Raw genomic sequence first — 60,948 nt, forward strand, 5'->3', positions numbered from 1 at the left:
TATCCAATCTTTAGACAATTGAAATTTAATTTGATAAACAGTGAAACTTTTTTAATGAAAAACCCCTTATCTCCTAATTTGATATAAGTAAGGGAAAAGTGCAGGTATGCCAATGCTTGTTGATTGTCACCATTCTATTAGTTCTCACTTGTTGATTGTTATTGTGCAGATGGTGTTGGAATCAATCCTCAGCAAAGTGCAGGTATGCCAATGTTTTACCTTTATCGCTTTATTTCTTTTCCCCATCCAATTTTTACCAGAAAAGAAAGTGTATGCTTTATAATTAAGAAAAAGGGAGTGGTGGAAATACTGACATGATAGTTTTTGCTACTAGCCTCTGCACTGGGGCTGTTGCTTCTTTTTCATTCTTTACACATGAAATGGGACCCATTGGCACACCTTAATATAGAAATTAAAATCTATCATCCTAGACTTAAGTTTAAGTTTATTGGTAAATTACTTGAAAACTAAAAGGGTATGAAAAGGAATCTATGGATTCTTTATATGAGGACAGTTTAATGGTGCTTTAGTTTAATGCTATGATTGCTTTAGTTTAATGCTTTGATTGCTTTAGTTTAATGCTATGATATATGTCCATGGAGATGTATAAAAAAAATTGCTAATGAGTGCTATTTTTCTGTGCACCTCCCAACAGATGGCAAACTGTTATTAGCATAATTATGGCATTGAATTCAGCATTATTATAGAATGGCTTATATCCTTGGTTTCACATAAATTTTTTACTGGCTTTCTCAGGCAATGTGTTCCTCAAGCATGGTTCCGAACTACGCCTGATTCCTCGAGATAGGGTTGGGGCTTTTGGGACAACAGACATAGCATTACCATCAAACTGAAGAAATTGATCTACTTCTTCATGTGAGGTCTTTTTTCTGTTTTTCTTTTTTATGATATGTACCTTATTATTAACTCGTGAGGATTATCTGCGTCAGTTTAGTTGACGATATTAACTCTCCAGTTAAACCGAGATAACAGGTGACTGTAATAGATGCATTTGAATAATATTGAAAGGATGATATATCAAGGACAGTTTTACAGTTCTGCTTTCTCTGTTGGAGGTCCATCTGTCCTGCATCCTTAGAAATTAGAACATATACACACCATCTTTTACCCCTTAAACCTCGAGCAAATTTTCAAGTGTGACTGTAACACCGCCATGACTGGTAACTCGAGAATTACTTGGGAGCTATTTGGTACTTAGACTTGACTAAGTTACTTAATACATGTGCCCCTGCGCATGAGATCTTAGGTTCGACTCCCCATTCTCTCAATATTGCTTGTATAACAAAAAAGCATCCCTTTTGCTTGGCTGGGCTAGGTTTGGGGTGTGGTGTTTGTGGGCTTTGCAGATCATTAATCCTAGGGCGAAAGCCACTCTGTCTCAGCCCAATATAGTGCACTTGGTAGGTATCTTACAGTACCTAGCCAAGATTGTTAACCATGGAGCTTTGTTGGAACCCATGTACAAATTTAGGTGCTTTTTAATAAGGCTTGCCTGGCCCCCTTTTTTTTTTTTTTTTGGCGAAACAGTAGAGATTGAATTGAAAACTGGGCAAAAACCCATATTACAACAGTAAGAACACAGCCCCAAAAGGAGGTTCTTGCAATACATAAACTGTAAAAACATAACCAACTAAGCATACAAAACAGTGAGAACAAACATACATCTTGAATCCCAGTTAACATGGAGTTACAGATGAGGAGGACCCAAATTCCTGCAACAACCAGTGCTTCAAGAAGATCGAGGCATAAATAAACTCTCAAACATCATAGGACAAGAAACACCTTAAAAGTGGAGGGCATAACCGCTCATCTTCCACCAGGACATTCCACAAAATATCACAGTATCTTCTAATTCCCACATGATCCCCAAGCACAATAGATTGTAGATCCACCAAATTCAACAGCTCTGCCTCCAATACAGAGAGATCTACAAGATATCTACCACAAAAGCAGCAGGTCTATCAAGATCTTCCAAAAACCAGAACCAAAAGGCTGGGACACAAACCCTAGAGAAATAGGGATGAAACAAAACCTTGCAAAAGCAAGGATCAGACAAAACCCAACAACAGTTGGGAGGGAAAACCTCTCCACAACTTAACCAGGAGGGGGGGTAAGCCCGATTATTACCCCAAGGGGGTGGCTCCAGGAGAGAGGCTTGCCTGACTTTAGTGTTCCAATTCTGGCTCTACAAAATTTATGAATGTGACATTAACAATACATATATATGCTGCTGTTATTTATATGAGCCGCCCAACCAACCAACTGAAAACCAACTCCTCCCCCAGATTGTTTTCATCAAAGTAGAGTAAGGATTGTCATTAACCAACTGAAAACTACAACACCGCCGTATTGGTTTGATCCTAAGTATAGTTGACATTGGCATTGGTTTGGTAGGGCACATTGACATTAGGAATTGCATAGCTTAGGATTTGTCAGTTGTTAAGGGCTCGTCCGGTAACCTTTTCAAAGAATGTTTTTAAAAAATATTTTCATGAAATAAAGTCAATAAAACAAATTTACAATTTAAAGATATGATTCCGTTGAAAAATCAACCATGGTACATAAACCAAGGGAACAATGCCATGTTAATTTGGCATTACTTGTTTTGAAAACTTGTGTTCTCTCAAACTAACAAACATGAAAACCTAATCAAAGGATAAATATCTTGAGCGCTAGCTAGTTCAAAAGGACATCGCTGTCCAAAAAATGGATGGTAGGAGGTCTGAAGACACGACAAAGGCATTTAGATTTGTATCTAACTAAAAGAGCTCTTCAATGAGGTGATGAATTTTCTGTACTGATGCATCAGATTTATTTGTCTCCCTAACCAGCTTTCCAGTTTATGCATCCATGGCTAATAGCAAACTTAGCCCCACCAGCAAAACTCCACACCTAAGTTTTGTCATTGCGTATTCGGAACATTCAAGTTTTTTATTATCACATAGTTGATGGAGAGCTATTAATGCAAGAAGCTGGAAACTTCTCCAAATAGTAAAGATAAGACATTGGTGGACCATTCTTGGTGCATTTGGTTTTACCTGGAATTTCCATGTTAACATGTTTGATTTACCACTTTGATGTCGGTTGTAATTCAAGGATGGCTGGTTGAATTTACATTTTTGTTTGCTGTAATTCAATGTTAATAATTTTATTCATGTAGTTTAGCTTGGTGTGCAAGTAAGTTCAAATCGTAAACTTCATCTTCGGTCTCATCCACATTTTCATTCTCCTTCTTTTTCCTCTATACTCTAGCGCCAAAAAAATAAGAACTAAAACTAAAATTGAAACAGTTATCAAGCAGACCCTAAAGCAACAAAAATCGGGTCAAAACTATAAATACAACAAATTGTAATTTGGTCTTCAATGAGTGGGATTGCATCATATCCAATCACCTTAAACTTCCTTTTCAATTTGGAAAGATAGAGCTAAATCACTTTATGCTTGTTTAGTTGGGCAAAACCTTAACTAACCATATCATTAAACCTTGCACATTGTTTCCTTAAAGTTATGCAATATGTCAAACTCACTTTGTTTCAACTTTGCACAGAAACTAGTTTGTCAAAGTTTATATGAGTCCAATAATGGTTTTGGGTTCAATGATACTTCATTCTCATTATGTAAGATCAAAATTCAATCATAAACTAACTTGAATCGAAGGTGTACGTTCTAACGTCCTATAAAATTAAAATCGAGAATGAATAAGAATTGTGTTTGCACTTAGCAATTGCCCTATATACACACTTGTAATGCTTGTATTGTTCGATTTCTTTTAAAAAGAATGTTCACAATGCAAAGATCATGTGGCTTAAGTTAACCCTAACCCTAGCAAGTTGGAATGTTGCAAGGGCACTTTTTTTTATTCAATTTCTAAGATTGTTAACTTTAGTGACACTCACAAGTTACAACACAATGTGTGGATGATTAGAATATAAAATCAGCATATCGTGTTTTGCTGAAATCCATCTGGCATTGCACAACTGCAGATTTTATAGGGATCGCACACCTAATAAACCCATTTGATTGGAATTAATTTAAGAGATTAACTTGCATCAGTTTACTGAAATACCATCACAAAGCTTAAAAGCACTATTGGATTAGGGGGGGTAATATCGTAAGTGCGACTCCGTCCATCCCCGATAAAGCGGACGAACCGCATGTCTCGGAGAGTTTTCGGTACTCTTCGTTTCTTTTAACCTTTTTGGTCTTTTAACGAATTCGTAGTTCCCACGTGATGGGATGCCACCACCACATCCGTGGTACCCTGTTTTCTTATATGACCATTCTACCCTTATGAACCAACTAGTATTTCAAAGAACTTTTCTTGAAAAGAAATAAGGTTGATTTTTTTTTTTGGTTGAAGTGAACAATTCTCGACACCAAAATCAACATGAAAGGCAGGACACAAGCACAATCCTCCTAAGAAATTGGTTGCTGGAAAGCACATTCATCTTAAGAAGTTGACTACCTGAACCAAATCATGAGGGACTTTTAAAATTAAAAAAAAAACAACATAAACCTAAAACCGGGTGATGCAATAAGTGTGGCTTTATTAAAACTTTGTCTTAAAAAGCCTTTTAAAATGGAGGAAAATTCGGTCAAGAAAAAAAAGTACCACTGCATCACAACCAACAAAAAAACAACCCCTAAACTATAAAGGGTTTATTCTCTGTTAAACATTGGAAAAAAAGGTTGATTTTAACAAATTGAAAACATTTATTTTGTATGATATGTTATAAATTGAGAGGAAATTGGAGAGGAAATTGAGAGAGAATTTAGATGGAGAGAGAGAAGTTTTTCTCTTCTTATCTCTTCTGATTGTATCTATTGAGTAGGGAAGGGGGGAAGCCTTTTATAGGCATTTGGGGACTCCACTACTATATTATTTTACAACACTCCCCTTTGGAGACCACAAATGATACAGAATATGTCTCGTTAAAAACCTTGCCAGTAAAAACCCAGTGGGACAAAAACTGGTCAAAGAAAAAAAGAGTACATAATCATGTGTAACATAAAATTCTATGTATATTGACGCGCGTGCGACACTGCCTCGTTAAAACCTTGCCAGGAAAAACCCAGTGGGATAAAAACCTGGACGAAGGAAAAAGAGTACAGTGTTTGAAGATCTTGATTGATAGCGCGCTCCCCCTGATGCTTGGTAAAATATCTTTAAGTCATACTGTTGATCAGCTTTCTGAATATCGTAGTTGACACTGCTTCTATGAGTTAATCTTGAGCGACATTGCCTCGTTAAAACCTTACCAGGAAAAACTCAGTGGGATAAAAACCTGGATGAAGGAAAAAGAGTACAGTGTATGGAGGTCTTTATTAAAACCACGCTCCCCCTGATGAATATCTCCCCCTGAAAAATTTAGGACTAGCTTTTGTCCAGTAAGCGACCATAAAAATTTTCATAGTATACCCTAAACCCTTGAGCGACACTGCCTCGTTAAAACCTTACCAGGAAAAACTCAATGGGATAAAAACCTGGATGAAGGAAAAAGAGTACAGTGTGGAGCTGAGCTCTATCGGTCTAGTATACTTCCGGAAAAACATTTAAGGACCAACGGATAAGACTCTCTTAGTATAAGCAAGAATCTCGTTGGCATAATGCTCGATCGAGACAAATATTTCATGAATTCTGCAGAAGCTTTAATGTGTTGCAATCACATTATAATCAATGTACTCACTGAGGTAATTTATGCATATTAATATTGAGTACAAATTTTGTGCTTCAAGCACATGTCCTTTAGGGACTTGCTTTATGCAATGTCAATCCTCTCAACGGATTTTGTTTTAAAGGGATTAAACTTTATGACACATTATATAGCTTTTACCCAGCTATTTATACATCTTTAGGAAATCGCTTCTGGCGATATGCTCCGTGCATTTAATAACCCTTAAAGATAATATGTTGGTCTCCGTAATTGTGTAATAAGGGGGGGCACAATTGAATCTGTAAATATGGAGAAGACCCAACATTCCTTGTTTCTGCCAGAAACAGTGTGTCATACAAAGTAGGTATATTCCCTTTTTATTCCGAACACCCAAGTATAACTTTCAGTATTGACAAATTTTGGGGTTCGTACTGTGGGTTTGTTCTTTCACGTTCATTCTCATCTATAATGGAATTACCTCGTTCCATTTTGGCCAATGATATTGTCGACATTTAATAATTGAACGTGGTTCCAATCAACACAGCCCATTGATGATTTGAGTAGCTACTCCAAAACCAAAAATTGTCATTCATCAATTCATAATCTCACAAGTCTCATTTGCATGCGCATGCATCAATTATAAGCATTTCTTTACTTTTGGGTACCCAAGCCACTTCATGGGGCTTTTATTATGTGAGAATGTGGATTATAACCTCCATTGGAGCGTTATTTAGCAGTAGGGCGTGGATAATCTCCATTTAGGGAGTTGGAACATTTAGAACCCATATATCTGTCATGCTAAAGGCATGCCACAGATTAATATATTCATGTCAATTAATTGCTGGGACCTTAACCCATATTATGGGACTTTAACCCATATAATTTGCTACGCATTAGGCGTGCACAATATCAATATTGACATGTCAAAGGATTGTCCTTTCGGGACTTCAATCCATATCATTTGCTACGCAACAGGCGTGCACCCATATATCTGTCATGCTGCAGGCATGCCACAGATTAATACATACATGTCAATTAATTTCTGGGACTTTAACCCATATAATTTGCTACGCATTAGGCGTGCATAATATCAATATTGACATGTCAAAGGATTGTCCTTTCGGGACTTCAATCCACATTATTTGCTACGCAACAGGCGTGCACCCAGCAGCTACCAGATCACACCCCTCTGGCACTCCAAACAACTCGGTCTGGTCGGCGACGATGACGCAGGGGTCGAGCTGATTACACCATCGGAGCCGGCACGACTTCCCAGAGCGACTGGGAATTCCTCGGGCGATCAGGCTCCAATTCCTCACCCCGAACTTGCTGACCAGCCGACTCAGCACCGCGTCCTCCTCGGGCGACCACAGGCCCCGGACTTTCCACTCGACAGCGCGCCCTCGTTCAACTCGGTGGCGTCGTCGAGTTCGATCAACTCGGCCTCGGTGCCGCAGACGAGTTCAGACTCGGCAGGGCGGTCGTCGCCTTGTTTGGAGACGGCGTCGTTTGGGACTGTCATGGGGAGGGAGGATCGAAACTGAAGAAGCCGTTTTTACTTGCTAGAAAAGAGACTGAAGTGGTTTGTGATTTGGTTTGGTTTTACTGCTGTGATGGGTTTGTGATTTGTTTTGGTTTTCATCAGATATTGCGCTTAAATTTGGTTCTTCGTTTTTCCTGTTTGGCAACTTGCTTATGATAGATAAAAGGTTTGAAATTGCTGGGTGGGATTGAAGCTCAACGGTTGCCCTGGATATGCTCGCAAACTGTTTGCTAAATTGCTTGACAGATATATGAGAGCTGAAGAAATGAAGTTGGGCTTTGTGGTGTGGTTTGGTTTTCATCAGAGAATTCCGCTGGTATAGTTAAAGCGAATTCGTGCTGATAACGTGTTATAAATTGAGAGGAAATTGGAGAGGAAATTGAGAGAGAATTTAGATGGAGAAAGAGAAGTTTTTCTCTTCTTATCTCTTCTGATTGTATCTATTGAGTAGGGAAGGGGGGAAGCCTTTTATAGGCATTTGGGGACTCCACTACTATATTATTTTACAACATGATATAGAAATCCAATAATTTTTCTAATAATGTTTCTTCCCAATTTATCTTTATTGATCAAGATTCTTTTAAAACATTTTTTAAATTTTCGGGGGTGCATTTTTCATTTCTTATTTTTAATTGGTAAAACAAGTCGTTTTAGAAATTCAAATATACACTTTCTGTTACTAATCAATTAGCTCTTGATTTAGTGGTACTCTATTTGAAGTTTGAATCCCTTCTGCCCAAATTGAAAAAAAAAAAAAAAAAAACTCTTATGTCGACTCAAAATTCTAGTAATGGGCATCACCATCTCCTTGTTGTTGAAGTTATGTAAGCTTCCAAATGGTCCCAACCAGTTTGCTTTATGCTTTTCATCTTTATCTGGGTATTAGTTAGCAGTCCTTCAGGTTATGTTTGTGGTTCGAATTTTTTTGGGCCAAACAAGTTGCCTGCCTGCCTGCCTGCCTAGTGATAATGAACCACCTTAGTTGCCTTTAAAATCTAGGTTCCTCTTTAATATTAAATTTAGGTTTCAGTCACAAGAAAACTTTTACTTTTAAAAAAAGTCAAAATTTTTTCAAAAAAGACAGAAAAATCTTTTAACTTTCAAATCAAAGACATGCAAATGTAAAGGATTCTTTAGAAAATTCAAAAATAAATAAGGGCAATTTTGTCCATTTTGACTTCTTTAAAAAATTTCTCTCTCCTTTGATTTTTCCAAAATCTCCCTAAGGCAATGTTTTCAGTTGGATGGCGATGGACTCGGCTGCATTAGGTAGTGCCCGAATGGCATGCGGATGAAAGGGATAGAATGAAAGCATACGTATACCCTATAACCCACGTCAAAGTGCCAAGCCAAGTGCTATATCGCACTCGCCCACTTCCAATTGGACTTAGTTTCGGGTGGAATATATAGGTGATGGCGGCTTGGAGGGGGCATGGCCATCAAGCCTACGTGTGACTTCGGCACTCTGGCAAGAGCTCTACGTCCGTCGAATATCTATCGAGTTTTAGGATTTTTCTGCCTAGAGTTGAATGGTAATGGAGTTCATGATTATGGGATAAGTGGAGTTGATAATTTTGCCATGAGTGGAGCTAAGACATTATTGTTTATAGAAGATGATGAAAAATGCCAAATTCTCTATAGCGACTTGTAAGGCGTAATATATTGGACTGTTCTTTAATTTAATAAGTTCAATTCAATTATTTATGAGTTTAGCAAATATTAATCAAGATATTAATACGTACGGAATAACTATACATATTTAGAATTTATGCTTAGATCGAAGAACATACACACCGAAGTGTCTACCTCTCTTTGGTAACCTTACCTCTATTGGTTTGTTAACTTTGCTTAGATTTATATTAGCATAATGGATTGGGACTTTTCAAGCTTTTAAAATACTTCACCACTCTTAAATTATCCATTTCTTCATTGACATTCGCTTGATGCTTTCTTACATCGCCATGCATATACTACTTTCTTAATGCATACTCAATTTCCCCTTTAAGATAAGTTGGTTAGAAGACAACCACAAAACCAAATTTTAGTACTATTGTCCCCAATTTTTCGTAGTATTTATTTCATTTGTGCAACACGTGATGGAGCCGCATTAGGCCTAATGACTCCAAGAATTTTTTTTCCCTTTCATTTCATTAATCTTGAGTGAGTATTCGATCATAATGTTATGGAGTTTCAATTTTACAAAAAAGAGTAAGATATTTGATGAAACGTCTCTCAACTAAGAGAAGGCCAAGACACGCCCACCTACATTCAGTTTAATAAGCTTTTTTTGGTATGCCTCCACAATGACAAACTCTTGATCCAATTGTCACTTTACTTGTTTCAGTATATTGTTTCTTTTTGGGCACATGGGATGGGAGGAGAGATTCAATTCAACAATTCTCCTCTTCCCTCATCTTATTATAGTAAAAGAACAAAAAAGGAAAAAAAAATCATTACATGGTGGTTAAATGTGTAATAACATGTTCCTCACGAGGGCATAAATGTCCAAATAAATTTTAAAATAGGATTTAAAAAATGGAAGTGTTTGTATAGTGGGAATGTGGTAAAGGCAGAACCTGAGGCGACGCACCTGTAAACGGGGTTGGGTTGCAGCCGTTCACCTTCTCCATCTGGCAAGGCGACCAGAAGAATTGAAACTATTTTGCGCCTCCGTTATATGAATTAATTAATTAAAATATAGTATCTAAATTTTTCTGACATGTATCCCATGTCGGCTTGGCTTAGGTGGCTTAGGTGGCTGGCTTGGGTGGCTGCAGCCATCAACTTCACTACACTCCATTATTTGCAGAACAAAAACTAGGTGGCTTGTCCAAAAAAAAAGAACATGCACTCTCTTCTGTAACTATTCTAGAGCAGGACCCAAAAGTAGATCTCTTCTTATATTTTATATTATACTAGCCTCTCTGCACGCGCTTCTGCGCCTGCGAGAGTTTTTTTTTTTTTTAAATTTAAATTTATTTTAGAATTAAAAAAGATAATGGATAATTGTGTTCCATAAAAATAGGATCCATTATCTGAATTTTCTTTTAATTTTAATTTTTTTAATATGAAAAATTGTGAATTTACCATATTATCCTCATTTAATTAATAATTTTAATTCTTAATGTTTGCATTAACCAAGGGCATTTTCTGGTATTTTGAATGTTTCACCATTCTCTGCCTTTTGCTTTATATATATAGATTAAGGGAGGGGGATTTGAACACATTATTTCGGATGCATGATAATTATTTTTAACCACTTAAACTACAAACTCCTTACAAAATTTGACTACTGTAATTGTCCTGAACGGGTCTCCCACTTGAACACATTATCTTATATAGAATGTTTTGAGTTTATTTTTAAACATTGGGTTACCTTGTAAGCTAATATTCATTAAATTGGATTAACTTTTAAGTAAATTTAGGTTTTAACCAAAAGAAAACTTTCACTTTTGGAAAAAACTAAAGCTTTTTCAAAAAAGACAGAAAAACCTCTCAACTTTCAAATCAAAGACATGAAAATGTAAAGGATTCCTTAGGAAATCCAAAAATAAATAAGAGCAATTTTGTCTATTTTGACTTCTTTTAAAATCTCTCTCTTTTGGGTTTTTCAAAATCTAGTATTTTATCACATATAAAATAGGTTTTTGATGTGTTGGCTTGGCGCATAGTGTCATTTTCTCTCTATTTGTGCCATCTTTTTCCATTTCTTTTCATTGTTGTTCATGTGGTGATAGAAATGGGTTTGTTGAAAACCCAATTCTGCCTTTAATGATGGACCAAGTTGAACTTTCAACTATGTTTGGGCATAAATATATGCGTTATGAAAGATCCTTTTCTTCCTTTTTTGTTAGGTATAATGGCCAAACGATTCTTTTATTTTTATTATTTTTATTTTTATATAAGAGATATTTTATTTTACATTAGCCTCTCTGCACGCGCTTCCGCGCTTGCGAGAGGTTTTTTTAAAAAAATAAGTAAATTTATTTTAGAATTAAAAAAGATAATGGGTAGTTGTGTTCCATAAAAATAGGATCCATTATCTGCTTTTTCTTTTTCTTTTAATTTTTTTAAATATGAAAAAGTGTGAATTTACCATATTATCCTCATTTAATTAATAATTTGAATTCTTAATGTTTGCATTAACCAAGGGCATTTTCTGGTATTTTGAATGTTTTACCATTCTCTGCCTTTTGCTTTATATTTTTCTTTTTCTTTTAATTTTTTTAAATATGAAAAAGTGTGAATTTACCATATTATCCTCATTTAATTAATAATTTGAATTCTTAATGTTTGCATTAACCAAGGGCATTTTCTGGTATTTTGAATGTTTCACCATTCTCTGCCTTTTGCTTTATATATATAGATTATATAAATAAAAAAAAAATTTTAATTTTAATTTCAATTTATGTGGCATAGGTCCTGACCTATTTTACTATTTCATTAAGAGAAATTAGTGAATATTATTAACTTTATGTGCATGTAAATATATAGGTGGTATAGCTAACATTTTCCCTAAAACTTATAAACAAATTTAATAAATGAGAATGTTTTCATCTCCAACTAATTTAACTTATTTTTTTATACATAAGTCGGTTGGTATGCGTGTGCAAAAATTAACAAATAAGTATATGTGAGTTAAGTTAGTTGGCGGATACAGTGACTCCGTCTTTTAATACTTGAGTTCGAATATCATTTCTTGTAATTTAACAATTTGATTAGTTTTTTGATAATAAAAAAAATATAAAAATGAAAGATAATCTCATTGAGCCCAATTTTTGATGTCCTCCTCATATCTCATAGATAGCATATGATATTTGAAAGGGAAGCAGACAGAATAGGACGTTTCATTCAAAATTAAAAGTAGGACTAGTTGAGAATAGAAATTGAACAAGAAAGCCAAATCTCTACTAATAATAGAGAGGTTAATTAATTCGTTACGCGAAAAAACCCAAAACACACTCTATTGTCTATTTGCCTATTTGTCCATCCCCATCACCTGAAAAAGAAAGGAAGGAAAGTCCATCACAACTGTACCCATCATTGGCTTGGCTTCAACTCAAATTCAAGCCACTCTCTCTCTCTCTCTCTCTCTCTCTCTGACATACTATTTCTCCTAAAAATCTTGCTGCAACTCTCTGAATCAGAGAACCCATCTTTTTCTCTTAACACACTCTCTCTAGAATTCTCTCACACTTCAATTGCATGGGAATGAAGGCCAAGCCTCACCACCACCACCACTACAATGGCAATGGCGGTGTTGGTGGAGGTGGGAACGGCAGCGAGAGCAGCAGCAGCACATCACCCAGCCCACCACCGTCACCCCGCCGACACTCCAGCACACTCTCCCACTGCCGCCGGAAGTTCCGGTCCAAACCCATCTCCGTCGTCGCCGGATTTCTTCTCCTCCGCCGATTCCTTCGGTTACTGGTGGTGCTGCCTCTGCTCTACGTCTCTGGGCTTATCATGTGTGTCGGCCCGTTCTCTGGTCTGGTGGGCCATACCCCTCTTCCCGGTTCTGTGTACCGTAGTCACGAAATGTTTGAGCTGCTCTGGCCTCACATTCAGGCTGATAATTCCACCCCAATTGAGGTTTGGCTTCTTGGGTTTCTCTCCTTTATTGTTTTGATGAATACCCTTTTTGTTGCTCTCTGTTTGTTTGGTTTCTGGGAAAATGCAGGAAAAGCGTCGTTCTCCATCAAAAGAGTAAAGCATGAAAAGTAAAAGCAATAAAATGTTTCGACTTCAGATTTTCATTTTGTAGCTAAAGGACAAAAACTTTACTTATACAAGACTATTGCAGCTTAAATCTGTGATTTCAAAATTTTCCCTAAAGTTTTCCGATCAAATAAACAGTAGGATTGTAGCACAGTTACTTAGTTCTCGCTGTTCTTCTCTTTTTCCCAGTGTTTCTCTAAAGAAACGCTTGTACAGTATCTGAATTATATGAACTTTCTGATATCTGAACGTGGAAGTTAGTTATGGGTAGAAGAATTTTATTTGAATTTGGTCTGGGGCATCTTTATTTTGAAAGCAAAAGGAGTTGATAGTTTATGAAAACGGGGAATTTGCAGATAGTCAAACTTTGATGTGGATACGTTTAGATCCTAATTTTGCTTTCAAGTACTACTGTAATGGCCATTATCACTTGCTCAGTTATTTTGCCACTGTGCTCTGCTCCTCAATTGTTGCTGAATTTAACGTGCAGTGAAATTTTGCTATAATGCTATTAACCAAGATGATATGTTGTTTCTTGCTGTAGTTGTCTTCTGTGTGGAGATACAGAAGAAAGCTGAAAGAGCAGAAGCCATGCCCGCCTTCGACTGCTGGACTACAGTTAGGTATTTTCAAGACAGCACAATCTTGTATTAAGATGGCTGCTACAATTTTGACAAACTATTAAATTTACTTGTGGGAAATTGAAGGTTTGGTAGTTTTGGAATCAATGGTCGTAAATCTTTATCTGATAGTTTTTTTTTGGCACCTAATATATTCTCCATTGAATTTCAGAGTCCCCTGGCCCTAGTGTTTACTTGATTGTGGAGGTTAATGGTGGTCTTAACCAACAACGCTCTGCGGTATGCTACTTGTCCTATTATTCTTATATTACTTCAATTTTCATTTGTTTTCTTTGAAAACTAGAGCATTAAGGCTACCAGATATCTATGGTGTGTTTTTTGGTAACTTCACATATCTCCTATGTGCTGGAATATACAGTTTGTTCTTCCTACTAAAACATGCTTTTTCACAGATTTGCAATGCCGTGGCTCTTGCTGGACTCTTGAATGCAATTCTCGTTATTCCTAACTTTGAATTTCATAATGTTTGGAGGGATCCAAGGTAAAGGAACTATATTATTAAAGTCCTGACTCTTAAAACTTTAAATAATAGTTCTTTCAATGAAGAAAATTGATTCAATACTGCATTATAGTTTAGCATTGCCTCATTAATCTTGATAAGTGTGTATAACCATGTCTAACCAACTTCAATGTGTCCGGAGCTAAAATGGGGTTGTCAGGTTCATACGCAGTCGTCATCTAAATGACCAATAACATCTATTGAAAAGCCTGTCATGTGATAGGAGAACTTGGAGCTTATAGACAGCATGAGGAGAATGATCTCTTTATAATCTTGCGTTAAATGATCTTGTGAAATTTCCTTATTGTGCTTTCAATTCAAATATAAAAAAGTATCTTTTGTTTGGCAGCACTTTTGGTGATATATATGATGAAGATCATTTCATAGCCGCCCTTGAAGGCCATGTTAAAGTGGTTAAAGAGCTACCTGAGATGGTATTGGAGAGATATGATCACAGCATCGCTAACATACCAACCCTTCGTGTCCAAGCTTGGGCTCCTGTCCGTTATTACAAAGGAGAAGTTTATCCTATCCTGCAGAGGCAGGGGTAGGTACTGAACTATTTTTTTTTTCCATTCTATATCAATTTTCTTTTTGGAAGTTAATTCTGTTGTTTTTGCTTGCTTTTTGGTTTATGCAGGGTAATCCGCATAGCTCCATTTGCTAATAGATTAGCAATGAATGTCCCACCTTCTATTCAGCATTTAAGATGCCTTGCTAATTATGAAGCATTGAAGTTCTCTTCTCCCATATCAAATTTGGCAAGGAAACTAGTTGAACGAATGACTGAGATGAGTTCAAGGACTGGTGGAAAGTATGTTTCAATCCACCTCCGTTTTGAGGAGGTAATGGAGCTTATTTTCTGTAAATTGTTAAAAGTTTTTGGTTCATCTTATGTTTAATGGTCAAGAAAATTAATCATGTTATCAACTGTCTTTCTTCATCCTGCAGGACATGGTGGCATTCTCATGTTGTTTGTATGATGGGGGAGAGGCTGAAAATAGTGAAATGAATTCAATTCGACAAAAAGGATGGGGAGATAAGTTCAAACGAAAAGGCCGTGTAACTCTGCCTGGTCTCAATCGGATTGATGGAAAATGCCCACTAACCCCTTTGGAGGTAATCTACTTTGATAACTATTATTGCTTTTTAGACCTGTAACTTTGAATGTAAGGTGTTCCAGATAAACCTTTGGCGTTAATCTACTTTGATAACTTTTGTTGCTTTTTAGACCTTTAGAACTTTGAATGTAAGGTATTCCCGATAAACCTTTTTTTAAAGGAGAAAATGTGGTTATGTTAGATTCTAATTTTGTTGTCATAATTCCACATGTATCTCGTACTTTCTTGCTCATAGCTGTCTACCGTGGAGAAATAATCTCTTTCCTGCACATTTGTTGTCAGTGTAGGTTGGAATGATGCTGCGGGGTATGGGGTTTGATAATAGCACTTCAATTTATTTAGCCTCAGGAAAAATCTACTGGGCAGAGAAACATTTAGCCCCTCTGGTAAAGATGTTTCCCTATCTGCATACAAAGGAGTCTCTTGCAACACCAGATGAGCTTGCTCCTTTTAAGGTACATATCTTACTAGCTTTTATTAACTGTGTGCCAAGAGAGTATTTTGGAATTGGTGAAACAATCACTTTGAAATCTACCTCCCCAAAAGTTTATCTACTCTGGCTCTACTTCTATCTTTGAAATTGTAAAGTTCAGCCTGGTTAAATTCATGATTTTAGTAATGGGTTGACAAATGCTATGAACTCCGAAGAAACCAATCTGTACCAAAAATGAAATAGCCACTCTCATGTTGAGCTTCCACATACTTGCTCTAAATCTGGTTATCTCTTTTGCTAGGGATATTCTTCGAGATTGGCAGCTTTGGATTATACAGTATGCTTGTCTAGTGAGGTTTTTGTAACAACACAGGGTGGGAACTTCCCACATTTCCTAATGGGTCATCGGAGATTCCTTAATGGTGGACATGCCAAGACCATTATACCTGATAAGCGCAAGCTTGTTGTTTTACTGCATGACATGAGTATCAGGTATTGTGTAGGTGTAGTTTATGTAAAATAGCGTAGGTGTAGTTTCTGTAAAATAAAAGACTTTCTGCTTGCAACACCCTTTTTAAGATTTCAAGTTTATATATGCTAACAGTAGGCTTATATGCAAACTCTGTATATATTTGGTTTTGCAGCTGGAAAGATTTCAAACTTGAGATGGAAGCAATGCTCACGGAAAGTGACCGCAAGGGAAAGATAATACCTAGAGTGAAAAAATTCACCAAAAAATCTTCTGTATACAGCTACCCTTTGCCAGATTGTGGGTGTCTCCAAAAACACAATAGCACTCGGATTGACCCATCTGCACATTCTTGATTTTCATGACAATCTAGGAGATGAAAAAACAAACCTAAAGCTTCAAAAGTTTCTTTTACCTGTGCCGTCATCAGACACGATTTATATTGGGGCCTTGGCCTCTTTTCTACTGTGGATTTTGAAGCGGCTCATTGCTCTAAAGCCTGTTGGGAAAATGTAGATAGTCCTCACAGCAGGTTTTCCAATTTTGGTTGCAGTAGGATTCCCTTATTTCATGTTATTCTTTTTTCCCTTTTTCGTATGGATATGTCAGGAGCAGCCTCTGGCAATGTTGGGGCATTGTTCAACATTTGTCGTACATAGATTGGATGTTTGACATATAAGTTTTTAGCTAGATATGACATTCCAGCTCGGGTCAGATGGGGTTTAGGGGTTGATACGCTGGTTTTGCAGTTTGATTGTTTTTCGTTAGCCTTCAAGGCATTTCTGAATTCTGAGTACATAAATACTTTGTTCTTGCAAGTTTGCGCATCGTTTTGTATCTTGGAAACAACTTTGATATAGTAAGTACAGCGGCTGCATTGTTTTCTTTAATCAACAGAGAGGAGGATTCGATTTTGGGACCTATTTCGATATTACAAGACCAAGAGTCAGCTTGATATGTGAAAATATTTAGTGTACCAATTGAGATGACTTGTTCTTTCAATATTAAAAAGAGAAATAACGCTAGATTAAGAAGTAGACAGTCATGTACTACTTGTTACATATATATTAACTTCACCTTATGCATTACTATAAACTATTGTTAAATTTTTGTAATGAAAGCAATAAAATTTGATTATGGTTAACCATAATATAACATATGGTACAAAACCAGTGCACTTGTAAACATGAGTTAAGATTACTTCATCATGGAAGTATGCCATGCCCGTGTCTAAGGTAAGGGTAAATATGACATTTTCGGTTTCATCTTTTGCTGTATTTTTTTAAAAAGAAATTTTAAAGTTGATAGACGTTAAAACGACGATATCTGTCAGAATTCATTTGAAGCCTCCGTCGGCGGTGGCGTGGGTGCTTAAACTTGACCACGTGTTAGAAGCCCATGTAAGGCAAAGCACTGGGCCCTCACTACAAACATGTAGGGCCCAGTCTAGCGGCGGGCACGTGCTTGTATTATTGGCGATGCACGAGCTCATATTCAATTGACCATGGAAATTGTGTATTTGAACCGCATAGCTCTAGCTTTGCGCCAATGCGGGCGAGTTCGCGCCTCGAATCACGGCAAATCATTTCATTGCCAATTGATCAAGCTCGGCGTTTGGAATGACGTGTTCCTTGCCAACAATCTGATTTCCATGTACGTTGGATTTCCTTGTTTAGAAGACGCACGGAAAGTGTTCGATGAAATGCCTGACAAGAACGTTGTTACATGGACCACAATGGTCTCTGGTTATACTAATTGTGGGAAACCTGAAAAGGCTGTGAGGCTATATAACCAGATGTTGGAGTCTGATTCAGAGACGCCCAATGGGTTCATGTACTCTGCGGTTCTTAAAGCTTGTGGCATGGTGGGTTACATCAGAACGGGTAAATTGATTCATGAGAGGATATCTAGTGATAGGTTGGAGTTTGACACTGTTTTGATGAATGCCCTTTTGGACATGTACGTAAAATGTGGGAGTTTAAGTGATGCTAAGAAAGTTTTTGATGACATGTCGAGTAAAAACACCACTTCTTGGAACACGATCATTTCGGGGTACACTAAGGCTGATTTGATGGATGAGGCAGTGAATTTGTTTCATCAAATGCAAGAGCCAAATGTTGTATCTTGGAACAGCATTATTGCTGGTTTCGCAAACAATGGAAGCCCACGTGCTTTTGAATTTATGTGTTTAATGCACCGAGAAGGCCTCAGACTCGATGGTTTTACTTTCCCGTGTGCTCTTAAAACCTGCGGTCGCCACGGGTTGCTAGCTTCTGGGAAACAGATTCACTGTTATGCCACAAAGTCAGGTTTTGAGTCTGACTGTTTTACTGTGTCAGCTCTGGTTGATATGTATTCAAATTGCAATGGACTGACTGAAGCCATAAAGCTGTTTGATCAGCACTCAAGGTGCAATGCTTCCATTTCTGATAGTTTGGCACTTTGGAATTCTATGCTTTCAGGATATGTCATTAACGAACACAATAGTGCAGCTTTGGATTTAGTTTCAAAAATCCATTGCTCCGGTGCATGCATGGATTCCTACACTTTCAGCGGTGCTTTAAAGGCTTGCATCAGCTTACTCAACTTGAGACTTGGTCGTCAAGTGCATGGCTTGGTTGTCACCACAGGGTACGAGTTATATCATATTGTTGGAAGCATTCTTATAGATCTCTATGCAAGACTGGGGAACATTAAGGAAGCATTAGGATTGTTTGACAGGCTTCCGAAAAAAGACACTGTAGCTTGGTCTGGTTTGATCATAGGGTGTGCTACAAAGGGACTAAGCTGGCTAGCCTTTTCACTGTTTCGGGATATGGTGTATTTGGATATTGAAGTAGATCAATTTGTCATTTCGTTTATTCTAAAAGTTTGTTCTAGTTTAACCTCTCTTGGAAGTGGCAAACAGGTTCATGCTTTCTGTGTTAAGAGTGGATATGAATCTGAGGAAGTTGTAGTAACATCCTTGCTTGATGTGTACTCAAAATGTGGTGAAATTGAGGATGGGTTAGCTCTGTTTGATTCTTTGGAAGAAAGAGACACCGTATGTTGGACGGGGATAATTGTGGGGTGTGGGCAAAATGGAAGAGCAGAGGAAGCAATTAGATTATTCCATCAGATGATAGAAGCAGGATTGAAGCCAAATGAAATTACATATCTAGGTGTTCTTTCTGCCTGTAGGCATGCTGGACTAGTTGAAGAGGCACGGACCATATTCAATTCCATGAAAATTGAACATGGAGTGGAACCTGGTTTAGAGCATTATTATTGCATGGTTGACATTCTCGGTCAAGCTGGATACTTTAAAGAGGCAGAACAGTTAATTGCTGAAATGCCATTTGAGCCTGACCCAATCATATGGAGAACATTGCTCGGGGCCTGTGGAACTCATAAAAACACTGAACTTGTTAATGTTATTGCTGATCACATTCTCACAACTTTGCCAGAAGACCCTTCCACATATGTGACACTTTCAAATGTTTATGCAGAATTGGGAATGTGGAATGATTTAAGCAAGGTTAGAGCAGCTGTCAAGAAAGTGGGTGCAAAAGAAGCAGGAAGGAGCTGGATTGAAGTTTGAAGTTAAGAAATACTGCATTTTTAAATTGTATATGGTGCAGAAACTAACTTCCTTTGCATCCATATTTGGACGAACTACGATGCAGATACCATTCTGAAGTTAAGTCCCTACACGAGCTTAATCTCCGAAAAGAATCTCCGAAAACAGATGGCCCTTGGTGGCATAGTCCAAGGAGATTTTATTTTATTTTATGGTATGGTATGTCAAACCACTTCCTTAACTCTGTTTTAATTTTAAACCTACAAATCAATCTGATTTTTTTCCCTCTTTCTTGAGGTTGAAATTTGGATCTAGCCAAGCCATCAAAAATTTCCCCTCTTAATAGAAGAAAATGATAGAAGCAGACTAATTTACTTATGTAGTTCAACTGTGCTTTTCATTTTGTGCTTCTGCTGTCACTTGTCTATCATATTTGTTTTGTTTACTTATTGTTGTTTTCCTGTTTAATGCAGGTTTTGATACAGCTAACTGCATCATCTAAATGCACAGTTGCTCAGAAAGATCTCGGTACATAACCCTTATCTCTGGTCTATGCATAACTAATTTCTATTTTATCATTGCTTCCTTCTTGCCATAAAAGGAAAGATACGCATTCCTCTTGGTCTTCACCTAATAAATCATATTTTCCTTGTATGGCAGAAGGGGGGAAAAAAGAGAGAAGCCAATTGAGCTGATCAGTTGTCAATTTTGCCTCTAGTCTTGCATGTGCCAATTGTTATCTTTCTGTCAAATAGGCTTTAACTACAAGTTATTGCTCTCATCCCAATCCAGGAAGAGGGTAAAAGATAAGATGGTCCTGGAAATTAAACCGGGTAAGCTGGTCCAACCCAAATGAGCTTGACCCGACAGAATTGGAGCAACAAGAGGAACATGGGTGGGCTCCACCAGTTGCAGGCAGTGAGGTCCTCCATCTTCACTGTTGAACGCAGATAAAACAGATCTTTGCTTTGTAAGGCCTCCACCGTGCAGAAATGGCAGAGAACTCTTTGTCATTTTCCCCCTCCTCCTCCTGACCTGACCCTTTCTCTCTCCTCTTTATAAAGTGAGAGCATGAGCTTCCCTTTCCTCAAGCATGCCTTGGATTATTCTTTCTTTTTCAGTTTTTTTACTGTCATCTATGGCTCATAACATAAAGTTAATACAGAAAAGCTACACAGATATTTACGTATAAAAAAAATTCATAATTTTCGCGCCTTTCTATTTTTGGCGCCAAACTTGACCGTATGGTGAAATTATTCTGGTGCATTACTAATTACCACCTCATCTGTATATATATACATCGATTGAAAATGTGCAACATGTCATTTTCTAAAACAATTAAAGCATTTTTTAAATAATTTTATTCTAAAAGGTCAAAAAAGAGAGGTTATAATCTTGTATAAAAGATAAACGGAAGTATCATTGATTGAAGTGATGATACGGTATCTGTGTTTAGAGGTGGAAAGTAAATAAATTATTATTTTAATTATATATATATATGAAATTATAAATAAATATCAAAAGTAGAGAGATGGGAGAGATCATGGAAACAAGTTGACTAAAAAAAGGAAGAAATCGGATGAGGACAAAATCGAGCCATACCGTTGCATGCACCATTGTTGTTGTTAGAACTTAGAACCTTCTAATCAAACACCAAGAAAATTCCAAATGATGAGACAATGAGTACAAAAAAAGAGTCAAGAATTAGTAAAACTAGGGCGGGGCCCTCATATCAAGAATCCATGCGTAACCTTCTATCCTTATTGCTTTGCTCAGTAAAAACAAGACCAGAAGACATGAAATGACACAAGATTTGGAAGGTAGCTTCTGCCCTAGCAAGAGAATGCATTGAGCAGATTAGCATTTGAATTGAATTCATGGTGCAATGGGCAACATATTTTAAATCTTATTTATTTTTAATGGTTAAATACTTTTTTGGTCATTAACTTTTACATGAAAATTCAATTTGGTTTCTGAAAAAAAAAAAGTCAAATTGTTCAATATATTTTCCAAAGTTTACAATTTATAGACATTAAGTTATATTCCATTAAGTACAGTTTTTTTTTATAAAGTTTCACAAATTGAGAGAAATCTTGGGTTGAAATTGAAATTATGAGGTATAAGGAAAATAAAAAAGCCAAATCAAATTAAAATGAATTTAACAACTTTCTAATATATTTTGATGCTCTATCGCCTTGATTACGTCTCCTTGCCATCAAAAGTCACAATATGGTTCTCACTCAATCGATTCAAGCTTCAATATAGCATCCAATTTGACCTCTCACAATTTCGATTTGAACCCAAGATTTCCTCCAATTTGTTAAACCCTAATAGTACAACATATCCTAACTCGTAAAAAAATAAAAATAAAAACTGCACTTAAAGAAAGTTAATGGAAGATAATAAAATGTTTATAAATTGTAAATTTTACAAAACACAGTGACCAAATTGAATTTTCAAGTAAAACACAGTGACTAAAATAATATTTAACCCCATTTTTAATAATTAAAGTTGAAAGAGGTTTTGAGTTTGAATATCCATTTCCTGTGGAGTCTAATATCTAATACTAAAAAAGATTGTGTTACTTTTGACCTCTCAGTGTGTGAGCACATGAAAAATATGAGAACCTACTTGTATTCATGTTTGTTCCTTTCATTTAGTCTGTTTGTTTCCCTTTCGCTTAGCCTTGAAAGCGCAAGCTTGTCCATTTCCTTTTGTTTGATGTAAAGCTGCCTACCCTTCTTTAAGCTCGTATCAAACTTTCAAGGCCAAAGAACTTAGGAGGAGCCCTTAATAATGGCCTAATTGGGAATTTGGGGCCATTAGGTTGGACTTGGACATTAAAGCTTGATGATTATTGTATTGTATTTCTGACTTGTAGTTTCTCAAGGAATTATTATTTTCTTCCTTCTTCCCTCACAACTTACATTGCAACGGGAATGCAAATAGAAATTTAGATTAAAGAGACCAAAAAATTTACCCCCTTGGTCGGATTAAGATATACAAATTCCAAAACCCAGTTTTCACGTAATGTCACCTTAGTCATTAATGCACTAACAGTTACACAAATTTTTATGCAAATAATTTATCTAAACCAGCATGACTCCTTTGTCATTTAGCATCTGTCAGCTGGCACCAAGAACTTTAGGGTTCCTCGTTGACCCAACAAAAATGATCTAAACAATTCCACCAATCTATGTGCATGCACATCCTTCTAAGTTCTAAACTGATAGACTGATCATAGTGGATCACTTCACTCACTCCCCACAGATCACCAAATTTTAGACAATATTCAAAAGATTATACAGACAAATTACAGTTTGATGCATATGCATAAATTTTCCTTATACATAAACAGCTAAACGAGTCAAAGGAGAATTGAGTCTTAATCATCTCAGCAATATATAACATAAGTGTGGCCAAAAACTCATTAAAAAGTTTAGAAACCTCCATATATGACAACAAAACAAGGCAAAATAGCCTTGGGATTAAACACATACAACTCATCCAAATTAGAGTAAACTCCCACAGCTCCAGCCACAGAGTCATACTCTTCCATACCAATGGGTCCAATACCAATACTATCCTCCATGTTCTTCTTCACCCTCCCTGCAATCACACGACAAACCAGCATTGCCCTCTTGCCATTGTCCTCTGCAGCAACCACAGCCTTGTCATGAGCTCTTCCACTTGTTGCTGTTGTCAAAATGCCGTCTTCGATTAGGTCTCCAGAGAACTTATTGAACCCATTTTTTATTATGCTGCAGATATTGCAATGTGGAATTGAGTTGCAGAGATTGGAGGAGCCGTTTAGGCCTAGTGAGCACACAAATGTGGTGCTGTGGAACCTGAGGAGCTCATTGCCGTCTGCAATGCAGCGAGGGTGTTTCTTGGGGAGCTTGGTGGCTTTGGCTTTGATGGATTCTCTGTACTCTTCAAATTTGGAGATGGTCTTTTGGGTGTTGTGGACTTTGAGGATGCGGTCGATTTTACATATTGGGGTCTGTTTCTTTAGCCAGCTGGACTGGAATATGATCTCCACTATGTTCTTGCTTGTGTCTTCAGGACCCAGTTCAGAAACTGTGGATTTTGTGATAGAGATTAAAAAAATTGAAACTTTGAGCATGGTTTTCTGAAATTTATTTGAAAAGACTGAAAATTTGAACATGGTTTTCTGTAAATTGTGTATTGATATTGGTAACATGTTTTGGAAATGATGCAGGAAGAGGAATGGTGCTCATGAACTCATTGTAACTAGCTAGTAACAGAAATTAATTCTGCATTGAAGTGTGAGAAAGAGAGAGAGAGAGAGAGAGAGAGAGAGAGAGGTTCTGAAACTGAAAGTTTATGGCTTCACAAGTCCTAGCTGATAATACTTATTATAAGCTCAGAGCGTAGAGATAAATTAATTTTTAATGTACCTTTTCTGTTATGAATAAAGACATTTAATTATTAAACGCAATAAAGGGTTTTCTCAGATCACATCACATGCGTGCATGATTAAAATTGTTGAGAATTGTGAGAGGTACCTGCATGCCTAACAGCCTGATGAAGCTCCAAGTTCTCAGCTTTCATGAAAATCTCACCACATTCAGGACATGAACAAATGCTGCCTCTCAGAGAAGGGTCTCTAGCAAAACCAAGAACAGGATCAACCACCATTCTGCACTCATAGCAGCCAGAGAATCTCCTGAAAGGCATTGCTCTAAAAGACCCACCACCAACAGTAGAATTATTAGTAGATACTGCAGATAATGAAGAAGAAGAGGTAGAAACAACCCCATTGAGCTCATGCAGAGGAGCTTTCATGGATCTGCTTGAAGTTTCATTACTGTTACTTGAACCCATTGAAGCCCTTTTCTTATGAACGTCAGGAGATCCTATTTCAGGCCTGTGCATGATTTTGGTGTTGTTACACAGTGAGCCAGAGCATCTCATTTTCTTGCTTTTCTTGGCAGCATTACTTTCCTCCATGGCTTGCTCATGCTGTTGTTGTTGTTGCAGTAGCTGCTGTTTGCGCTCTTGTTGTAGCTGAAGTGGTTGGAGATGTTTACAGGTCAATAAGCCTCTTACAACAGACCAATAGGGTGGCTTCTCTGTCTTTTGGGGCTTCTGGTTCTGGTTTTGGTTCTGTTTCTGAGCCTTTTGGTGTATTTGCTTGTTGGGTTTTCTTTGGGTTTTGAGTTTAGAGGTAGCCATGGCTGAAGAAGACTTCTAATTTGTGGTGTTTGAGCTGAGTAAAATGGTGGTTTGTGGTTTTAGTTTCAGAATTGCAGATGGGGGTTCTTTCAGAGACATGAGCTGAGACTGACAGCTGGGTGGGGTTGCAAAGGAGCTCCCTTTGCTTGCTTTTGTAGAAAGCTTTTTCTAGATTAGGGTTCTGTGGGGCTTTTCTTGTTGTGTGTACAGAAGTTGATTTATAAATAGATAAGTGATTGATCTGTGTAAAGATATTGTTATTTGTTAATGATGGGGGAGTGATGCTTGGATGGCAAGAGAAGAGAAAATTATGGGTTGCACATATTTAATATATCTCTTATTACTACTGAGTCAGTGACAAAAAAGAAACATAGCTTGGGATGAAGATTCAAAACTTCAAATCTTATATGATTCAAAAAACCCTTCAAATCTCATACATGATTATCAATTGAAACATATTGATATTACTACATTCAAAAAATAACAAAAAGTGGAAAGAGTTCTACATATTTTTTATGGTAGTTGTGTTTCTTTTACTATTAAGAAATAAAAACCATTCAAACAACATGATCTGTTTTTCAAATGGCATTAGTGTGATGTTAACCATTTGTTATATACTACAAATAAAACAAATGATTTTTTAAAATATATATGCGATATTGGAAGAGAGGATAATCGAATTTAAGACCTCATGTGCAGGGATAAATGCTCCTAACTACTTGAACTACAAACCCGAATTTAAAACTAATGAATTTTAGTGTGAAACAAGAGAAATCAATTGAGACCAATGTGAAACTAATGGCATTTTACATGATTCATTCAATTAATTTTCTATAGGATTTAATTAATGGGCCCTCTCACCCACACACAATGCATGGCTCTCACATAAATATGACAATCCTTCCACAATATCTTCTTAATAATATATTATTGATTGGTTTTAAAACACTTAGAATAATATATTGGAAGCAGAGCAACCAACTGGGGCTCGGTTTCAGAAACCCAACAGCAATTTATGGCGAGGCAGAGGTTGCCAACAGAAACTTCAAGCTAGGCTTCGGTTCCATCCTAAGCCCAAGGGAAGACTTTTTTTGGGCTAAGCACAGCGCACGATAAGGTAAGCAAACACACACTAATTAGACAATAATTATATTGCTGTACCTCTCTTCTCGGGCAAAGCTGCTTCATTTTGATTCCTTTTGCTCTCAAAATCATGCAATGCCATATGGTGTTGGAATAAAGTTGTGTACTTTAATAAGCAATCCTTTCCACCCAACAAGTTGTTCATCTTTAATTAAATGTTTGATTGTTGCTTTTCATATCCCTAAGCTTTAACACCAAGGGATGGCAAGCTTTGCTTGGTAACCGTTGCTAAGTACAAAGTATGGAGTATGAGAATCACAGAGTTAACAATTCGAAAATTTGTACTGTTAAGAAAGAGGAATAACAATTCAAATTTGATTTGGACCTCCTTTTCTAATGCTGTATTTAAAACATGTAATAGTTTTAAGATGTGGGGAACTAACAGAGCAATTCAGGGTGTGAATGTTATGAGCATCTAACGTTTAAGAATGAAAGTCTAGGACAAGAGTTTAAAAGGGTTTCTTCATCTATTGCCAAATTAATTTTTAGTTAGATGATTACATTCCAACGGTAAAAATTGAAAGTTGAACCTTTGATAGCCTGCTTGGTAGCTAATTGTCAGAGTCTACTTCTTAACTAGATATTAAGTGATTTTATGACTCGACACCGCTAAAAATCACCACAATTTTTCCTAATCAGATGGGTTTTTGGGGTTTTTTTTTGGCTTATACAGGCACGAGTTATATAAGTTATCAACTATTGGGGTTGTAATAAGTTTGTCCCTCAGTCGCTTAAGAAAAGACATCATGTGAGCAGTTATGTTACTTATAGAACAATGTTATTTTTACCACATTGACCTTTTTAATAGAGGTCAGAGAAAGCATACGTGGGTTATATCAGTTGGCCAAAGCAGTGTGCTTGCTCCCTTGCACCTGAATTTGATCCTCCTCTTCGTACCTTAATTTAGAATATCGCTTTCTTAAAAAACAAAACAAACCAAAAAAGGTGAGAGCAACTCCCCCCATGTGGGCGTAACCTTTGTGGAACCCATGTCAATATGGCGGCGTCCAAACATCACCACTCTTATTTATGAGGAATAAAGGAGCTAGCCCAAAAATATTGGCAATGGGCCATAGGTAGCCCAATTGGGTTGTCTTCTTCAATTATTTGGGTTTACGGATCGGGGATGCTTGGGCTAACTTGGGTTTTTAGGTAAACCATAATTTCATGTCCAATGAATATCGGCCCAAGAAGAAGCTCATGGGAAAGCAAGCAAGAGCGCCAAGAGGGAGCGTTTCAAATTCCCAGTGCTTCTCTCTCGCTCTGTGTCTGTGCTGTGTGGTTTCAGGTCCTCTCTCTCGCTCCTCCTCATGGATATCAAAATCCCTCTGTTAAACCCTAAATACCAAATCCCCAGTTGAATATCTTCCCGCCATTCCTCCTTCTTTGGAAATTTCCCATTTTTCCCTCCTGCCCCCATAGAAATGCCTGTGAGATCCATCCATGGACGGGGAGGCTAACCTTCCAGTCCGACCCGCTGGGGCGAGGAATTTGATCCGTCCGACCAACCTGGATTCCACATCGTCTTCGTCTTCGTCATTCTCTTCCTCGTTCTCCTCCTCCTCTTCGCCGCACTTACTCCGCAATGTTCAAGCCGCCTTCAAGCGTCACCGCCCTCTCGGTACCTCTCTCCCTCCGTCTCTCAAAGTTAATGTAGTAACTAGGGTTTTCTTTGTGTAGTTGTTTTACTTTTGGGGTGAAATTGAGAATTCAAATTTGGGGGTTTTCTCGTTAGGGTTCTACAGTGAGTGTACCTTCTACAAATTCAAGGCTTCTTCTTGAATTTGTAATACTTGTGCCTTTACATTTTTCTGATAAATGCAAAGTTTGAGCTTTTGGTTTATCTAGTTGTTTAAGTACGTGCTGCCCTATTACAGTTTAGCTTATAGATTGTGGGCGGGGCATCACTGAACTATGCTCTGGGTTTTGAAATAGATTAGAGTTCGAAATTTTGGATAAAACTTTTATAGTAAAGCATATGTCTTTAGAAGTAAAACTGATTAGCTTTGGTACTACTGACCCTTAAATGCTCAGTGATTATACTGAAAAAGCCGGCAGCCCATTTGCATCAAGTGCTCATTTATATGATTAAGATAGGATAAATTTTTTAGAATTACTTCATTAGTTCTTTGAATGTGATGAGTGAACGCACCCTTAATTCTTTAAGTGCTCATTTCGAGGAACATTCAGGAGTAATGCAGTCAAATAGCATAAAACCGCGGCGTATGGTGGTCCCCCAGCGAGGCGCATCCAAAAGTTCCGCTTCAAGTGTGGCCCCTCTGATTGACACCAAGAAGTCGAGAGAAGTAGCTTCAATGAGTGAGGGTAATGCTGCAAAGGATTCAACTGTGCAGCCAAACAACATGCCCACTGTTGTCAAGGAAACTCAAGAAGATGCATGTATTACACCATTTTCCAGTTCAGGCGCTAGCACCCAAACCTTTGATGAACACTTAAACCCATTTGATGGGCAGATAGATCAAATCAAACCTGGTGGTAAAGACAATAATCAGATGTGTCCCGTGAATTTCGAGTCTCAACAGATCGATGGTAAAAAAAAAGTCCAATTTTCAACGGGAAGCATTGCCACTCCCCTGGGTAATATTTCCTTACTTTTTAAAATCTGCTGGGTTTTATTGCTGTGCTTTGGTGCTTCTTAGGCCTCTTTGTGACATTGCAAAATTTTATGAATTATTGCTAATGCTGTGTACAGAATACTATTTTGAGGTTCTTTCTATGCCCCGAATATGTTTTCCTTCTCTCTTAACATGCAGGGGCCGATGATGATATGGCCACTGGATTGGAGTACTTATCATCTCATATGCGTTCACTTGCATTGACAGAAATGGAATGGGTTTCCAGCAGTCAAGCAGAGGCTTCAGCTGTTATCAATCATGACTCAAAGCATCAGAATATTCAGAACACAGAATCTGATATCAGTTTGAAGTCTGATGGTGGGATTTCTTCTTCCTTGGCAAAGAGAACAACCGCCATTCATGATCAGTTGCATCAATTCAAGAACTTCTTAAGCCAGCCTGTGACTCAATCCTCAGTTGTTGGGCCATCATGTGCTACGACAACGTCTGTCCATGCTACTTCAGCACCCATGCTTAGCTCGACAACTTATTGTACTCATTTGCATAGTGATTCTCATGTGGCAGTAGAACCTTCGGGGGATTTTAATATAAATCCTCAACCAGTAACTCAAGGGAAAATGATAAAGCCCTCAAATGCTTCTTTAAAGGACAGCAGTGGAATGTCAACTGACCATATAGCTGTTGCAGTCCAAACTTCTACCGCTGCAATTGATACCCGAATGCAAGTTAAGGAATATGACCTTTCTAAGGAGCAAAAAGGCTGCATGCTGAAGGAAACTAAGATTATGGAAAATCCTTCTCTTCTTGATGCTAAGTCAATTGAAGGGAAAGGGTTTACGGGTGATGTTACCAATCCACAATCTCAGGCTCCTTTGCCCCAAAATTCGTGTACTGATATGAAGTTAGAGTCTTCTAAATCAGAAAAACAACAAAAGGCTGCAAGTGGTAAAGGTGCATCAGCCCCTCGTAAAAGGAATTATGATCCTGACTTGTTTTTTAAAGTTAATGGGAAGCTCTATCAAAGGCTCGGAAAAATAGGTAGCGGAGGGAGCAGTGAGGTTCACAAAGTCATATCATCAGACTGTACAATCTATGCACTTAAGAAAATCAAGCTCAAAGGACGTGATTACGCTACTGCTTTTGGCTTTTGTCAGGAAATTGAGTATTTGGATAGACTGAAAGGAAAAAACCATATCATACAGCTTATAGACTACGAGGTACTCACTTTCAACCTAAAATCGTTCATATTATAACATGCAGATAATTTCATTTACATCTGGGTAAAACTATGCAATTCAAATTTTTGTATGCTGCGACAGAGACGAGGACCTAAGATGAAAATGAAGTCAGGTAGAAATCAACCATCAAATTAGAGTGTCGGTTGTAGACTCTTGATCTCAAGATGGCCAAGATCATTGTAAAGTCCAAATAATGGGTTTTCAAGGGAATGTTTCACAGGATACCTCAATGTAGCCAATTAAGTCATCTAACTCAGCCAACTTACTGGTTCTTAAGAGTGACAAATGCTTAGCGGAGCATCAGATGGCCAAAATTGTGGTCAATAAAGTGGCTTGATTAAAATGAACAGACTCGGAAGGAGATTGAGGTGACACTAGATTTGGCTAAGTTAGCTAGGTGTCTGATTTGGTTCTCTGATCAAGCTAAAGAAAGTAGCTTCAAAGAAAATAACGGTAAAAATGATTAGGAATCTGCTCTTTTTCATCCAATCCAATGAATTTTGCACCATACATTCTTCTTGGAGAAAGGTCTTGTATATTACATGTGATATTGATGACCATTTTCGGATGTACCGCGTATGTAATTGACAGTTAGGAACCCAAGAGAGAGTTTATGCACTGACAGTTGGAAATCCTTTATGTAACAAGTATATTTCCTCATTTAAATATTCCTGTTAATTGTAAACTTCGGTATCATATAATAATTAGCATGAAGTTCACACAGAAGATGCTAGATTTATGCTAGAAAGTATACCTATGTACCATGGACACAGGTTGAGGAGGCAGAGTTGTTTTCATACAAAAGATACACAACAAATCCTATCGAACAAAGTTGGCGAGCGCTTCTGCCCAATGACTCAATTTTTATTGCATGTGGATTTTCTAATGTCTGAAAGTTGGATGATTGCAGGTTGTTAATTAAGATATATAATTCCTATACTTGTTATTGTTATTAGGTGACAGATAAGGCTTTGCTCCGTGAAGTCTTGAGTGGCTCCATGAGTAATAAAGATGGCAGAGTCAAGGATGACGGGTACATATACATGGTGCTTGAATATGGCGAAATTGATTTAGCTCACATGCTGTCCCAGCAGTGGAAGGAAATGGACGTCTCTAAAAAGACCATAGATGAGAACTGGCTACGATTCTACTGGCAGGTTTTTGAGCTACACACCTTGATATTTTGTTGTTAATTTCTTTGCAGTGCTTTGTGTTTGTTTTGGTACTCAAAAGGATGATTGCCTAAAGGTTCACTTTTCGTCTAATGGTATTAGGTATTTGCTCGTCTTGTTTGTTTGGTGATATTGTTTTGGGGGATTCTATTAGGTTCTTTATTGATATGACCCATATAGATATTGCTGCACCTAGTTAATTATTATTATTATTAATATATATATATAGTGGTTACATGGAATCTGACATGTTGCCTGTATATAGTGGTTATTTTCCCCAAGCCATATATGTCCATACTTGACTATGTTCCTAACATGTAGTCAACTTAGGAAACACGAAGTCATGATATCAAGTTGACCTCATTTTCAGTAGTGTGGTGATTGTGGTGTTGGCTGCATACTAAAATTCCTAACCAAGAATGCTATTAAACCGATTGTGGGCAGATCCAGTTTCCATTAAACATCCAAAGATCCTTTAAAACATTGGTTTCTACCACTTGTTAGTTCTCTAAACTTGTATGAATCATACGGTTTTCTAATTTGGTTACTGCTTTTGCGGCTACCATTTCTAGCATTATGCTGGTGAGACTTTCCAAAAGTCTGGCATAATTGTGTGCATGCACTTGTTAATAATTTTTGTGATTATTCTAAGTATGAAAAAGCTGAACCAATCTTGTGGAAAAATATGGCAGCAAATTCTTCTGGCGGTTAACACTATACACGAGGAACGAATTGTCCACTCTGACTTGAAGCCAGCTAATTTCCTGCTTGTCAAAGGCTCCCTAAAGCTAATTGATTTTGGGATTGCCAAAGCGATAATGAGTGATACAACCAACATCCAAAGGGATTCTCAGGTGATTATCACTTAGGCCTCCCTCTCTTTCTGGAACTACGATCTGTTATTATCTGGAAATACCAGTTAAGTAGAATGCACATCCCATTTTGCTTGCTGCCCTTTTGAGAAAACATATGTTTGCAGCATCTAAAAATATAGTTTCTCACTTTTTTCATAATGGTAAATTGTACTGGCATGCCATATGCACCATGCTCTATTGTACATGATATGGCTCCTTAGTATGTTGGAGGTTACCGGATATGCATTATGTGTACTTTTGATTAGTTCTTCTGTCTCTACTCTTTCAGGTGGGTACACTTAGCTACATGTCTCCAGAAGCATTCATGTGCAACGAGAGTGATGCAGATGGAAACACTATCAAGTGTGGTCGGCCGTCAGACATCTGGTCTCTTGGTTGCATCCTTTATCAGATGGTATACGGGAGGACCCCATTTGCAGACTACAAGACCTTCTGGGCCAAGTTCAAAGTTATAACAGATCCCAACCATGAAATCACATATGCACCAGTCTCTAACCCCTGGCTTCTGGATCTTATGAAAAAATGCCTTGCATGGGACCGCAATGAAAGGTGGCGGATTCCTCAGCTGCTTCAACACCCTTTCATTGTTCCCCCGGTTCCAAACCAGCCATCTTTGCCTCATGACGAAAACTGTAAACTGCTTCAACTTATTGCCCAAACTTGTGAAAATGACTCTGAAGCTTCCAAGCTATGTTGTCAAATCCAGCAACTACTTAAGGACCCTGTCCCCTCAATAGGGTCTCAGTTAATAACATCGCGAGACCAACATTGTAAATTGCTCTCCCAAATGTCAAGGCTTTGCTTTCAGCTCCAGGAACATTTAATATCAAATTCAGAGGGATAATAGGTGAAGGTCCAAGCATTTTTTATCACAATTTCAGCCCCCATTTTTGCGAAACTCAGATGTCAGGTGGTATCCACTTTTGTCAGCTGATTTCGGCTCATAGGGAAATCATGCTCGGTTACCATCATTCTCTTCCATCTCTTTGTAATGATATGTAATATTCCTGCTGTGTTATTTTGTTTTGTTAAATATAATAGAAAATCTGCTCAGAGTGATTGGCGTGTAGTTCCTTATCCTTTCCTTGTCCTTTATTAAGCATAATGCATGGATAATATATGTGATTATTTTTTATGCAGAAAATATATTTAACTTAAATTACTGAAATTTGGTGTCTCGTGCCAAGCTTTTAAAAACCAACTGGGTTGGCAACAAAATATGGCAATTACTTGCTTTGTCATAGAAGAATAAGGTTACCAGTAAGGCCAGACATAAAGAATGAAATGTTGGTACCGTCAGAATATGGCAATTACTCATCCTTACCACCAATGATATTATCACACGTGTAATTGTTATCATATTTCAATGGATGTTTAGCTGTTGGGTTAAGAAATGCAAGTAAATGGAAGTTTGGTTCCATGTTCAATAAATTTGGTATCCCCTTTGATAATAATGCATAAATAAAGATTGATTGATTGGATATACGAAGTAATAGCAGAAATGTACAACAAAAAATCCCAAAACAAGTAAGCTTGTTAACAAGAATCAGACTTTTCTATTCTTCTGACGAAAATTTATAAGAAGCTTCGGCGCGTGCTTCCTCCAACCTCACGAACAGGTCCTTCATGAAAGGTGTGCTTGTCCCATGAGTAATCTGCAGTATATCTACCGCCTTGATCAGAGATTTGACAGCATTCTCTGTGTCTCCTAGTAACCTGTAACAACAAATCAACTTGTTTAAAGATTCAACAGAAAACTCCTATGACGATTTGACCAAAAATACTAACCATTCGAGCTTTCCACAGGTATAATATTGCAATCCAAGCAAAGGATGACAACCTGGATATACTCCTGTAGTGAAACAGAGTGAAATTCGGGACGTTAGCGGCAGTATAGTAAACAGATGTGCATCGATAATTTTCAATATACTTTCTCATAATTGGTTACGAGGTAAATGCAGTGTGCATGCCAAAGTACAGTATTGAATGGAAGCGCCTTGTAAGAGGGAGATTTAATCTCACATGTGGAGCACGCACTGGCCTCAATTTACTCCAATCCACAGTATCCTAACACCTTAGTTTCCATTTCTTTTACCAAAACTCAGTTTATTCGGTTGTACTTAGAGACCCATTGATTGAGCCAACGAGAACAAAAGTAATTTGATCTTTGAACTAAAATGAAAAACAACTTCTAACTGGAAGACACCAACTTGAACAGTTAAAAGTTTGGGAAAAAAAGTAAAGGAATTAAATATCTCAAATGTGGAATAAAAAAGAAACAAGGCATTCTTACGAATAGAAAAAAAGAAATGAAAAAGAAGAAACAAGACATACTTTGATACACTGGAATGGTCAGTCTGCAATATGCTAGAGCTTCACTCCAGTCTTCCAGCTCCATCAAAATCTGAACACAATATGATTTCAACAAATTAAATGCATAATTTAAGTGAACATAAGGAATTAAAGTCACTGCACGTTACCTTACAGTGTTTGACGTTCTCATGAAATTAGAACAACCACAATTTACTACTACTTTATTGAGTGCCCAAAATCATTGATCTAAAAGTACTTTTAGTGTTAATAATATAACGAAGAGGCTAATGACAATTGCCAAAAAAATTTACATAGACAATAAGAAACCATTTCCAATGCTCCACAAACAGAACATGATATTCATTTCACTAGAAAGTAAAGCAATACCAAACTTATCATACTTCAATTCATAGAGGCCAAACCCCACATCGTACCTTCCTAACTTTAGTAATTCACTTATCCTAATTGGTACAATTTCAATTAAGTAAAACCATTTCATTTGTACCTGAAGGAGCCAAACAAGATCTGTTTTTGCATAAAATATAAAATAAAACAGAAACTTTAACAAACTTTTTCCAGAACCATTTGATACATACATATGTATGTGTGTGTGTCTAAATATTACAAATGAGTTCGACTTCATCACTACTTTCATTAGTATAATAGGAAAAGAACAAAAAATAAATAAACAAATGAGTTACCTTTAAAAGCTTCTCCCGAGTTTGCATCAAAGAGATTGAAAAAGGATGATATAGTTTCCTCTGCAGTGTCTCAATTGCCCTATACACAGATACAGATTCCTGGTAATCTAAACTTAGTCAAAGATCAAATCATGGTGATGAAATTTGAATATATAAAAACCACAAAAATATTATAAGTAATCATAACATCAGATTGCCCAAAAAGACGAGTAATTCTTAGCACAAAGAAATAAGGATACTGTGAGAAGGTGTAGATATAGGAGCCTTGTCTGACAATGATTTTAGTTCACTTGCTATCTGCTTTATCTCTTCTTTGCTCCTAACAAGTCCACATTGCTGGCATATGAATCCATTGCCATCTGCTCATCCAAATCGCAAACAATGAAATATAGTTGCTTTAGCTACCTAACTCATCTTATTTTCTATTTTGTTTCACCTCCCTGACTTGAATACAGGTAATTACATACCAGACTCACGAAGTAAAAAGCCAATGCATCCATTATCCTTGCATCGGTAGCCTTCCAGAACTGCACTTTCTTGGATATCATTGTACTTGCCCTTCAATACAAAATCAACTTCATTTTTAGTTTAAATAGGATAAGGTTCTACATATTCCAGCAAAAAAAAAAAAAAAAAAATGCTACATGACTCACAACGTCACATTCTTTAAAAGAAATAAAAAAGAAAAAGTCATAAGTACCACTTTACTGCAGCGGGGACATGTGCAAGTAAAAAGGTATTGTTCTTTTAGTGCCTTTTGTCGAGTCAGAGTGCTTCCAGCAGTTTCTATGTAACTTATCAACACCTTGAAAATGAATTTGTCAAACAGAGAAGCCTTTAGATTTCACTTCTTGTCAAAATTCGTGCAATAACATGATACTAAGTAACTTTACTTCACAATAAAGAAAGTCAGATAACGTCTTGACAGCATATGAGACACTAAAATTATTCACAAGAGAAAAAGGATCATAAATAATTCACAAGATAGGGTTGATTTCTGTGAATGCACTTAAGAGATTATAAAAAATGTCATTGCAGAATAAATCTTCTCGATTATTAATGAAGCACTTTATAGAATGACCAAGGGACATGCAGCTCATTCCTTTAGTGTCTATTTGTCAAGCAATTTAAACTTATTAATTATCTCCCCTATGATCATACATTTCTGGATATTCAACGCATAAACCCTTGATGTAATCTCTTATTCTTAATTGGAAATCATAATGGCCAGCAAGTTAAAGAAGCATATACTACCTCAGCACCTTTGGGTATATGTTGCACAGCATGTACGACTGCTGACCTTCCCTCAAATAACAAAACAGAATTGGGCAAGCAGCTACAGAACCAGAACCATTTAGCAAACAAATAGCAAGAGGGTGATACTGAAAATACTTTTATCCACTAACATAGTTACCTGTGGTTAACAATGGAAATGACAGGATACAATCCTGTGCCCAGGGGTCTCAATTCACTGTCACAAATTGTGTGAGCATTGCATGCAAGCTGCATGGATCGCAGAGAATCAAAATTCCCAAAGATTCCACTAAAAAAATTTAAATTGCATTCTTATTAAGATACACAACGTTTGAGTCCGTACAATAAAGGATCGAAAGAAGTCATGCAGACAATAGCACTGTAATATATCATTACAAATTTGTAAGAACTTAGTTAGACACCAGATGATCGCATTGATTGAGTTGGGTACATGCCAAACTGACAATATAACTTAAGCATCTCATTGTGCTATGCATAAATGCCTGAAGTACCTCCAACACAACGGTTTTACTGCCTAACATTTGCTATTGGGTTCACCAGAATTACCACAACACTAACATGATAGTGAAGCTTCACTTGCATTACATGGTGCAAATTCAGCCACTTTTATTAATAAAACAGTAATAATTGAGAAAAACAGAACCGAAAAACTGTTTATAAAATCACACCTTGGAAAAGTTTTCTGCAATCTCTTTTATATTGATACCGGGCCACTGAAGTATCAAGCTGACAAGGTTCGCCATCTGAGCATACAGCACCAATTGCTTCTCATCAATCTCCGACATATCTTTATTAAAAGAAACAAAAAAGAATTAATAAAAAGTAAACAGCTACAACAAGAAGGAAAGCTAAATTGGAAAAAGCCAAAAAGGATACGAGCAACTAACGCCTCCACCAACTTGTAGTTGTCCATGGCAGAAGCAGGAATGACCTGAAGGAAAAATCTAATAACGTTAATGTTTTATACCCAAAATTAAAAATTGAATCTTTCTGTGTAAATAAGAAAATCTTTACCCTCTCAGTTTGCAATTTTGTGCGAAGGTAGAGTTTGATCATGAGACGAATAGAAGGCGTGACAGCCATTCTTCTCTCCTTGTGAAGCTTCGAGAGAGCTTCACATTCTAGACGATGCAGCTTCCATTCAGACTTCTGCATAATACAAAAACCCAAGACTTCAACGAATGAGGAAACACAAGAACTCCATGAATGTAATCTAATTACCAATCCGAAGCCTAGGGCATACCTGGCATGAGTTACTGCAGTAGTACACAACCTGACAAGCCGAGCACTTCTTGAGATTACTTGATTCGAAACAAGCATCGCACCTGGATTCCGCTGAGGAGTTGTTTGGCACAGAAACGTACGGCTCTTGGCTTATTATCACCTCCCCTGCAATTCAAAACCTCCATTATCGCTGTTCTGAAGCAGCAGAGCTACAGAGAGAGAGAGAGAGAGAGAGAGAGAGAGAGAGAGAGAGAGAGAGGTGAAGAGGAGACCTGGAGAGAAGTCTCTGGTGGTAAAGAGGCAACGGCCTTTCTCTGGAACATTCGAAACGGTTAAGCTTCGGTCCTCAAGAGCTCTCTGCAACTCTTCCATGATTGGCGTTCTGTCTGTGTTTGCTCACTCTCCACCAAACGACGACGTCAATGGTGGCGAAGTTTTGATGATATAGCAAATGAGTGTTTTTTTTTTTTTTTTTTTTGGGTTCTAATTTTGGGGTTTTGTAGGGTTAAGGTGGCGGGTCCTACATGGGAGGACGTGGCGTGCTACGAAGCCTTGTGTTCTTGACTTGTCGCTCTTTTCCGTCTCCGAAACGTTTCAATTCTCACTGAAAGTTCTGGTCTTTTCAAGTTGAATGTCCTACGCCTTCACTAGGTCACTAGGGTTTTTCTCCGCACTCAAGAAGGTCATTTTATCAACAAAGAAAACGAATAGCAGCCTCCCTCTACCGTTTGCTGTTTCAGGTTAGTTTGGTCCCTACTGTTTGGTTACTGAGAAAATCCAGTAAAATCAGTTCGTTTCTGAATTTATCAATCTGTTTGCGAATTTCAGCTATGGATGGTAATTCAAGTTGCGCGTTGGTGTTATGCGGAAAATCATCGGCAGAGAATGAAACTGCCAAAACGCTGAAGAACAGTGGCGCTCTGAAGCTCACTGACAACACTGAGCTTTCAATTCTTCTGCACTCTGAATCGGCAAAACCGATCAAGGAAGACGCTTTTGGGGTGGATTCGTTTATGAACTCTCTCTCAACCAATCGGTTCGGAAGGTTCCTCCTTTGGTCTCCACGCTTGCCTTCAACGCACGACGTCATCTCCCAGTAAGTCTCATAAAAGCCCTTAGCTTTGTTTGCCTTTCTGAAACGAAGTGAACGGATATTTAGCTTTTTCTCAGGAATTTCTGTGAGCTTCCTATCGGTGCAGTTTGTGTAGCTGATGTTCAGTACAAAGGGCGAGGTTTGAAATGCCAATTGGTGGTTGACATTGATTTTACTGGTTTATTGTGTTATTGGGATTCAATTTATTCTGTGATCTTTTCCAGGCCGGTCGAAGAATGTGTGGGAGTCTCCCAAGGGTTGCCTTCTCTTTTCCTTTACTTTGCAGATGGAGGATGGCCGAGTCGTGCCTCTTATACAATACGTGGTGTCTCTTGCTGTCACGGAGGCAATAAAGGATGTTTGTGATAAAAATGTGAGTGCATTTTTCTTGCTGAGTTTGATATAGAAAGAACCTTGTCAAATTCATATTGCAGTTAATAGGTGATGCTATAGTCTCCCAACTTTGATACACTTGTGTTAATACATCTTTTGAATTTCAGGGCTTGCCATATGTTGATGTTAAAATAAAATGGCCAAATGATCTTTATTTAAATGGCCTCAAAGTGGGAGGTATTTTATGCACCTCGACATTTAAATCAAAGCAGTTCAATGTCTCTGCTGGTAATTAGTCTCATCCTCTGGGTGCTGATTAGCATATCTGATTGGAAATAAGCATGGTTTCACATACCTACTGGCTGCTTTGTTACTTTTCTGTAGACCTTGTTCCATTCAAGTATTAGATGAATGCCTCCATCGACAACATTGGATAGTCAAGAAGAAACTCTATGTTGATAATGATGACACAGATATTTTTGCTTCTGTTCTTGCAGGTATAGGTTTGAATGTTGATAATGAGAAACCAACTACATGCTTGAATACATTTCTTAGAGAATTGTCTGTTACGACATACCAGTTTAGAAGAGAAGATATTCTTGCCGCCTTCTTCGACAAATTTGAGAAATTTTATGAGCTTTTTATAAATCAAGGTAAAAAATCATCGCATGTCAATTAACCATCAAATATGTCATATGATATATCAATTATGCTATTCCTTCATTTTGATTTTAATGCTTAATCTTACTGTTTTGCCTCAACTATGTATGTTGGTGCCTTGCTTTCTATTTTTTCTTTTAAGTTTTATGCCTGTCATGAAAAAATATCTGAATAACTTTTCCAGCTAGAATCCCTATAAATGAACAATCTTTGAACTTGTTATATGAAATTTCTTTTGATCTCAAAATTTGAATCCTTGGCAATACCATCGCAGTTATATTTTGCCCTCCTTTTTAACAACTTTATTTGTTTCCTGCATAGATATATGGAAAAAGAAAGGGTAAATGTAATCATTTCTTTCTCCAAAAAAATATAAATTCTAATTGACCTTGTTTCCAGAGTTTCTGTTTCAGTAATAAGATTCTACTCTGATCAGCAAGCACAATAGTGAATCCATTAAGGGCATGTGTTATGAAAAGTAATGCATGGTTCATTTAATGCAGGATTCCAATCTCTTGAGGAGCTATACTATAAGACGTGGCTACACAGGTAACACACTGTCATGTAGATCTAGATTCTACTATGAATCTTTATGGTTGAATTCAAGTTAGTCATTTTTAGGCGTAGTCTTGTCTAGCTTCAAAAACCAAAGAAGCCTAGTGAAATGTAACACCAAATATTCTGTAAATTTTGTCTCACTTGGTACCCATTAACATTTTTTACTTAACCTACAGAAGTCGTCTTCCAACCTTTTATGATGGCCTCTTGATTTTCTTCTCATAAAGTATGGAAACCATTCTTGTCATTCTTGAAGTTAGTTTTGTTTTGATATCTGCAGCGGACAGAGGGTTATTGTGCAAGAAAAGAATGACGATCAAGTTGTGGAAAACGTGGTCACTATTCAGGTTTGGCAAACTAGAAAGTTGCTAGATGAGTTACTGACTCAGAGTTTGAATATTCATGCCTATGTACACGAAAGAGTTTGTACCCTTTCTTATGATATAAACCCAACGAAAATCTGTTATTTTATCCTTTCTGGTTCAGACAGGAATTTAAGGGTTACCTTTATGGATAAAATTTTGGGTCTTGTGTTCATAAAAGATATGCCCCTTTCCCTTGATATACAGAAGTTAAAGAACGTGTTCAGTAAAAATGTGTGAGAATCCTTTATTTGAATGAGATGAAAAGATCTAAGCCTAAAATTCATAAACTAGGGGGAAACTACAATTACAACTTTTATGGTTGACTCTTTTTACATGGATAACCCAGTAATTTATTTTCCACTCTTATACCCCTTATGGTTTCCTATGTTACCACCTATATCATTTGTGATTTACCCCATGTAGCCATTGAATAGAGAAATAAGACAAGGATAAAATAGGCATTTGCATGCTTATTAGCAACATCCATTAAATAGAAAAATTAGTAAACTACAGAGTGTAAATGTCACAAGTAAACCACAGGTTATACCCTTTTAAATAGGGTACCATATAGGGTCTATATGTACGTCCTCCTAAATTTTATCATGAAATTCTCCCTTCTCGTAGATTTTATAACGTAATTCTCAGACAGTTTGAGGTATGATTGTATTGTCAATACTATATATTGGTACTAGGTTTTCAACATCTAAATGTTTAATTTGCAGGGTTTGACCTCATCAGGATATCTGTTAGCTATTGGTGATGACAACCAGATGTGTGAACTTCATCCTGATGGCAATAGGTAACTTTGCTAAATTGATATTATTATTTTTTTATGATATAATGATGTTTAATTAACTATGTAACTTACATAAGCAGTACCTGTACAAGCCTCTTTTTTTTTTTTAATATAGTCCCATGGATGTTTATAATAGTTCCACTTGTAAGTAGGAAAAGTGAAAACTACCGGAAGAACATTTAGTAAGCAAGCCATATGGTTTATATAAACTGTAATTTCCATTCATTTAAGATGCTAGCACAAATTTATTTTTTTTCTTGTTTTGGGCCAATGTGATAGCACAATTTAGAGCCACCAAGATTTTCATGTTCAACCAAAAAGAACACTGTTTGGTCAAGACTGCTTTAAATGTTTTATGTCATATGGGATAGATACCTGGTAATAAGGTTCAAACTTTTTCATACGCCTTACTGGGACATCATAAGCACAACTTTTTGGGTTTGATGTGGTTTTCGCAACTCTTGAAAGTTAGATATGAAAGGAAGTATTTATAAGTTGGTAATAAGTGAATATAGTTATTGGAACTAGTACATAATTCTTGGTATTATACCTGAAGGTAGCTCCACTGTTTTGCTCACCTATTACTGGATTTATTTGACTATTAGTTAAATTTATGTCCTGATTTTGTCCTAGTCCCGTATCATATAATCTTTTTGTTTGAAGATGTGTCCTTAACTAAATTCTGGGCAGATCACTTGAGACATCAATTGGTGAGGATATGGAAATTGCAACATCACCTTTTTCTATCTGTTAATTTAAAATTGCACCCCTGCTTTAATACGTGTGTCAGGTTGCTTGGTCAAAAGGACCGCAACTTGGCATCATTGTTCTTTTTGAAATTTGGTTTTACCATCCAAAGTTGAAATAAGGGTTCTGGTCATGTCTCTTGTACTCCTTTTCTCTCCCAATACAGTCATTGTGAAAAACTCTTGCATGCATTTACCATCTTAAAAGTGACGCCTGGTTTTATTTCTCATTTACTGGCCTCTTAATCATTGCCTTCTATTTCTGCAATAAATCAGTATCCATGCATTCCTGGGTATAACTTTGGGGCAGAACTGGTAGGTGATCTTGACATGTCTTTCTTGTCAAACATTACATGCCTGTATTTCTGTCTCTTCCTCAACTTGATACATGTAAAAAAGAATACATAAATAAGTATGTAAGTAATACTAAGTAAATATGCTAGAGGATCACTAAGAACATCCCGTTATATATTTTGCCCCTTTTCCCGATCAACTATGTATAGCTTCAGTGTGAAGCATCCCCTGCATTCCCTTTGTAAGATAAGTCATTACAACTTTTGGCAATTTGATGCAGTGGTTTTACACCAACATGTTATATTTTCAGAAGTTTGTCAGGACATGAGCCTGCTATTCTTAACCTAAGTAATCATGATACTGTTTCTATTTCTCTATAGTTTTGACTTCTTCAAAGGATTGGTCAGACAAAAGCTTGACTGAAGAAGATGCCTTGGCACCATGCATCAGTGGCTACAATCTTGCTCTATCATGTGCACCACTGAGAATGTTCTCTCTTTAGTTACTTTTTTCCATTTTGTTTTTATTTATTGTTCTCAGTATAGATCTCGACAAACTTAGATCTGTCTTTCTTTGCTTAATAATATCAGAAGTCATGGATTACAACCACTCTACTTTGTATACTTGCAAACAAGAAATGGATTGTGTTTTGTGTCATGATCAACCCAAATAATCAATCATTTGTAGGAAATCTGGTCATCCTTGCCAGCTTTGAGGTGGTTTGAATAAGTAGTACTTTTTTTGTGGTTGGTTGGGGAAAAACTATTATAGAATATTTTCTTGTCCAATGGGTGCTCAAAAAATATGCTTAGTTTTGTTGGCTTTGCTAAGATCTGAAGGCCCCAACAATGACCCACTGGCCAGAATGTCTTGTTTGTAAGGCAGTATATGGTGATGCAAACAGAACTCTTTGGTTGCCTATATCATTGTTAACTGGTTGAAAAACATGTAGGATAACATGTAGGATAAAGATTCTCTTCCAAAAGAAGCCAACGCTCATTTTTGGTGCGTCCTGTGGTTGTAGGGTACCTGCTGTCCCTCTTCACATTCTGAGTTTGAGTCTTTTGTTATAGGGACAGAGAAAAAGGAACCCACCCCTCCCACATGCACAGCCTTCTATACCAAACAAAATGTCCTAAATTGAGGCCACAACCCTTTAGTGGGGGTCCATACAACATTACCACTGTCTCAATTGGGAATCTGGTTAAGCCATCTTCTCCAAGCTGCAAAAGGTCACGTTCGACGTAAGATATCACCAGTCACGTTTTCGGCTAGTGTCATGTCTCATGTTTCGGTACTCATAATAGAGGTACTGCACTTATTAAATTGGATAATTTCTCGCATAAAAGAGAAAACGAATCACATCATCAAGGGTGGGACTCTATGGGACTGGATCTCGGAACGAGAGCTTGATCCAGTCCCGGTCCACCCACGAAACAATGTCGTTGACCACATTTGAAAGCTTTTTGAGATTCATTTCCAAATTAGGTTCCGCCAATGTACCAAACCCACGCATCAAGTTGCAGCTTTTGTCTCTCATTTCCAAATGATAGGATTGTCTTTGCATGAGTTGAAAAAGTTGGCATTCACATTACACTAGGACACATTCTAATACCTTGTATTTGGTCGTGGCATGAGAACAACAACTGTGTCGTTTTGGTGGTAGGGGCTCATGGGGTGCAGTCTAAAGAAGTATTTGTTTCTGTGTCGGTCTCTGCTGGTTGCTAAAGATTGTGATAGACGTGCTTGGCAGTGGCTGAATTCCAAGCTTCTCTTTTTAATAGCTTCAGGTTTAAGACACTTCAACGTGATATAATACGTGTTAGGTTGAATTTGTGCCACAAGACAGAAGTTGGATTCTTGGCCTTCTCCTTGTAATTCTCTCTCAAAATATTAACTCTAAATCATATATTGGAAGAAAAATAGGGCAAAGGATAAAATTCGTTCGGACAAAATCATTCGGAGTCAATTCAGATGAATCATTAAAGCCTTCAATGCCATGAGAATCTATCCATTTATCAACTTGGAGCATAAGATTTTTATGGATTAGAGTGAAGAAAGCAAGTACATGATAGTATGACAAAAGAAGAAAAATCCTTCACAATAATAGAAGTATAGCATGCCCTCAAAAAGAATAAGAGAAAAAGACGACTAGAGAGGAAGAAACGAACAGAAAGTTATACTAATCACGCTCTTGTTGCTCAAAATTTGCAATATTTCATTTAATGTTTCAATCAAGTCTTCTATTTAAGTCATGTTCAGAGAATTTTTGACAACCAAAAATGCTTTTAAAAAAGTTTTGGCAAAAATGTTTCTAGTTCATAGAAACGTTTTCCAAATAAATACTTCCAAGTGCTTTTCTGTGTAAATTTTTAATAAATATTTCAACGTATTTATTATAAAAGTGTTTATGCACAAAAATGTATGTTTTTTTACGAAAGTAATTCCAAATTATGAAGCAATATAGTCTCTTATTTCACCGACGGTCACAATCCATTACAAAATATGCTAATTCGATGTGATGCAAGTTTAGGGATCGATGCAATTCAACTAATCTTTCATTTATGTGAAAAGCAATTTTAAAGTTGTATTGTATGTGAAGATGGCAAAAAAATAGCAATGGCATCATCGAAATGTGCTCTAGCTATGAGTCTATGACTATGAGAGAATGGCATTGTTTCCATTCGAGGGAAAAAAAAATTAAAGGGAGCTCAACACAAGTGAAATATAATATAAAAATATTAATAGTCACTCGAATGAAATCTGAGTCGAACTTTAACAATAGAAAATGTTTGTTTACCCCTAAAAAGCAATCAATTATTCAAAAGAAGCACTAATAACTGGTAGCTGGAGATCAGTCAAAGATCCACTGAATTATCATCACATGGCAATATGGCTGGTGGACCATGGTGGTTTAGAGACTTAAGCTCTGTCTTATAGTCGTTAAGTCGACGGATTCATCATTCTCTGTTAGGATTTAAATCAATCATGATCTATCTATTCTCTCTTAAGATATCAATCAATCATAATTTACATATTCGATTAGATCGTGTTTCTATTACATACGAATCCATCCACCCATCTTTTCTTTCTTTCTTGTTTCTTGTATCTTGCTTTTGATTGTTTGGTGTTCCTTTGTGGGCTGTGACATCTAAATCTTCACCCTTTTTTAGTCGAAAAAGATTTTCCCTGAGTTAGAAATTGGTTGGCAAATGATTGGCTTTTAGTCAAAAAGAAGGCATGCTTAGTGGCACTGATGATGGAGGAGAGCCAAGGATGAGGTTTGCTTGCGTTGCAATGCTGCATTGAGAAGAGACGACGTTGGGAAATTATTGCTGTTTACATATGTTTGAAACTTTTGGGGCATGTGATATATAATATTGCATAAAATTACATCAATTCTAGGAGACTTTCATGCAAAGAAAATATCATTTTTTATATCTCGATCAATAGCGTAATGACACACTGGATAACTTTTTCACATATTCTTTATATTATTAGCCGAATATAACAAAATAGTGTGATCTATATTAAAAGAAAGTTTTTCTGCAATTCTAGAGTTCTTTCTGAACAAGTGGGTGTAAAAAGTAGACGTGGCTCTCTTTGGACAACTAATTATGTGCCAATCATCACTTTCTTCATCGTTTGTATTAATATTGTAAAATAAATCGCATGCTTTGCTAGCTCTTAGTGGTATAGCTTTATAGGATAGGGTTAGGTTTTTCTTTATCTCCTAGACCTAGTTGGACCTTAAACATATAAAGAAACTCAATATAATTTAGTCACACTTCAGGGTAGGTTCGGTCCTTAATTAGTTGAGGTAATGTAATTGGCTTAGGGTAGGTTAAAATCTATTATTTTATCAGTTTCGATCTCTTGGACTACAGAAGTTCAAGAAATTGTGGTCACCCACCGTTGGATATTAATCCAATGGTTCAAAAAAATTTCTTAAAATGAGTGCAAGAGTGAGTAAACCGTTGAATTTACATCCAACGGTAAGTGACCACAAATCTCTTGGACCCTTATGGTCAGAGATCCAAGAGATCAGAACTGGTTCTTTTATTTAAAGAAAAAAATAAAATAAAAGGCTATTTTTTATTTAGTTCATATAAGAATCAAACATATGCTTTTATAAAGTTCTTATTGGGCATGATTATTTGGTTCAATATATTATTTTCTATTTTCTATTGTTTAGGGGAAAGGAGGGGCAAGACTCAAGATTGAACTCTCTTTTTTTTAGGACTTTTACTATTGAGATAAGCGATAATATACTAAATTCATACAGTATATATATGATAGGACCCGAACACAGGACCTTGCATGATAGAATAATCACTCCAAATCACTATACTAATGAATTCTTTGTATTAAATTGTATTTTTTAGTGTATGAAGTAAGCGCAAACATTATTCATGATTAACTTACAAATCTAAAGGCATGTATATTATTGTTGCTAAAGATCTATCAAAAGCTCAAGAAATTGTTCATTTTTGAAATCAATAATGTTGCAATAGCTTGATCAATTTCTGATGATAAACTAGTTGTGTAAATTTGTATGCAAAAGCTAGGAGGTTGAAACTCATCAACACAATACATGATTCTCTCGTTTTATTTCAATTAAGATACTCAAATCAACATGAAGATATCGTTTGTATGAGATAAAATCTCAAAAGTTGTTCAGCTTAAAAACTACCAATAAATGCTCAAGGGTAAGATTGGTAATATTGGTGATTATTTTTATTTACCAAAATAAAGGAGAAGAAAAAAGTACCAGCTGAATGCCAACAAAGCACACAGAAACAGAATGTTGTCTTCCTTTGTCCTCTGTCCTCTGTTCTGACACAACACAAGTAGGTACGTACACTGTGCTGTGCAGTAGAAGATTACTTCTCGCTCCTCACCAAGGACGACCACCGCGTGTGTCATCAGCGTCACCCTCTGCCAGCTTTGACTGGGTTTTTTCGGGGCCGTACTCAAAATTAACTACAGTTTCTTCTAAATTCTCTAATTTCGCGTGACCATCTGAGGTCGGCTACACGTTTTATCTATTATTCTCCACATGTGTTCCATGCAGCCACGCCTTATACCACTCCCTTACGCGGGAGGTACTGCAAGGGCTAATGGGTCCCAAAAACTTCACTCGGCTACAGCCTAATGGGTCTTAAAAATCTCATTCAGATATAGCCTATTGTTTTGAGATTTTTGAGTACGCTGCAGTCGAGTTAGGTTTTTGAGACCCATTAATGATTTGGATTTATTCTTGTCAAAGGTTTGATTTTTCTTTTTCTAATATCATTTATGTGCAAAGATTTTTATAAAAAATTAAAATTAAAAATAGTTAATTGAGCTATAAATTAGTGTGATTTTTATATGGTTGAATATGCTCTTGACAATGGCGAAATATTTTTTAGATGCCCCAGGGCAATCTCTCGCAAGCTCGCATTTATTTCTAAAAAAAACTATAGAACTGTAAGTACATTAAAAAAAAAAATTATCATTAGATTTTTAACTAATAAATGTCGCTAGCCCATTCATTAAAAAATACATGGTTTGACCCTTGCATTTCCTCGATTAATTGTCTCAATTTATGGAGAAAAAACTCTTGTGTCACGGTAGCAATGCTTCGTTCTCTTAATTTGTCTTTTTATTTATTAATACAAGTGATAGTTTAAACTACAAAGGGAATGTGGTTTCTCACACACATACTATCAATGTGCTATGGGGGTTCGAACATGATTAATCTGCAAGTCAATACACTTTTTCACTGGATTAGACCCCATTGGCCGATTTATCTTCTTACGTGAACTTGCAAGTTATTTCCGGATTCATTCTCTTCATCCTCATTTAAATATCCATTCAAATCAATTTTGCATCAAATAATCTTGACACTTTCATATTCATTTCAGTTTGTATCACGACGTATATTATCGTGTCCCTGTTACATACGTATTACAACATATTTAATTATAATTAGCACATGTGATTTGGTTTTTCATTGAAAAAGAAAAGGTTACCCATGATAATATGCACGATACACTGTGACCAAAGAAAAACATTTAGGTTAAACATTGAACATATAGTTTTGTATTTTAAACTAAAGTTAACAACATTGAACAACTTTTGGAAGCCATGTAAATTATTCATTAAAACGCATGGATGGCTTAAAATATTGGAAATATGGTTTTATTTTGGTTTAAAATAATAAAACACCATAATTCCCCCTAATGTGAGAGTTGGGGAATATAGTCAACTATAGCACAACAAAGATTTTTAAAAAGAAGATAAAATATTTCCCAAATTAATTTTTGAGGACTGCCTGCAATGCATGTAATAATAATTAAGAAATGATATTAGATTATACTAAAATTCATGGCAAAAGTCAATATGGACGTTCGGATATCCAACTGTGATTCGAAATTCTTAATGTCGTTGCTTCCAATTTGATCACTTTGTCTTTAGCTTGTATTATTCAATCAGTGCATAGTGCATACTCCCACGTCGCTCTCTGAATTGAGTTTTTGATGTGAAATGTGTATATTGTGAATTCACCACTGTCCAAAAAGCACAAATCATGAGTTCTTTTTAGTGTGATTGTTTTTCAATCGATAAGATAGGTTAAAATTTAAAATATCTTTTAGCATTAGGAAGAGAAGTACCGTTATAAATTAACATTGTAATTTGAAAGTAGTTAGAATAATTTTCCTTTTTAAAAAAAAAAAATTACAAAGGTAGTGATGATAGTAGTTTATATCAGTGGCAAACTCAATAATTCACACAGATAATATTGGATGATGATGTCTCGAGTGCAAGCCTAAATACTCGCATTCACTTAAGTTTCAAGCCCTTTGCAAACTTATTATACATAAATTAACAAAATCTTTTTTGTTGGTTAGTAGCCTAGGCCTAGAGAAGTCCTTCCTCGGATGCCAAATCTTCTGGTATCAAAATAAGGTTATATGCCATTTGGTTGTAAAGATTTGATATTCTTTCGGTGATCCCCCAAATCCAATAATAATATTTTAAAAAACCAAATATCCAAAACAAAACCAAAAAAACAAAAACAAAAATCAATCATCAAATGATTTAGAAGATGAGAATATTTTTTTCTAGGGGGAATAAGTAAAAGTTGATTGTGGAACCAGATTATGATAAGTACATTAGCTTAGATTCAAAGTTATGGTGGACATGGTCAATATTGCTACTATTTACACGTGTACCCCAATTAGTAAATATTTACTTTGTTTTTATTTAATCTCGGACGCGAAATAGTCATAAGAAATTTCTCATGAAATAAATAGGACCAATGACTTTCGGAAAATAGAAGCTTCTAACATTTACCCCAAACAGATTTAAGCATTTTAATCAGGACAAATCAACTTTTTGATAGGCAGCCAAGACAAATCGTAATCAAGGAGATTATCATCTAATAATTGGATTTAGGGATGAAATCTTCTTCCCTTTAGGATTCTGTGGATTGAATTTTCACGCGAGTAATAACTCCTTGACGTCAACCTAGACCCCAGAAATCTACAGAAGGATTTTTAACTCTTTTACCTCTATTTTTTCCTTTTGGCTTGCAAGCTATATGACCTAGCTTCTGCATCCACAGTTAATAAGAGGGATTTATTATTGTGGGCATGAGAACATAAATCTCAGTTTAGTTTACTTATTATTTATTAAACCGTCAAGTTTATAAATGTAAACAACTAAATACATTGAGTTTTACTTTTTTGTACAAGTAATAGTCTAAACTACAAGAAATAGGGTTTTTCACACACACAATTAAATGCATTGATGTTTAACAAATGGAAAATGCAATGGGGACAACAAATGAGATAAGCTTAACAAAAAATGGATAGATCAATAACAGCATAATACCAAATTAGACCCTTTGTTATTTAATCAAAGTGCTTTAAAATTCCAAAAAATTTCAAATTTACTTGCTCTGTAACTTGAACCAAAAAAAAAAAAAAAAAGAGTGAAGGGGTTGTAAATTGTAACTATCTCAAAAAAAGTAGGTTGCATTTTTTATACGAAAAGAGAGAAAAAAAGGTTGAATATCGTCTTCGTGCGATACAATTGTACAACCTACTCACTGGCGGACTCAGAAATGTTTTAGCGGAGGTGCAATATTGACCAAGTATGAAAAATGGTTTTTCGGAATAATCATTTTCTCAAGATAATTTTTCGTGGCTTTTTATTCCTTATACACCAAATAAGAAAACATGATTTTATGGGATTTTAATATGAAGTATATATTGACTTAATGAGCCATCATTTTTAGCCTAAATCGTATTTTGCACTAAAATTGAATTTTCATATTTTGATTTGGTGAGAATTTGATTTTCTAGTATTTTTATTTGAATTCAAATGGGGGGTACTTCCTTATTTACATTGTAAATTTAAGTAAATAGAGTAATATAAAAATAAATAAAAGTAAAAGGACAAAGAAATTTACTTAATTGTTGAAAATAGAAATAAGGTAATCTGTACACCAATTGAGCAAAGGGACAATTTGAAGCACCTACAATGGTTTTTCCGGCGAGGGGAGGTGCAACTGCACCTCCTTGCGCCTTAATAGGTCCCCCCCTGAACCTACTCTTTTGATTTGGCTACAATGTACCCACCTAAAACGTTCAAAATAAAATTTAATGAACGACTAATAAGGGTTGATTAGCACTATTTTTAAATTACATGAATAAGCATCTAATTACATTGAGCATCCACAATGGGCTCCATAAACCATATTCTTAGACAAATTTTAGGAATGAATCGTAAAAATGCAACTCCAACCACGCTCCCTATTCACCTCCTAAAATAGGAAGTCCTCTAGGAGCTCCTAAATCTGAGGAGAGAGAAAGAACTCCTAGTGGCTCCCTATAATTTAATGCTGCTTTATTTAATAAGTATTACAAACCTTTATTTAATGCTAACTATTTTTTATTTTATTTTTTAATAGAGATGGACTAATCAAAAAAGAGTTATAGTATTTATGACTCTCCAAATTAGGGAGTATGGTTGGAGTTGAAATTTTTTAGAGAGCTCATAAAATAGCTTTCTTATATTTTTAGCTAAATTTTAGCTAAGAAAGAGAGAGCATCATTGTGAATGCTCTTGAACATTCAGATGTGTTCATGAGCATCTAATTTTAGGCCTTTTTCACAAGGTAGTTGCAATTTTAAATTAAAAGTTATCCAATCAATTTCATTATATTTAAAACAAAAACAAAAACAAAAAAGAAAAGAAAGAAGTTTCCAATACATAAGAAAAGTACCCAAACGCCAGCGCAATTGCCAAAGTCCCAAGTCAAAGACGTGAAAGCCATTAACCATCCCCCGTCAAACATCCAAACACCCCCGCCACTCACTAACCACTCCCTCCCCAACACGCGTCCCCAGACGCGTTTCCCACGTGTCGCTCTCCCACCACCCAGCCGGCGGTCTTCTCCACCTTAATCCCTCCTCCTCCCCGCACCCAATCCCACCCCATCCTCAAGAGAGAGAAAGTCACAACTCATCACAGACACAGTGGCCCAACCGCCTCATATTTTTTTAAAACAAAGAGAGAGAGAAGAGAGAGAGAGAGAGAGAGAGAGAGAGAGAGTTGTTTGTATTGACCGCTCCGTCACCGTCGCTCCCTCCGAAACCCCAACTCCTTCCTCTTTATAACCGTTTCTCCCATTTTCACGCGGAACTCGCTTTATCCGTTTCGCTCTCTCTCCTCAATCCCAATTCCCAACGCAAATTGCTGAAAATTAAAAATTAAAAATCTAAATGAAACCCCTAACACTAATCCCAACCGCAACCGTAACCGCCGCCGTTCTCTGCCGCCACGTCAGCACCACGGCCCGAGCCCAATTTCAGCATCCCCCAACTCTTTCCGTATAATTCCATATGCATCCCTTCTGCTGCGTCTCCACGCTCTCCGATCACTCCTCGGACCTCCACATGTCCTCCTTCGGCTCCAGATCCGACACGCACATCCGCCCCGCGAAACTCGACCCGAATAGCAATCATAGCAACAGCTTCAGCCATTCCAGCGCCGACTACGGCCGCCTCAGCCAGCGGACCACCGCGGCAGCGGCCGCGGCAGCCGTCGCAGCCGCAGAGGTTGTGGCTCGGCCGCCCTCGGCTCGGGAGCAGCCGGTAGACGTCAAGATAAACGACATCGTCGGGAATGGCGTTTCAGGGATTCTGTACAAGTGGGTGAATTACGGCAAAGGGTGGCGGCCGAGGTGGTTCGTGTTGCAGGATGGAGTGTTGTCGTATTATAAGATTCACGGCCCCGATAGGATAGTCGTTAGCGTTGAGACCGAGAAAGGCTCGAAAGTCATCGGCGAAGAATCGATGCGGAGGATTTCGAGGCACAGGAGGAATGGCACTCCTCACCAGCTTCGTCGCAAGCCCTTCGGCGAAGTCCATCTCAAGGTTCTCAGCTTCTCTTGATTTTCATTTTCATTTCTTGGCTTCAAAATTTTCATTTCTGTTTATACGTTTTGATTCATTTCTTCGTCGATTATCAAGAATTAGAAGTATATGATTTCTCTCTATTTAAATCTTGTTTTCATTTCGTTTCCTATTTTAATTTTAATCGGAATTCTAAAGTGATCGGCATTTTCCTCGTTGGTCGTATATTTTTAAAAATTTAAAAATAAAAAAAAAGTATTTGATTAGATGAGATTTTAATGTGATTAAATTCTGCTCAATTTTGTTTTATTTTATTATTTGTGGTTGATTCTAATCTAATTTTGTGATTTGATGAACTCATTCACAGGTTTCGAGCATCCGCGAAAGCAAATCAGATGATAAGAGATTCTCGATCTTCACAGGCACCAAGAGGCTGCATTTGAGGGCAGAGTCGCGAGAAGATCGATACGCGTGGGTGGAAGCATTGCAGGCTGTGAAAGACATGTTCCCGCGGATTTCTAACAGCGAGTTGATGGCTCCGGTGGACAATGTCGCCGTTTCAACCGAGAAACTTAGGCAGCGACTTGTGGAAGAAGGTGTGAGGGATGCAGCCATTCAGGACAGTGAACAGATAATGAAGACTGAGTTTGCAGCGCTACAGAACCAGCTCCTACTGCTCAAGCAAAAGCAGTGGCTCTTAATCGACACGCTGCGACAGTTAGAGGTATGGAAACCTTATGCCCATTGAAATTCGGAGTCTTCTTCTTTGGTTTCCTACCATGCAGAAATCCTTTTTTTTTCCCTTCAAATCACCAAGTAAATTGCTAGGAGGCTGTTGGCGTAGTGTGTTTCAGCTTTGTGGAGTAGTCATTTGTTGTGATTCGTTTGTGCAGAATGGGAGATAGAGGCTATTTTTCTTTCTCAAAATTTTGTAAATTTTGTAAATATAATCAATCTTATTAATTGTGTTTTTGTTGTCTTTTGGCTTGAGTGATGTGAGTGTTAATCGAAGGACATTATTTAGTATCAGTGCCATAATTTAAAGGAATCATGGCAAGGTCACTACACCAGAAGATGACATTGATACTGTAGAAACCAGATCACTCTTGTTTAGTTTCTGTCCGTACTATTATGAAAAATTTAAAAACTGTCCAAATGACTAAAAGTCGGTCAATTCTAATTAAATATTTTCTAGGTTGTTTGTCTGCAAATCGACGTGGGCTGAGAGTCTTTAGTATAGACCTGTGGTTTTCTCTCTGGGATTTTCTTGTGGCATGGGTAATGCGATATCTGTTCAAGGACTGATGAGTTATTTTAAACAGGTCGAAGTAGTATCCTTCCACAGTTCCAGTAATATTAGGATGTTTATTGGTTTTTGAAGGCTAAATGTCGAGTGTTTAAATGACGCCACATCAACTTTATGGTGGTGGTTGTTAGTTCTTTTCAGATTGCTGAAAAGCACTAACTTTAATGAGTGTTGAAGAGTTATTTCATTTAGGGCAATCTGAATATTATTTGGCATCCATGTTTTCTTGTTTTGACAAGTGATATCTTGTAGTATTGTCTTTGTATGAAGCATGGTCTCTCGTAGATTTATGCTACATCCTGTTTCTTTGGTGGTCTATGTTTTGGAATAAGCTGATTTCATTGAAAAACAGGAGTTGATGATCTATATATGCATCTGGGTCATATTAATTTGGTGTATTGAAAGACCACTTCTCTGTATGGGGTTTCTACCAGGAAACATATTGTAGTTGCATTTTCAAATTTCACCTGTCTTTTTTTAAGAGTAATCTGTGGTAACACTTGACAAGTAAGCCAGTCACCATTTCTGTTTCTTCTTACGACTTTCATAGCCATTTCGTTACCTTCTTGACTGTTTACCTAATAGCTTTGTTGAGGTCAAGACTGACTAATGTTCCTGATTGAGTGTGAGGCTTCACTTCATCTAACGTCAACATGTTTGAGGATTAAAAAGTACTTTCATCAAATCGAAAATGCCTTAGAAGACTAACCTACTTTCCCCATACCCCACTTTCACAATATTAGCACCTGTAAAACTACCCCACTTACTCTTTAAAAAAGGCATATATCATTGAATGTCGGATCGATCTTACACACATACGCCAGTATATCATTGAATGAGAAAAGTAAAGAAAAATGTCCTCATTACCTAAAAGAAAGAGAGGCGTGCTAATGACATTTTAATAGATGCCAAAAAAGGGACACTGGATAATTGTACAATGCTGCTCATCTCACTCATGTATATAAGCGTTTTTTTAATGAGGTATCTTTTGTTCATACAAAGGTTGCTTCCTTAAGAGTTTTAACTTCTGGTGAGGGGATTTTATTCCTCATTTACTTATTTGTTTCTTGCTAATAAAATGGCTATTTATACTGTATTGTGTAGACAGAAAAGGTAGATTTGGAGAATACAGTGGTTGATGAGAGCCGTCAGTTGAAAGATGGTGGGGCTTCTGCTAGATCAAGGCAAGACAAATTCAGTGGTAAGCATTGAGGTAGAAGTTTAACAACATGTATTTCTTGTTTCCTGTAACAAGTTATATATGTTACTTAAATTGCCTTTCTTCCAACCTCTCTTTGCATTTGTAATATTAGAATGTGCCGGACTCTGTGCCATGTGAAATGATGTGTTCTAATATATTCTCTAGGTTTTACGTCATGCTTCCTTATGCTAATTTAATCCTGCATTGGTATTAATTTTTCAGAAGGAAGTGCAACTGACTCTGACGAGGATAATGGAAGAGTTGATGATGCTGCAGAGGAAGAAACAGATGAAGAGGACAATGCTTTCTTTGATACTCGTGATTTTCTTTCATCAAGTTCTTTCAAAAGTAATGGGTCCGAATATCGGATGTCATCTGTCTCTTCAGATGATGAAGGGATAAATGCCATTGAATCAGAAGATGGTATCGATCCATCCATGAGATCAGTTGGAGCTAACTTTCCTTTCATCAAGCGGCGTAAGAAATTGCCTGACCCTGTTGAAAAAGAGAAGAGTGTTAGTCTTTGGTCAATGATTAAGGATAACATTGGGAAGGATCTCACAAAAATCTGTCTTCCTGTATACTTTAATGAGCCTCTGTCTACTCTACAAAAAGGTTTTGAGGATTTGGAATACTCATACCTCCTTGATCGAGCTTATGAATGGGGTAAAAGGGTAAGACCTCAAAGCCATCCGCATTGCAATGCTAGTCTCCTCCCAACAATAGCTTTCTTAAATGTGTTAGATTAGCACAGTGCTCTCTTAACTTATTTTTGGCTTTCCTTGAAGCCTTGCAGGGTAATAGTCTTATGAGGATTCTTAATGTGGCTGCTTTTGCGGTTTCTGGATATGCATCAACTGAAGGAAGGATTTGCAAGCCATTCAATCCATTATTGGGGGAAACATTTGAGGCTGACTATCCAGACAAAGGCCTCCGGTTTTTCTCAGAGAAGGTATGAAAAAGTCTTAGACCTGAACTTGCAAGTTATCTTATCACAATCAATCTCATATACTATTCTCGTGTAGACCTGTTCTGTTTGAATATATTTACGTTGTGAGAATTAGGCCACATGATGCTGTCCTATTGAGGTGGACAAGATTAATATATTCAGCTGAGTGGTGCATTTATCAAGTATTTCATACTAAAATACGCTTGGATTGTGACACCCAAACATGATCGTAAAGAATCTTACTTGGTCAATGAGAACATTGAATCTTGAAGTTAACATCACCATTTGATCAATGATGAACAATTTTTAACTTTTGATATGCAGTTGTGGGAAGAGAAAAGTATTGTCACCCAGGGAAGCTAGTTTCAGATTTTAAAAAAACGTTTAAGTTGATTTTGATTCAATATAAATCAAAACATCTATTTATTGAGATTTGAAAGTTTGAAACTCCCCAGACAGCCTGAATTCTGAATAGGTAATCTGATAAATGAGAAAGGTATAATGTATCGGAAAGAAATGAGCCTTGTTTGAGCAGAGAGGTGAAGTAACTATAAGGGGGTGGGGGAGATATTTGTGGTAGTCCCTATAAAAATAAATAAATTAGGCATCCCTTTTAAAATTCCCATTATTGTTCTTTTTCTACTATGTATCAAATAGTAAAGGTTCTTATATTTTGGGTGTCAGGTTAGTCATCACCCCATGATAATTGCTTGCCACTGTGAGGGTAAAGGATGGAAATTCTGGGGAGACAGCAATTTGAAGAGTAAATTCTGGGGTCGCTCGATTCAGCTTGATCCTGTTGGTGTTCTGACCTTGGAATTTGATGATGGGGAAGTTCTTCAATGGAGTAAAGTATGTACCCCAGCAACTCAGGGATTGTGTTCGTTATTTTCTAAGTTCATGTCTAAAAGTGAACTCTTTTTGGCCAGGTTACGACATCCATTTACAACCTCATTTTGGGAAAGCTGTACTGTGATCACTATGGTACGATGCGAATACAGGGAAAGCATGAGTATTCATGTAAGCTGAAATTTAAGGAGCAGTCTATCATTGACCGAAATCCTCACCAGGTACTTTTTTCTTTTTCAATTGTATTTCATTTAAGTTGATCACGCCAGCATGTTATTAATTGAAGCAGGAAAAAATTTTGCTTCTAGCTTTTGCCAGTATTTCAGACAACTTTGAATCTGCAGATAGAATATGATTACTAAATGGTTTTGATATATAATTTTTTTTTAGGAGAGGCTTTGTTATATAACTATCGAGTCAGCAGCCAGTTTACATAGACTAATGTTGGTGGTGGTTGTGTTTCTGTAAATTTATTTCAAAATTTAAGTTAAACTTAAATTGGGTTTTAGAAGGCTGTAATTTTTCAAAGTAGAGAACAATGGTGTGTGATATTATGATTTTATGCTGGGGGAACTGAAGAAACAAATGATAAGAAACACAGTCAGCAATTTGTGAAAGCGAACTTAAGTTTCAGTATATGCCCAATTTGGTAACTGAGAACTCCTTTATTCAGAAAGGAGAAATGACTGAAGGGTTGCCTTGTGAGTTTTATCAGACAGTCCTGTCTTTTCTTTTTCCTTATCAGGTTGGGAAAAAAGTGTGGACATTTTGCAGTTCACCTCATTTTACCACCTTTCTTCATACAGAAATACTTCTGATGTTTTTGAAAATGTTTAGGAAATTAAAGGAAAAAGACATGAATCTTTTATAAAAAAGAATGGAACATCTTGACCAAAAAAAAAAAAGAATGCGACATGAAATCTTCTAACTACTTGTATGTTTTCCGCTTTTCTCCATTAGGTACATGGTATAGTTCAGGATAGGAATGGGAAAACGGTAGCAACAATGTTTGGAAAATGGGATGAGAGCATGCACTACGTGAATGGAGACTGTTCAGGGAAGGGAAAAGGATCTGATTCTTTATCTGAAGCCTGCCTGCTCTGGAAGAGGAGCAAGCCACCCAAGTTTCCAACCAGATATAACTTAACACGCTTTGCCATCACAATGAATGAACTCACCCCTGGACTTAAGGTAATTATTTTGATGAGTGTGTTCCTTAGTTTGATCTATCTTGTGTAGATGGTGGTGGTACGGAAAGTACGGTTTGAAACGATGACTGCTAGCAGTTTATGATTCTTCAAGTTTAATGACATGCAGGAGAAGTTGCCCCCAACAGATTCAAGGCTCAGACCCGATCAAAGGTATCTGGAAAATGGGGAGTATGAAATGGCAAATGCTGAGAAGTTGAGGCTAGAGCAGAGGCAACGGCAGGTAATATTGCATTTTCGAATATACAAGTATCAACATTTTTTTTGTAGTTGTGTTTTGCATCTTTTCCATGTCATTAACTCACATATAAGCACCTGCAAACTATTACGAGTCAGTTTAAGCTTCTTGTAACAACGGTATTTAATGGTTTGTTGTAATTGACGGAATGCTGCTTTGATCGGGATTCAGGCTCGAAAGATGCAAGAGCAGGGTTGGAGGCCGCAGTGGTTTGCAAAGGATAAAGGAAGCGACACATACCAGTACATCGGTGGATATTGGGAGGCAAGAGAAAAAGGACGTTGGGATTCATGTCCTGACATTTTTGGCCAAGTCCCTTGTGAACCGCTACTTGAGTAAAAAGTTACATTGCCCTTGTGGTTTATTAATTCTTTTTTCATTTTTTTTACTCAATGGGGTGGTGAATACTGCTGATTGATTGCAAGCAGGTAAAAAAGGGTCCCCCATGATCTGCATATAAAGTATATTGAATGAAAGGTCTTGCCAGTCAATAAAATGAAATTCTTTCACATTGTCTCGTTTTTATAGGATTTGAGTTGGGTTAAGTTGAGAGTTGGTGGTTTCTTCCTAGCAATCAAGTAAATCCGAAACCAAAACATAAAGATCTCTTTCATATGGGCTTTGGTATGGCAGTCCCCAGTCTGATCCTCGTAGGAGTCCCAAATAGGGTTATTGGTTGGGTTTGGGCTTTGAATTTGCAATGGACAACCAGAATCTTTAACAACAAATGATGTGGAATAAATCTTGTTAAAAACAAGGGGGGAGTGAGATTCCAACTTAAGATCTCTTCTAACGTTAAGGAGAGATCTAGTATTAGATCAAAAGCTAGTTTGATTCTATGAATCTTGTTTTGAGTTTTGACAAGTGCATATAAAACCGCCCCTAAAATGTACTCGAAAGTAACCAAAAAGATACCAACAAAGTAAATTTCTATAATTGGATGAACGGATTCACTATTAAATCGAGGGTTCTATTATGATTTAGATTTATCGTAAATCGTTAGGACATTTTATTAAGGGTTAGATTTATCATAAGCCATTAAGACTACATATCTTATTGAATGAGAGTTCAAACCATAGATGTACTCGTATATTAGATTATGTATAATGTCGTGAACTACGTAATAAAATAAGGTAATAATGTGCAGACACATCATATTCAACTCACGTTTAGACAGGTTGGCTTGGATCCAATTATATCAACAAACTCACATACTTTCTGTCTACTATTCAGTTGATTCTATTATCCTTCAACTGTCCTCCCATAAATGGTCGGTTTCTTCAATCTACTTTCAAGTTTTGTAGCTCAAAATACCTACTATTAGAGCTACTACAAAATCATCAAATCTTGTATGGGTCCTTAGAGTTAGACCCACCTGTATTTTCAACGAAAAATGGAGCAGTTTTTATTTGTTTAGTTTCATGCATTCTTTATTCTTACTTCTCTACTCACTTGACATGCATCGTGTTAGGAGTTACGTAGAAACGAGGGGTTCATGCTCATGAGGCAACAAAGTTTTTCTCGAGTAAACGGGAAAACAAAAACTTGAATTTGAAAGCTCTTTCAATTTTGAAAAGAAAAATATAAGCAAATTAAGTGTTAATTTATTATATAATAATCATTAATAACGTCTGCTCATGCACTTGAAGTTCTATCTTCGATTCGTCAATTTATAAATAAAATATGAAAAAAGATTGATCTTCAACGTCATTCAAGTTATACTCTTATAATCTGACAGTAGGAGATACTCACCGTATGGGTAATGGATGGATGGACGGGTGACCCATCGCATCGTAACTCTAAATCCCCATAGCCAGCAGCTTTCTCTTCTCACTTAGCCATCCAATCAATCCTGACCGTTCAAATTTCATTTGACTGCGAAGATAAAAATTTGGACAGGGACCCCCCATCTGTACCAACCGCCCTGTCACCAGCCCAACAACAAACAAACCAAAACCCCAGTCTGATTCACAATGCCCCACAGTTCATTTTTGTTTGCTGTGAAGACAAAAGAAGACGTATCAGATTGGGAATTAATTAATTTTAAATTAAATTTTTAGAAACAAAAAAATGGTTTTGGAGTGATCAGTGTAGGTTTTTTTCAACATAGTTTTCAAAACCCTTCCACCCGGCAGAATCTTGGGCTCTCTTTTATTGCATTGTGAAATCGCTGCCCTCTGCTGCAGATGATGCAAACGAGGCCGTTTTTTGTCATGTCATGTCATATTTTTTTATCATCAAAATACTTTCAAGACGTTACTTGTTTTGTTTATTTGACATGAGATGAGATTGAGCTGCAGCTGCTGCTCTCTGCTTTTCTTTCTTGTAAGTTGTGACTATTTTTGATTCACTCTTTGGCTCGTTGGGTTTTTCAGCTTCTTCAGCTTCCTTTGATCCAATCTTCAATTACCGGCCAACATTCTTGCCTGCATAACATGCACAACAATGCATAAGATAATCTTCTCCTGCGTGAGAGTTTTGATGTAAATCAATAGATTGTCAATTTAAACTAAAGATTCAAACCATGAATCATTCAAATTAGTATTGTAAT

At 36.9% G+C, this 60,948-nt stretch overlaps 8 protein-coding genes across 13 annotated transcripts in view; 6 read left to right on the plus strand and 2 right to left on the minus strand.

Moving 5' to 3' along the window:
- Positions 1–1,059, plus strand: part of LOC18788584 (ubiquitin-fold modifier 1) — a 2,136-nt gene extending 1,077 nt beyond the window's left edge. Inside the window, exons 3-4 of the mRNA XM_007223682.2 lie at positions 170–202; positions 757–1,059. Coding sequence (XP_007223744.1) covers positions 170–202; positions 757–854 — 131 coding nt within the window. The 3' untranslated portion in view covers positions 855–1,059. The remainder of the gene's footprint in view (positions 1–169; positions 203–756) is intronic.
- On the plus strand, positions 12,205–16,830 carry LOC18791332 (uncharacterized protein At1g04910). Its single transcript, XM_007221733.2, has 10 exons — positions 12,205–12,810; positions 13,481–13,559; positions 13,729–13,796; positions 13,970–14,058; positions 14,426–14,623; positions 14,717–14,921; positions 15,028–15,195; positions 15,485–15,652; positions 15,932–16,122; positions 16,275–16,830. The coding sequence occupies exons 1-10, from the start codon at positions 12,424–12,426 to the stop codon at positions 16,453–16,455; spliced, it is 1,734 nt and encodes a 577-aa protein (XP_007221795.2). The 5' UTR covers positions 12,205–12,423; the 3' UTR covers positions 16,456–16,830.
- LOC18788325 (pentatricopeptide repeat-containing protein At4g08210) lies at positions 17,438–20,927 on the plus strand. Of its 4 annotated transcripts, none has more exons than XM_020560701.1 (3): positions 17,438–19,877; positions 20,132–20,186; positions 20,319–20,927. In XM_020560701.1, the coding sequence occupies exon 1, from the start codon at positions 17,604–17,606 to the stop codon at positions 19,677–19,679; it is 2,076 nt and encodes a 691-aa protein (XP_020416290.1). In that variant the 5' UTR covers positions 17,438–17,603; the 3' UTR covers positions 19,680–19,877; positions 20,132–20,186; positions 20,319–20,927. The 4 variants fall into 4 exon arrangements, with proteins under 4 accessions (XP_020416290.1, XP_020416302.1, XP_007224379.1 ...); XM_020560713.1 differs by having other exon boundaries at positions 20,451–20,927; XM_007224317.2 differs by having other exon boundaries at positions 17,438–19,872.
- On the minus strand, positions 23,037–25,181 carry LOC18790788. Its single transcript, XM_007224275.2, has 2 exons — positions 24,188–25,181; positions 23,037–23,738 (listed from the first exon to the last, which is right to left on the minus strand). The coding sequence occupies exons 1-2, from the start codon at positions 24,855–24,857 to the stop codon at positions 23,098–23,100; spliced, it is 1,311 nt and encodes a 436-aa protein (XP_007224337.1). The 5' UTR covers positions 24,858–25,181; the 3' UTR covers positions 23,037–23,097.
- On the plus strand, positions 27,244–32,959 carry LOC18790746 (serine/threonine-protein kinase mph1). Of its 2 annotated transcripts, none has more exons than XM_007225218.2 (6): positions 27,244–27,621; positions 28,191–28,598; positions 28,844–29,814; positions 30,792–30,992; positions 31,700–31,861; positions 32,151–32,959. In XM_007225218.2, exons 1-6 carry the CDS (start codon positions 27,444–27,446, stop codon positions 32,724–32,726), a joined length of 2,496 nt encoding a protein of 831 aa, XP_007225280.1. In that variant the 5' UTR covers positions 27,244–27,443; the 3' UTR covers positions 32,727–32,959. The 2 variants fall into 2 exon arrangements, with proteins under 2 accessions (XP_007225280.1, XP_020414788.1); XM_020559199.1 differs by having other exon boundaries at positions 27,257–27,621; positions 28,775–29,814.
- Positions 33,326–37,979, minus strand: LOC18791679 (histone-lysine N-methyltransferase ASHR1). Of its 2 annotated transcripts, none has more exons than XM_007222741.2 (14): positions 37,668–37,979; positions 37,415–37,560; positions 37,186–37,320; positions 37,048–37,102; positions 36,840–36,958; positions 36,311–36,399; positions 36,151–36,232; positions 35,597–35,701; positions 35,364–35,454; positions 35,136–35,255; positions 34,897–35,003; positions 34,217–34,286; positions 33,671–33,734; positions 33,326–33,598 (listed from the first exon to the last, which is right to left on the minus strand). In XM_007222741.2, the coding sequence occupies exons 1-14, from the start codon at positions 37,765–37,767 to the stop codon at positions 33,439–33,441; spliced, it is 1,443 nt and encodes a 480-aa protein (XP_007222803.1). In that variant the 5' UTR covers positions 37,768–37,979; the 3' UTR covers positions 33,326–33,438. The 2 variants fall into 2 exon arrangements, with proteins under 2 accessions (XP_007222803.1, XP_020410439.1); XM_020554850.1 differs by having other exon boundaries at positions 37,264–37,320; positions 37,668–37,889.
- LOC18789279 (biotin--protein ligase 2) lies at positions 37,925–42,904 on the plus strand. The gene is made up of 10 exons (XM_007221718.2): positions 37,925–38,135; positions 38,224–38,491; positions 38,566–38,627; positions 38,713–38,861; positions 38,989–39,109; positions 39,319–39,474; positions 39,985–40,030; positions 40,320–40,386; positions 41,127–41,203; positions 42,621–42,904. Exons 1-10 carry the CDS (start codon positions 38,027–38,029, stop codon positions 42,661–42,663), a joined length of 1,098 nt encoding a protein of 365 aa, XP_007221780.1. The 5' UTR covers positions 37,925–38,026; the 3' UTR covers positions 42,664–42,904.
- Positions 51,746–58,908, plus strand: LOC18788311 (oxysterol-binding protein-related protein 1C). The gene is made up of 10 exons (XM_007225202.2): positions 51,746–52,667; positions 53,014–53,370; positions 55,057–55,153; positions 55,376–55,827; positions 55,950–56,105; positions 56,787–56,954; positions 57,032–57,172; positions 57,912–58,142; positions 58,269–58,382; positions 58,569–58,908. Exons 1-10 carry the CDS (start codon positions 52,134–52,136, stop codon positions 58,734–58,736), a joined length of 2,418 nt encoding a protein of 805 aa, XP_007225264.1. The 5' UTR covers positions 51,746–52,133; the 3' UTR covers positions 58,737–58,908.

The sequence above is a fragment of the Prunus persica genome, chromosome G1 (genome assembly GCF_000346465.2).
Source record: "Prunus persica cultivar Lovell chromosome G1, Prunus_persica_NCBIv2, whole genome shotgun sequence".
Taxonomy (NCBI): domain Eukaryota; kingdom Viridiplantae; phylum Streptophyta; class Magnoliopsida; order Rosales; family Rosaceae; genus Prunus; species Prunus persica.

What these genes read in the sequence shown, in the direction of transcription:
- LOC18791332 (XM_007221733.2), top strand. Translation starts at nt 12,424, where the DNA reads ATGGGAATGAAGGCCAAGCCTCACCACCACCACCACTACAATGGCAAT. An exon ending in TTAACCAACAACGCTCTGCG is followed by an intron (nt 13,797 to 13,969) that starts GTATGCTACTTG and finishes GCTTTTTCACAG; the next exon opens with ATTTGCAATGCCGTGGCTCT. An exon ending in GCCCACTAACCCCTTTGGAG is followed by an intron (nt 15,196 to 15,484) that starts GTAATCTACTTT and finishes TTGTCAGTGTAG; the next exon opens with GTTGGAATGATGCTGCGGGG.
- LOC18788325 (XM_020560701.1), top strand. Translation starts at nt 17,604, where the DNA reads ATGGAAATTGTGTATTTGAACCGCATAGCTCTAGCTTTGCGCCAATGC.
- LOC18790788 (XM_007224275.2), bottom strand. Translation starts at nt 24,857, where the DNA reads ATGGCTACCTCTAAACTCAAAACCCAAAGAAAACCCAACAAGCAAATA. An exon ending in TCAGGCTGTTAGGCATGCAG is followed by an intron (nt 23,739 to 24,187) that starts GTACCTCTCACA and finishes CAAAATCCACAG; the next exon opens with TTTCTGAACTGGGTCCTGAA.
- LOC18790746 (XM_020559199.1), top strand. Translation starts at nt 27,444, where the DNA reads ATGGACGGGGAGGCTAACCTTCCAGTCCGACCCGCTGGGGCGAGGAAT. An exon ending in CAAGCGTCACCGCCCTCTCG is followed by an intron (nt 27,622 to 28,190) that starts GTACCTCTCTCC and finishes AGGAACATTCAG; the next exon opens with GAGTAATGCAGTCAAATAGC. An exon ending in TACAGCTTATAGACTACGAG is followed by an intron (nt 29,815 to 30,791) that starts GTACTCACTTTC and finishes TATTGTTATTAG; the next exon opens with GTGACAGATAAGGCTTTGCT.
- LOC18791679 (XM_007222741.2), bottom strand. Translation starts at nt 37,767, where the DNA reads ATGGAAGAGTTGCAGAGAGCTCTTGAGGACCGAAGCTTAACCGTTTCG. An exon ending in CACCAGAGACTTCTCTCCAG is followed by an intron (nt 37,561 to 37,667) that starts GTCTCCTCTTCA and finishes TTTGAATTGCAG; the next exon opens with GGGAGGTGATAATAAGCCAA. An exon ending in TTGCAGAAAACTTTTCCAAG is followed by an intron (nt 36,400 to 36,839) that starts GTGTGATTTTAT and finishes CGATCCATGCAG; the next exon opens with CTTGCATGCAATGCTCACAC.
- LOC18789279 (XM_007221718.2), top strand. Translation starts at nt 38,027, where the DNA reads ATGTCCTACGCCTTCACTAGGTCACTAGGGTTTTTCTCCGCACTCAAG. An exon ending in TCTACCGTTTGCTGTTTCAG is followed by an intron (nt 38,136 to 38,223) that starts GTTAGTTTGGTC and finishes TGCGAATTTCAG; the next exon opens with CTATGGATGGTAATTCAAGT. An exon ending in TGTTCAGTACAAAGGGCGAG is followed by an intron (nt 38,628 to 38,712) that starts GTTTGAAATGCC and finishes GATCTTTTCCAG; the next exon opens with GCCGGTCGAAGAATGTGTGG.
- LOC18788311 (XM_007225202.2), top strand. Translation starts at nt 52,134, where the DNA reads ATGCATCCCTTCTGCTGCGTCTCCACGCTCTCCGATCACTCCTCGGAC. An exon ending in AAGGCAAGACAAATTCAGTG is followed by an intron (nt 55,154 to 55,375) that starts GTAAGCATTGAG and finishes TTAATTTTTCAG; the next exon opens with AAGGAAGTGCAACTGACTCT. An exon ending in TTGACCGAAATCCTCACCAG is followed by an intron (nt 57,173 to 57,911) that starts GTACTTTTTTCT and finishes TTTCTCCATTAG; the next exon opens with GTACATGGTATAGTTCAGGA.